The sequence below is a fragment of the Arachis ipaensis genome, chromosome B10 (assembly GCF_059453495.1).
Source record: "Arachis ipaensis isolate K30076 ecotype BB chromosome B10, ASM5945349v1, whole genome shotgun sequence".
Classification (NCBI taxonomy): domain Eukaryota; kingdom Viridiplantae; phylum Streptophyta; class Magnoliopsida; order Fabales; family Fabaceae; genus Arachis; species Arachis ipaensis.
The window spans coordinates 128,870,044-128,942,132 of NC_142435.1; the positions used below are offsets into that span (position 1 = coordinate 128,870,044).

At 33.9% G+C, this 72,089-nt stretch overlaps 1 protein-coding gene and 2 pseudogenes across 1 annotated transcript; all 3 read left to right on the plus strand.

Moving 5' to 3' along the window:
• The first annotated feature begins 17,097 nt into the window (after nt 1-17,097).
• LOC107624315 (carotenoid 9,10(9',10')-cleavage dioxygenase 1-like) lies at nt 17,098-36,881 on the plus strand. The gene is made up of 13 exons (XM_016326812.3): nt 17,098-17,217; nt 17,375-17,512; nt 19,468-19,570; nt 28,646-28,914; nt 30,240-30,419; nt 31,157-31,235; nt 31,522-31,603; nt 31,921-31,983; nt 32,065-32,203; nt 36,021-36,276; nt 36,358-36,416; nt 36,501-36,665; nt 36,750-36,881. The coding sequence occupies exons 1-13, from the start codon at nt 17,098-17,100 to the stop codon at nt 36,879-36,881; spliced, it is 1,785 nt and encodes a 594-aa protein (XP_016182298.1).
• Nucleotides 36,882-63,463: 26,582 nt separating this feature from the next.
• LOC148581678 (uncharacterized) lies at nt 63,464-64,787 on the plus strand (annotated as a pseudogene).
• A 76-nt stretch (nt 64,788-64,863) lies between these two features.
• The window catches only part of LOC148581679 (uncharacterized), a 7,412-nt pseudogene continuing 186 nt past the window's right edge, over nt 64,864-72,089 (plus strand).

A 72,089-nucleotide genomic window follows, 5' to 3' on the forward strand; every position in this document is an offset into this window, starting at 1 on the left:
CAATTATTGTCATCTATCTTGATCATGCAAAGATATAATTCATGGCAAACCCTAAATAATTGAATTTCAATTCCTTGGCAATTCAATCTCTTCTAATCTAATCAACTGTCAATTCCTTAATCAATTAATTATGTTAAAAGGTTAAGTTCAAACTCTGGTTTACAGACCACACAATTCTTAAGAACCCAAAAGAAATATGATTATATGTCACGTATCACATTAAAACCAGATAGTTGAAGAATTATGAGAAAAGGGTTTCAAGCTTTAATCCCAATTATTCAAAGGGATTCAATTTAGATTAAGGTTATTTTCCAATATACTCTAATCCTTAGGATGAAGAACGAAACCAATTCTTGAATAGAAATAAGTGCATTACTCAAAAGTAGAAGAACAATAGTATTAATCCATCAAAATAAATAGAGCTCCTAACCTTAACAATGGAGGGTTTAGTTGCTCATGGTGCAGAGAAAATCCTATAAGCGTAAAGGTGAAAAACTGAAAAGTGCCGAAGAGAAGAAGAGAGCACGCAGGGCAAATCTCTTCCCTTTTTATAGTTCTAATCCTAATTGATTCCAAACTTAAAATAAAAACCTAATAATATCTTTTCTATTTGTTTTGTTTTAGATTAAATCAAAGGAATCTTCATTGTTGATTGCATGCAGGGATGTGGTCCCTATTCCTTGCAGCGTACTCGGTGCTATACGTCGATGATATGGCGTTTAGTGCCACCCATCTAGTGAGTTATGTGCACGTCCCAAGGCCCTGGTGATGTGGCGTTTAGCACCACCTTGGTAGAGATGAATGAGAGCTTTCCCTAGTCTGGCGCTAAACGCCAATGATGTGGCGTTTAGCGCCAAGGTGGTAAAGAAGAATTTGAGGCTTTTCTTGCTTCCCTTCTTCATGAATTTTGTCAATTCTTCATTCAATGCTACCTAAAATCATCAAATCACCACAACAACTCAAAGTAGCATCGACTAGGGTATAATTCACTAAAATCCTCAAGCAAATCAACAAGACACCATACCAATCAACAAGAAAAGATACTAATGATGCTCATGCATCACAGTTGAGGCACATGCTATGAGGGAGGCACTAATGCTAGCAAACAAATTTCAATTAGAAAGATGTTTAATTAAATCGGATAATCTTGTTCTTGTACATGTGAAATCAGGAGCTAAAATTAAAAAAAATCAATGCAATTCTTAGTGATATTTTCAAGCTTCTTAAGAAAGTACAAAACGTAGGACTAACCTAGATTCCTAAGGAAGAAAACTGTTTAGCTCACAAGATGGCTAGACTAGAAATGACGACGAGATTGGACAGACACATGGATCTTGTGTCCATCGGAGGAATTATTGTGCATTATTAAAAAGAAGATGCAACCCTGTTGAATGGAAAGATTTAATCTCTAGATTTAATCTTAGCTACCTAGTTGATGGATTGGGTTGCAGATGAAACCAAGAGAAACTACAGGGAAAAATAAATCTAGGGAGGAATTAGGAAACACAAAGGGCATAGTATGAGATCAATAAAGTAGAGTCATCAAGAGGAATTATCAAACAAAACCAAGAGAAATGACCTCGAACAGCACCGTAAGAGATAAGCATATGAACATGAAAGGCGAGTTGTGAAAAAACACTGGCGTGGGTAGCAGTTGTCCTCATCGGCAGCATCATCATCGAGGGATATCACAGCAAGCACCACCATCACCAGCAGCAGTGTGACAATGGAACCGGGGATAACCATTTAAACAAATAACTATTGAATCATATTATCAACAACTTATTTCAATTGGTACAGAGGATAACCATTTGAGGCCGAAGGGGGCAAGCAGTCATAGAGGAGCTGCAACAGAACCAGAGAAGACCTAAGCGCACAACAAGGAATGAACAACAATTTCGAAATTAGCGATGACTGCGGTGGTGATGAATCCATATTTGACGATAAATTTTGGTTTCATTTAACTAGATTTCATCATATAAACCCACATTTATTCACCTAAATAGCATGCTTTTGTGTTTTCTCTCTAAATTGTGCCTAATTGTGAAAACATGCTATTTTGTGCTTAATTTGATCAATTTTATTTCACTTTCATTATATTCGATGCCTTGATAGTTTTTATGAGTGATTTCAGGTGTAATAGGTTAGAATTGCTTGATAAGAGTGGAAGAAAAGCATGGACTTGAGAGAAAACATGAAGAAATCAAAGCAGAGAAGCATTTCAGAGTGTACCCACGCATACTTTCTGTACCTATGCACAAGGGTCAAAATCAGCACCTATGCCCACGCTCAGCTCTGTGCGTACGCATAGAGTGAAAATCAGCACGTGTACCCGTGCACAACTTCTGTGCATACGCACAGGAGAAAAACCAGCAAGTGTGCGTACGCACACATTTGTTCGTACGCACAAGTTCCTGCGCGTGACTTCATTAAAAAGTCACGTGGCTCGCGATTTGAGGGGCTTTTTGGCCCATTTCTGATGGCTTTGGAGCTTATAAGGAGGGACAAGCAACTGTACATTGATAACATACACTAGAATACAATATACAACATACTTAGGAGTAGTTTTAGGTAGTTTAATTTAGGTTTTTCTCTCAATTTTCTTAGGATTTTTATTTAGGACTTTGTAGAATTTTATAGTTCAAGTTTTGATCTTTGATTCTAGCCATTTCCATTGTAAGTATTCTTTAATTTTCTCTTTTATTGCACTACTTGTTCTTCACTTTCTTACATTTTAAGTCATTTTGTTAATACATATATACTTTTACAATTTTGAATTCTAGTTGATGAATTTGATGATTTTTGGCCATTATATGTTTGTTTGAGTTATTAGTGTTGATTTTGATTATTTGTGGTTCATAGTTTTTATCAATTTTCTAATTTTGCCATGTTTTATATGATTATGTCCCTATGTGTTTGATGAAATACAAATTTTGATTATGGGGTAGATTTTCACCCCTTGGCTTGGGGAAATGAGTATATGGATTACTAGAGTCATAATGTCCGACATTTAGTGATAATTCTTGGGTTGTTAGTTGTTATTATTTTCACTAATGCTAGCTTCTTACTAAGGTAATTAGTAAGTTAGCTAGGATTTGTGGATTAATAACAATTATGCTCACTTGACTTACTCTTCGATGTTAAGGGTAGACTAAGTGAGATTAATTCATCGTAATTATCATAGTTGTGGTTATGGCAAGGAAGGAATTCCATAACTCATCCCAAGTCAAGGTTCCATTTATGTTTTGAACCACATTTCCATCTTTCTAAGCTTTACTTGTCCATATTAGATACATAGTTCTTTAGTCCTTTTATTAGTTTATTAATTACAATTTTGATCGTTCTTTTATTTTTTTAATTGCTTGCTTCCTAATTATTGAAAGCCCTCTTGCTTTTCACAACCAAAATTGTGTAGTCTTAGGCATTAGTTTCTAGGGAAGACGACCCGAGGTTTGATTACTCTCGGTAAATTTGAATTAGAAATTTTAAACTTTGATTGGGAGGTTTATTTGTCGGTTTGGACTCTGTTACCGACGAAGAAATTGTTTTGCTAAATTTCCAAACCGTCGTAATCCTCTTCATCAAGTTTTTTGCGTCGTTCTCGGGGAACTAGCGCTGTGAATGCTATAATTTTGGTTGTTGTGAATAGTGTGAATAGATACTTTTTGGGTTGTTTGATTGTTTTTGCTATTAATTAGAATTTTGTTTCTTTTGTTAACTGATGTCTTTTGTTTTTGTTTTCTATTTTCTCTATGAGTTATCACCCTCTTGGTTTGGAGTATGGTTGTGATCATTTTACAGGGCTTGATAAATTTAATTTTGGATTGCATCATGGGATTGGAGCATCAATTTTGGAAGGAGCAAACTTCTCTATACTATTTTGGTAGATTTCACTTTGATTATGCACTTCCACCACCATACACCTATGACCCATACCCCCAACATAATCCTCAATCACCATATTTTTAAATACCACACTAATACCATCATCCACCTTCTTATATGCCACCTCAAAAGACTCATCAATATGAGTCACCTCCCACATATACAACCTTTCTCCTAAACTATGAGCCTAATTTTTCACTCTAATGTGAAGCTTTCCCACCCTTGGCCCAAGGCCATCAAGACCTTCAAGTTTTTCTCCAAGAGCAAGAAGGATTCTGAAGAACACAAGGGCAATTCATGGCTACCATAGCCAAAGCGATGAACCACTTGGTCCTACTATGCTCATCCGATCAAGGAATTCCTCTTGAGGAATGTGGAAGGTCAACTCAAGTTTGTAGTGAAGAGGAGAGCATGGAGCCACAAGAGAAAGAAGAAGAGTTAGAGCATGGATTGAAACAAGAGGAAGAAAGTGGAGTATTTGAACCGGATGAGAGAAGGGGAGCATTAAGGGAGATTGATCAAGATGTGGATTCTATCATTGATGATTTCTTGTCCACCATGGTCAATCCCCTTAATGATCCTAATGAACCTCTTCCCATTGAGTTTGAGAGAGACACGGTGGTAGACTTCTCACAACCCCCTTATTATGACTTGAGTTATGGGGAAGAGGAAGTTGGTGAGGAAGCAATTCCGGTCCAAGAGTACATTGAGTGGGTGGTAATTTCATCTATGAGCTTCATTGGCCCCCATCAATATACTATCTTGGAGACGGATTACCAACTCAAGGTCCTTCTTGGGTTGGTACATGGTGGAGAAAGGGGTATTGGTTGCCAAGAGAATCCAAGGCTCTTCAAGAAAATCAATTCAAGAGTTGGAGCTCAAGTGGGATGCAAGGTACAGTTGAGTGATTTTCGGAGAATGTTGGGTTGTTTTAAGGGTACTTTAGGAGTTTGTCCATCCAGCTTGAAGCATAGAGACCAACAAGAAGGAAAATGGGAAATTAGAATATGGGATCCCGGAGGAGCTTTAAAATGCAAGCTTGGATGGAGATTCAAGGAAGAGTGGAAACACAAGCCACTCTAACAAGAGTCTTCTCAACAAGTCCAATTTAAGGACTATAAACCAAAGTGTTAGGTGGGAGACACCCCACCATGGTAACATCTTTCTTATCCTTTCTCTTTGTTTATAGTCTTGGTTTATTGAATTTTTGTTTATCTTGATTAGCTTAGGATTAGTTTAATTTTGAGTATAGATAGATTAATTTTCATATGGATCATGAGTTTATGAATTTCTGGATGTTTTGGGTTGAAATTTTGTTGAGCTAAGGTAGAGTGCTCTAGAATTTGAAGAAATTTTTTTTGGAAAAATAGGACACTGTGCGCGCACACACCCTTGTGTGTACGCACACCATGCCTATATTTCGCGACCTGTGCGTGCGCACCCCACTGTGCGCGCGCACACTAGCCTGCACGTCCTCTGTTTAGAGTGCTCGCACGCCTTGTGTGTGGGCGCTCCCCTGTTTTCTTGTGCTTTGTGCGTGCGCACCCACTTATGCGTACATACACAAAGCCCTTTTCGCACACTCTGTGCGAGCGCACAACCTTGTGCGTCCGCACACCAGCTTGCACCCCTTCTGCTGGGAGTGCTGGCATGCCCTGTGCGTATGAACCCCTATCCATTTTTGTTCCTGTGCATGTGTACGGACCTGTGTGCGACCGCACACATGATCCTTTCCTAAGTTATTAAAAAAAAAAGTCTTATGTGCGTACGCACACTTCTTAATCCCCTCTCTGCTCAGAGCGTTTGCACACTCTTGTGCGTCCGCTCGCTTTCCCTATTTCACCTAGTGTGCGTACGCACACAGCGCACAAGTGCTGTTTTGGACAAAAAATTTGATTGCTCTTTGAATTAAGCCCTAATGCACTTCCGCCCCCTCCATCCCTCTCTTCTCTTGCTTTTTCCAAATTTTTCTACTGGTCTTACTTAGTGCTTATTGCATCTCATTTTTATTTTAGTAATTATATTCGTTTTGCTTTAGTTGTTTATTAATTGAATAAGTTGCAAGTGTTTGTTTGATGTTGATTAGGTTGCTTCTTGATTGAATTTCATCAATGCACTTATACTTTGCCTTAAATTACTAGCACCTAATTGGATTTGCACATTTTCATTTTGTTGCATATTAGGTGAATTTTTTTAAGTGCACATTGAATTAAGTGAATTGAGTTGAAATTACTTGTTCATCATGATTTTTCATATCAAATTCATCACATGACCGGTACTTGTTTCTTGTTAATGCCTTGCATTTGTTTGAGTGACTTAACTTGATTCTTATCAAGCTTATCACTTTTTGCAACAAGTACCTTTACCATGTGACTATTCCATTATGTTTCACGATGAACAAGTAATTTTCTTTTCATCATTGGATTGGTTATTGTTTATTGTGCTTTTATATCAATTTTGCGCTTTCACTTGCACAATTTCAATATCCAATATCTCAAAATTCAATTCCCTTTAGTTATGGTTACCTAGGTTACTTAATTGAGGAACACATGCTATTTCTTTTTGATTGTGTGGTTGCCGTTTTATCCGACCAATGTGTATTTTCTAAACCGTGCACATTTGTAATGCACGCATTGTCTTTTATCATACCACACTCACATGAACTCTTCCTCAATTCCTGTTTATTTGTTTTATTCAGCAATCTGAGCCCCAGTGCCCACCAGTTGAAGGTAGAGCCTCATAGTTCTTCACTCTCGGATTGAGTGCATGCACGGAGGACCGTGCAACGTTTATGTGTGGGGGAAGGATCATCAATTTTTAGGGCGTAAATTTCTCTTTCTCAACACTTTGCACTATTTTCTAGTTTTTAGTAGTTATATTTTTGTGAATATTTGTTTATTATTTCATTGCATTGCACTTTACTTAGTTTGCCTATATATATATATATATATATATATATATATATATATATATATATATATACACACCTTAGTTTGCTTATAATTTTATTGTAGTAAATATTTGCATTTTCATGTTGACTAGTATAGGAAATAAGTGGTAAAAACAACAAGAAATTTTTAAGAAATCTCTTTTAGGGCGTTCCATTGATTAGATTTGAAAATTTATTTTTTAACTTGCTTGAAGTATTCTTCTTATGGAACATAGAAAAGAGCTTGAACAAAACACCTAGTGAGATTTGAGCTTTAATTGGATGGTTACGCATTTTTTAACCATAAATTTTGTTCTTGCATTGTGTGATATACTCCTTTATGATTGTAATCTTAGATTTGCTTGAATCTTTATGTCCTATATTTGATGTTTTGAATGTATTTAGTATGATTGAGGCCATTTTTGAAATTGAACTCACTAAACCATATGGCCAACCCTTACATCTACCTTTGTAAACTACTTTTGAGCTTTTAATTTCCCTTTATTCTAATTTTAAGCACATCATTTGTCCTAAGCGAAAAACTAGTAATGTCCATGAATTGTATCTTTGATTAGCTTGGGTTGAGTGTGTGTGTTAATCAAGTGTGGGGGAAAATTTGTGGGAAACATTGGTAGAAAGTTACTTTGGGTGTTCATTGAGAATATTTGGAAAAATGGGTAAACACTCATGTATTTATACTTAAAACATATGCATCTCTTTTTTATGATAAAAGAAAAGAGAAATTTTGGTATATATACCTTTTGAAAAAAAAAAGAAGAGAAAAAGAAAAAAAAAGAAATGACAATAATAATGAAAATAAAGAATGCATATGTGTGAATTAGAAAGAAGATGCATGAGTGAATGTGAAAAAAAAAAATAAATGGGAAGTTAGGTTGTTTTCTTTTGTGTACATAGGTTAATATAGGATTAAGTGGGATACTTGAGCTAATCAAAGATCCAATTTACTAAGTCCACTTAACCATATTAATCCTACCCTTATCCTAGCCCCATTACAACCCTCCAAAGACCTCATGATATTTACATTCATTCATCAAGTATTTGTCGATTGTTAGATGACTAGCAAATCCTAGAAAACATGATTAAAGGAGAATTGAGTGATTAAGCCCTACACACTGAGCGATTAGAGTGTAAACACATCTGATGAGGGGTTCAATTGCTCAATTTTATGTTTCTATCTCGTATCCTATATCCTCTTGCAAGTTGCTTGTTAGTTTTTGAAAATTTCAAATCAAATCTTTGGACATTGATCATATTGCTATACTTTCTTTGCCTTGGCACTAAGGCTTGTTTTGGATTGATTGTAACTCTCTTGTTATTTTTGCCGAACTCAATAGGAAACCATAGTATAGATATAGATAGATAGCATTTAGTATAGTTACATGCATATAAGTATTTGCATTGAATAAGTTGCTTGTCCTTTTACCCTTCTCCTTTGATTGTGATTAGCATGAGGATATGCTATTATTTAAGTGTGAGAGAATTGATTAATCCATATTTGACGATAAATTTTGGTTTGATTTAAGTGGATTTCATCATATAAACCCACATTTATTCACCTAAATAGCATGCTTTTTGTGTTTTCTCTCTAAATTTTGCCTAATTATGAAAACATGCTATTTTGTGCTTAATTTGATCAATTTTATTTCACTTTTGTTCCATTCGATGCCTTGATGGTTTTGATAAGTGATTTTAGGTGTAATAGGTTAGAATGGCTTCATAAGAATGGAAGAAAAGCATGGAATTGGGAGAAAACATGAAGAAATCAAAGGAGAGAAGCATTTCAGAGTATGCCCACGCACACTTTCTGTGCCTACGTACAAGGGCCAAAATCAGCACCTGTGCCCACGCATAGCTCTGTGTGTACGCACAGAGTGAAAATCAGCACGTGTGCCCATGCACAACTTCTGTGCATACGCACAGGAGAAAAACCAGCAAGTGTGTGTACGCATACACCTGTGCGTATGCACAAGTCCCTATGCGTGAGTTCATTAAAAAGTCACGTGGCTTGCAATTTGAGGGGCTTTTTGGCCCATTCTGATGGCTTTGGAGCTGATAAGGAGGGGCAAGCAACCATATATTGATAACATACACTAGAATACAATATACAACATACTTAGGAGTAGTTTTAGGTAGTTTAGTTTAGGTTTTTCTCTGAAGTTTCTTAGGATTTTTAATTAGGATTTTGTAGAATTTTATAGTTCAAGTTTTGAAATTTGATTCTAGCCATTTCCATTGTAAGTATTTCTTAATTTTCTCTTTTATTGCACTACTTGTTCTTCACTTTCTTACATTTTAAGTCATTTTGTTAATACATATATACTTTTGCAATTTTGAATTCTAGTTGATGAATTTGATGATTTTTTGTCATTATATGTTTGTTTGACTTATTAATGTTGATTTTGATCATTTGTGGTTCATAGTTTTTATCAATTTCTCAATTTTGACATGTTTTATGATTATGTCCCCTATGTGTTTGATGAAATACCAATTTTGATTATGGGGTAGATTTTCACTCTTTGGCTTGGAGAAATGAGTATATGGATTACTAGAGTCATAATGTCTGACATTTAGTGATAATTCTTGGGTTATTAGTTGTTATTGTTTCCACTAACGCTAGCTTCTTACTAAGGTAATTAGTAAGTTAGCTAGGATTTGTAGATTAATAACAATTGTGCTCACTTGACATACTCTTCGATGTTAAGGGTAGACTAAGTGAGATTAATCCATCGTAATTATCATAGTTGTGGTTATAGCAAGGAAGGAATTCCATAACTCATCCCAAGTCAAGGTTCCATTTATGTTTTGAACCACATTTCCATCTTTCTAGGCTTTACTTGTCCATATTACATACATAGTTCTTTAGTTCTTTTATTAGTTTATTAATTACAATTTTGATCGTTCTTTTATTTTTTTAATTGCTTGCTTCCTAATTATTGAAAGTCCTCTTGCTTTTCACAACCAAAATTGTGCACTCTTAGGCATTAGTTCCTAGGAAAGACGACCCGATATTTGATTACTCTCGGTAAATTTAAATTAGAAATTTTAAACTTTGATTGGGAGATTTATTTGTCGGTTTGGACTATGCTACCGACGAAGAAATTGTTTTGCTAAATTTTTGAACCGTCGTAGTCCTCTTCATCAGGTGGTCAGGTGAGTAGCAGTAGAAATCGGTGGAGAGATCTGTGAACAAGGAGCTAATTTCTGGCTAGGAGGAGACTTGGATTCAGTCTTACTGTCTCAAGCAAATTAACTTGCCGATGAAGGAAGGAAGAAGGGAGAGGTAGACATCCATGGCAGTTGTGAGTTTTTTGGGTGGTCATGGAGATCCATTTTTTCAGAACTATAGCAGCAAGGGAGAAGATGTAGGTTTGACTCAAATGGGTTGTAGGTTGAGTCTCGGGAGGGTAGGGCTAGAAGGGTCCGATTTTCTGGGAAGGTCAGGTCTTTGTAGGGCTTTAGCCCATACTAAAAAAAACTATTACTAGAGGGACCTATGTGTCTCTTATTTACAAAGATCAGAGACTTGTATTTTAATTTAGTGAGGGATTTATTGTTTTTCATGATAAAAGATCAGGAATTTATTTATCCTTTTCTCTAAAAGAAATAAATCAAGGATACTTGTCAGTTTGGGCTTTAATGAGAATAAAATTAATACTATTCTATTTTGCTTGGGCTTTCAGGATTTAATGGAAATTAATAGCTAAGTATAAATAGAGCTCCAGGATTTTGGTCCTTTATATACCAAAATTACTTTGCAATTTTTCTCTATCAGAATGTTATTATTCAGCCTTAATAAGAATTACTTAGATTTTGGTTGAGAAAAATTAAAGAACCACATATTAGAATTAGAAATGAGAAATCAAGATGGTGATCAATAATTGAGTCCAGATCAAGAACTAAATTCTTTTAATTATATGCATGAATTTAAGTACACTTCTACACTTAGGTATCTTTTTTAATGATTTGATATAGATGGTCTTGAAGTCAAGGAATTCAAGAATTCCAACACTTGTATGATAGGAGAACCAATAATTGATAAAAAGAGGGTTATGTTCATTTATTAGCTCAAAACAAACTTTAATTATTGTTCGCTCCAAAGCTCAAAACTTTACCCATCACGAAACACCCAGCTCAGCCAACTCAAGCACTGCTAGGGTTTGAATTCGCAAAATCCAGAGACCAGAGTTAGAATTTATAGCCTCAATTGGTGCAACAATGGTAGAGATATCCAATTTTTCATTAAACCCAGAGCTCACAGAAGAAGAAACTCCATGGTCTCAGATGAAGGAATCTACTCCCGACTGTAAAATCATATTAACAACCAAACCCGACATCAAGCGCCTCATCCTCAGCCTCACAGTGCTCTTCTCATTCATTCTAGGTTTCCTGTTCATATAAAAATCCATCGAAATCTACTGCGCTCCACTCCCCTTTGATCGAATCGAGTCCTTCTCCTTACAACTAGAGTCCGATCCCTTACACTTTTCTTACTGATTCTGAGTCATATTCGTCGGCATCGAGACTTTGTCGGATCCTGACGGTGAACATGAGAGTAAACGGCGAAGCGGTGAAAAGAACTCTAGCATAGCAGAGAAGACAGTTTGCGTGGGAACGAAGCCAAGCATCGATGCAATCAATATGGAAGGTGTGTGAGCAAAGAGGTAAGGTTTGAACGTAATCATGGTCTTCGAATTCGAAGAGGCAAAGGGCGCAGTCGTGACATGAAGATGAATGGCGAGTGGAGGTGTTATTGAGACCACCGGCATATAGGGTGGCATAAAAGAGAAATGGATAATTTTGGTGACGGAGTCATCGAGACCATAAGGGGTTTCGTGATGGGGGTAAAATTTTGATAGCAGTGGTGGTAATGGTGATGGCGACAGTGATGGTAGTAGTGGGGGATAAGAGTGGTGGTAGGGTTTGGGATTGAAGGAGTGGTGGTGTGGAATAAAATTAGAAATTGGAGTTAGGTTATATTAGGGGCTAGTTTGATAATTTTATTTAATTTTTCAGGATTTAGATAATTTTGTCTACAAAAGCTCATCTTTAATAGGTATAACTTTAATTTCCATCTTACATAAATGAAAATGTCAACATCTAAATCTTTTATAGTTAAAAATGACTATTTATTCTATTTAAATAATTATTTAAATAATTAGGTGCAGATTATACAAGCTTTAAATGAATCGGGTCATTTGGCCCAAATTCCAGGCAATATACCTACAGATAAAAAAAAAAAAAAAGAGATTTAGATAAATAAATTTTTTTTCTTTTCTTTCAAGAAATAAAGAATTTTTTTAAAGATTTAACTTGTGTTCTAATAGTACATTTTAAAAGTATAATAATAAAAACTTTAAAATGTTTTTGATGTATTTAATACATTAAAAACGTAAAATAAAAAATTAATTTTTACAATAATTTTTATAAAATATTTTTTTATGTTATGTATAATTTATCGGCACAAGTTAACAAAAAAATTTTTTTAATTCTTTTTAGAAAAAAATCCTTATGTAAATTAAAGCCTAATTTTAAAAGAAATTAAAGAAAACTAAAACTATTGTTATATTGCCTAATAATTTTTTCCTTTGTTGTACTTACATCATACCCCCAAAATGTGCATATAATATTATACAAAGACTCTAAATTCTTATAAAATTATTATAAATTTACACCTCATATTTATTATAGAGGAATGTTAGGGGCCAGCAACTTTTGTAATTTGTAACCATCAAATAGCCATCAAGATGGTTTTAATGGTGTGAGATTAGTGTGAGATTTTATCTAATGACTCACTTTTCTTTGCTGGTTACATGCTGGCCAGAATTCAACAAAGTTGCTGGCCCCTAGACTTTTCTTTTATTATATTCTACAATACGCTTATTATTTACTTATATTCACAACAAACGGCTACAAATTTATATTGTTAACCTTAGGTTAATTTTTTTTATTGCTATGTTGCGTGTGCATTAAAATAATTTTCTTCCACATCTTAACTCACTCCAAGACCAAAACCGTTCCAAATAATAAACACACATGCACAACAATCAAAATAGTGTGACCATGGTTTCGTCCATTTAATTTACAGAGAACTATATATCACCCATATGTTTCTTCAATCACTTCTACTCAAACGATAATTTAATTCAACTCAATTTTGCTGAGCATGCTCATATAAAATCGCGTACATATGCACACGGATCGGATCGGATATAGTCTATAATTCTATTCGATTTGTATTTATTAGATTGGATATTGGGTATATTCGCATAATTAAAAAAAAAAATTATTTTAAGACTCTATTTAGTTATTTTTACAAAAAAATGTCTAGAAAATCCACTTTTTATTTATTTAAGTTTATTTACTCTTAAAATATTATCAATAAAAATTTTTTTGAATAACAAAAAAAATAATAACACAAAATCTAAGTTTAATTATTCTAAGTTGAAGTACAGCATAAAAAATTAAAAACAAGATATCATAAAACTAATAAAACAATACACTAAAATTCATATCACATTAGAGTTTACTTTCTTAAATTATGCTATTTATAAGAAACATGCGGATCTGCGGATCGAATCTGTGGATTGAATAACTGCCAAATCCGCAATCCAATCTTACCATAGTGCAGATCCGATCCGATATATAGCTCTGCGGATTGGATAATATCCGCAAAACTCGAATCGGATGCGGATAATTACCGCGAATATGCGGATATTATCCGATCTATGTATAGCCCTAAAATCGCGAGTAGAAAACTGAATTTTCATATTTGGATCTATGACTTGGGAATTGATAATACAAAAGGGTAAAGTATATTTTTTGTCTTTAAAGTTTTAAAAATAAAAAATGTTATTCGTATATTAAAATTAATTACTAATGTATTTATGTATAAATACATGTGTAGTTCAATTTATTTTCAATGTGTATTTATATTCCTCTATAATTATGGCTGATTTTAGTATACGCTTAACATAGTCGTCGTTTAAAAATATTTTTAAGTTTTATTTTATTTTAATTTTTGTTCCAAAAATTTTTGAATTGCATCAAATATATCCCTAACTGCTAATTTTTTAAAAAAAAAAGGACCAATACAACAACAATTTCATAAAAATAATTTTTAACATTAGTAAACCACACATAATTGTCATAGTTTATTACTGAATTGGCCCTAAATTTTTTAAAAATTTAACTGTCAAAAGTATATTCAATGTAAATTAAAATCTTTAAGGACAAAATTAAAACAAAATAAAATATATACTTTACCTTGATACAAATTATGAAATTAATAATTTCTGTAAAAATATATTATTTTATGTTAAAGTTTCTGATCGATAACTTTAATATAAATAATTTTTTACTACCATTTTTTTTTGTCTTGTTTAATAGTATACAAATAAGTATAAAATAAGATTATGTGAAATTTGAATACAAAAAATTTGTTTCCTGCTTTAATTTGGATTGCACCAAAGTTAATACCGTGGCATTTAGACTTAATGGTAAGTTGGTAACTGTTTTAAAATTAATTATTTTAATGTCATTTTTCGGAAGTATAATACTATTATGCTATTTTTTGTACAAAAATAAAAAAAAAATGTTACTTTGCAAGATCTTTTTATGTTTTGTACGGATATCTGAATTGGGTTGGATATTTTTTAAAGGTCTTAAACTTCTCACAAAATATACATGAACACTTGAATTAGTATAAAAATGTAGTATATATAAGTTTTTTTTTTTTTTTAAATTAATGCCAATTGATGAGTATAAATTTTCAGAGAACAGTGTTTTAATTTAATTTGTTTAACATTTATCTTCCCCGTAATGGGTACGATTTTTTTTTTTTTTCGGTTGCAACCAATGAATCATAAGAGAACAAATTAGGGACAGATCAGAAGTGTTCTTTTCATCTTTTGTCATATTGAATATTGCTAGAAGGGAATCAGTGAGAAAGAATCTTAGTATAATTATTAGCAAATAACTTGAACTCCTTTTTTTTTTTTTATCTCGTTGCCTTTGGTAACCAGAAAATGATAATATAATAAAAAATATAATGATAAAAATTTAATAATGATAATAATAAAATACAAAAATAAATTATATTTTTGTGTTTTTTTATCAAAAAAAATATAAAATAAGTTTAATTATTTTGTTAATTCTTATAATTATATCAAATTTATAATTATGTCTTTATATATACTTTTTTCTTTTCAATTAAATTCTTATACTGTCTTTAATTTTATAATTAGATCCTTTTTAGTATAAAAAGAAATTAGAATTAACAGGAAATTTTTTTTGTAAGCCGAATGAATTTATAATTAAAAATTTAATTAGATTTTTTACCGCTAGTATTTTCGGAAAAATATTCTATTATTTTTAACGTTTTTTATATGAAAATGACATAATTACAAAATTAAAAATAATATAAAAATCTAAATAAAAAAAGTATAAAGACCTAATTAAAAATTTGATAAAATTATAAAAAACAAATTAATTAAACTTATAAAATACACTAATTTAATATTTCATAACACAATATTACTAAACATAATTTTATATATATATATATATATATATTTAATATCGTATTTTTAAAATCAAACACAATCTAAAATATTATATTTTCCAAGGAATCAATTCCCTCGGGCTTTATTCTACAGGTTTGCCAATATGGCAATTTTTTATTGATGTTCTTTTTTATTTATTTTAATGAATAAAATAATATAACATATATATCTAATATCTTGATTAATTTAATTTTCAAGTCAATTAAAATTGTATTATGTGTACATTATCATAAAGTGACATTATTAATTTTTGGAACCAACATATCCACTCTTGGTAAATTTAGTTCACGATGTTATATTGAGATTTGAATCTTTGAAACTGATAAGCTTATTATATCATCAAATTTTCTTTATTATATTTTTTGAGTGCTGACTTATATTTTTCTTTTGATAGCCAGTGATGACTTATATAAAACAACTTGCAGTAGTCAATTGACATGTGACACCGAATAAGTGTTTAATTTAATGAAACAAACCTTATTAACTTACTTCTCAATTATTCTTAATATATAGTTTTTTACTTTAGGTTAAATTATTATGTTAATTCTTATAGTTTTTTAATTTATAATTAGATTTTTATATTTTAAAAATTTTTAGTTAGATGGCTATATCATTTTTAAGTTTGTAATTAGATTTTTTTTAACAGTAAATGTTACACAAATATTTTCATCCATCGCACGTTATTAATGAATATGTCTAAGCATAGTCCATTAAGTTAAAGAATTTTGTAACGGCAAAAATTTGATTATAAATTTAAAATTGGTGTACGAACTCAACTAAAAATTTTTAAAATATAAAAACTTAAATATAAATTTGATAAAATTATAGAAACTAATAAAATAATTTAATTTTTATTTTATAATATTATATGGTCTTGTGCTTCTGTAATATTATATATAATTATTTACGGATCTTCTCTTATTAATTAACTTAAATTTAAAAGAAAAATTAATGACATAATATCAAAAATTTTATAATCAAAAGGTTTAGTTAATTTATTGATTTTGTACTCTAATAAATTAAAATTTCTCCATCAATAATTCATGAGTTCAAAGTATATATATTAAAAAAGATAAAGTTTAAAAAAAACCCTCATTTTTCTCACATAAATTAGCCATACCTATATAAATATGGTCAAAAATAGTTTTTTTGAACCATTAGCATTCTTTATATTTTTATATAATTTTATTAAACTTTATCTTTGTTTTGATATATACTTGTGATTCCTTTCCCTTCTCTAACCTTTTAGATCTATCTCTTCATTTATATATTTTTACCTAATAATTTAACATTTAAAAAAATATAATATAATATCAAAATTTTTAACTAATAACAAAAAAAAATTTAAATTTTAATTCTTACTATACTTCATTGTTCTTCTTAATAAGAATATTCCCATACCTTGATTGTTGGTATTTTTGTTATTCAAAATCATATAATGATTTTATTGTTTAATTTTGATAATTAATATAATATAAGATCTAATAGCTCAGCTTTATTTATTATATTGGTAATGTTAAAAAAATAATAAAAATTTAATTTAAAATGATCTTATTTAATATTTATTAATTCTAATAATAAAAATAAATTTAAATTATTTTTTATTAATTTTTTTGGTTATCAAACATTTTGATTACCATAAATAGGGTTGGGTGGTATAGGAGGAAAATTGCATCTAGTAGACAAAGTAGAAACACAAAAATGAGAACTTGTTCACACATGGTTCTTGCACCAAAGTGTTCCATTCATCCCAAACGACCTTTCATCTTCTCACATGGCTTTGATCACTCCACTGCTGCTGGATTCTCCACCATATTCAACGTAAACTCTCTCTCTCTCTCTCTCTCTCTCTCTCTCTCTCTCTCTAATTTTCTGCCAGTCCTGAGTAAATTAGTATTTTCCACACATATTATTTTTATTTGAACGAGTAACATCTTCTCACATGACTTCTTCTCCTTGTTCATTACTTCACACTCAGCCAATGTTAAGATCTTTGCAACAAATTACATTGCAAATCGATGCTTCCAAAGCCATGAAAAGCATCACAACAAAATTCCTTGATGCTGTTGTGGATTCAGTTTTCCAGTTTGTTGATTTGCCACGCCTTCCATCTCAGGTTCCTAATATATACACTCATACAGTGGTTTTTGATGTACCACCCACTGTATTGACCTGGTTTGGTAAAATTTTACTTTTAAATCTTGTTACAGAGCTAATGGAGTATTTGTATAATGTGTATAATTAGCTGTTTATTTGGCTTAATATAAATTAAAAAATGAACATTCAAGATAAAATACTACTCATTTCTCAAATACAATACATCCATACTATTCAGAATAACCATGTGGGTACCAAAGATAATAAACATATGATATTCTACTGAATTGAACATTTCTAAACCCCATTATACACATTGTACATATACTCTATTGGCTAGCTATACTTTCTCTTTACTTTTTTATCATCAATAGTTAGGTTATCAAAATTGGTTTTTGAATGAGTGAGTTTTATGATGCCTTTGTTATTATGTTTAAATTGTCTAACTTACCTTTTAAAGTAAAAAATAAAATATTTAAAATAAAAAAATAAATCATATAAAATTTATTAAATATTATTTGTTTACTCTTTTTAATAACTTAGGTACAATGTGATAGGCACCATAGCATTCACATTTTGAATGATAATTTTTTAAAAATTGTCCAGTCAAGTAAGTTCTGATTTTAAGCTATAGTTCAAACTCTACTTGTTAACCCATCAATAAATTGATTTTATAGATTTATTATGAGATGAATTTGAGTCTAAATTTAACTCATATATTAAATGAGTAAAGTTTGATTTATTAATTTGTAAGCTAACTCAATTATATACAATTATAACATTTATATTTGTGGAATATATGAGAGTGTATTTTTATTTTTGTCATATCTAAATGGTAACATCTTTATTTATTATATTATTAGTTGAATGAATAATAACTTTAATTAAATTATTTATGATAGAAAAAATAATATATCTATATATTAATATTTTGATATAAAATTTTATAATAATTTTTTATATATGATTTTGATAAAAGACATAAACTATATAATTACTAGATAGACAATATATAATTGATAAGATATTTTTTGTAGTAAGTTATAATTTATTTATATTAAATTATAGATTATATCATGTTATTTTAGTTAATTGGTAAATTTTTGGTGGGTCGAGTTTAAAATCCATAAATATGTTTATTGTTAAGAGCAATGTTAGGGGCAGCAATTTTAGTAATTGGTAGCCATTAAATAGTCATCAATGATGATTTAATGGTGTAAGGTTGGTGTGAGATTTCATCCAATGACTCACCTTCCTCTGTTGGTTACATGCTGGCCAAAATTTAACAAAACTGCTGGCCCCTAGACTTTTTTTATTGTTAATGAGTCAATTACGAATTGAGCTCAATATTCGTGACTAAAACTTGAACTTGGTATGACTATACGTTTAGCTCACTTTAATTTAACTTTAATTGTAACCTCTATATTCAGTAAATTATCTTTTAATAAATACAAAAAAAATATATGATTATATTTAAAAAATAGCTTTTAAAATTTTAAATAACCACAATAAACATAAGTAGAGAGATTTTTTTTTATCTTGAATGGAATTTGGCAGCAATAATTAAGTAAGTAACCATAAATTTAAATATTTGTTAATATATGATGTCATATTATACTTTTTAATATTAATAAATATAAATTAACTTTAAAGAAATTTTTTTTTAAATTTATATGTTTTCAAAAATATTTCTAAAATTTTCAAAACTACAAATATATGCAAATAATTTTTTTATTTACAAAATACAAAATAAAGTACTTGTGGTTATGTTTTTTAAAAAATACAAACATCTATTAAAATACTTTTCTAAAAGCCTAATGCATATACAATCTACTTATTTCCATTCGATGACTAAGTAATGGTTTCATAAGATACTTTGGAGAGGGACAAAATATAAAATGAATAGAACACATTTCTATATATGTATGTTATAAGAATATAGTAAATTAATAATTAATAGTAATTTACTTGCAGAGTAACTTTGCTCCGGTAGAGGAGATAGGAGAGCCCATACTTATCACTGATATTGAAGGTGAAATACCAAAGGGATTTCCAGAAGGTGTCTACATTAGAAATGGTATATATAATAGTATAATACCCTGTGTCTTTAATAATTTAAGCTTTTTATGATATAATTTTCTTATTATATATTAAATATAAATCCGAAGAGAAATTGAAATGGAAAATAAATGTTAGTGCGAAAAAAATGAAAATAATTGTTCATACTTTGAGTATTTATCCATTCTGTTAGGTACCAGACAAATAACACAGCAAAATATAAAGATAAAAGAATTAAAAATTTGTATAAAATATGAAAATAATTGAATAACTTTCTTTGAGAATTATAATTTTTCTCTATCACAAGGAGATTACAATAACACTTTTTCTTGACAAAAGAACACACTTCTCTCTACATATATAGGAGAAAATTACTCAAAGAAATATTATGTTATTCTATCTGGATGACTTGATTGAAATGAATTAAAGAAAAACTCAATTTATAGGTGAGTCTCTTCAATATGAACAATTCGTCAATTAGAGAGGTATATAATTATTCTCTTTTTCAACCGTTAAAACTCTAAGGTTATAAACTAGGATTGTTTATTATCTTTCATTTTATTTAATTATTATTTATTTATTTATTTTCTAAAATTAGCTTTACTAATTTTCACAATCTCACTCTTAAAGCTAATTTTGATAAATTTTCAAAATTCATATTGCTCATGTATTCGATAGGCCATATAAGGATCTACACCATTCAAATTTTTCAGTGTTGATTGGTTTTATCATGGCATCTGCTAGGTTATCTTTAGCGTGAATTTTCTGCATATCAACACTTCCTTTCTCTACTACTTTCCGAACAAAGTAATATTGTACTCCAATGTGTTTTGTTCTTGAATGAAAGGCATGATTCCTTGCAATGTGCAAGGCACCCTGACTGTCACAATACACAAGAATCTTCTATTGTTTGTGCCCGAGTTCCTCCATCAACCTTTAGATCCAAATAGCTTCCTTACATGCTTGTGTAGTTATCATATATTTAGCTTCTATAGTAGATAAAGCTGCAACAGTTTGTAATTTAGATGGCCAGCTCACAGCTCCTCCTGCAAGCGTAAACACATAGTCTGTAGTAGATTTTCGTTTATCAAGATCACCTGGAAAGTCTAAATCGACATATCCATTGACAATGAATTCCGATCCTCCAAAACATAATGCAACATCCGAGGTCCCTTTGATGTATCTTAGGATCCTCTTAACAACATTCCAATGCTCTTTACCCGGATCTGCCATAAATCGACTTACCACCACAACTGCTTGAGAAATATCTAGCCTTGTACAAATCATGGCATACATAAGGCTTCCCACCGCTGATGCATACGGTACTCGAAATATTTTCATCCTCTCTACTTCACTACTAGGGCACATACTTGAGGATAATTTGAAATTCATAGGAAGTAGGGTTGAAATTGGTTTACATTCTTGCATATTGAAGCGTTGCAGATCTTCTTCAAATAATTCTTTTGTGATAGCCAAATATTCCTATCCCTTTTGTCTCGGTAGATTTGCATCCCTAAAATCATGTTTGCTGGTCCCAAGTCTTTCATATCAAACTCCCTAACTGACTGTGCCTTCAATTCTTGGATTTGATCTTTGTTGGGACCTACTACCAACATGTCATCCACATACAACAGCAGAATGATGAAATCATTATCACCAGACCTCTTGTAATAGGTACAATGATCTAAACTAAGTCTGTTGTATCCAAGGCTAATAATGAAAGAATCAAATCTCTTGTACCAACACCTTAGCGCCTACTTTAGACCGTACAGAGATTTAGTTAACCTGCAAACCAAGTTTTATTTTCCTTGTTCTTCAAAATCTTCTAGTTGGAGCATATATATCTCTTCTTCAAGTTCTCCATGAAGAAAAGCAGTCTTTACATCTAATTGCTCTAAATGCAAATCAAATACAGTACACATATCCAAAACTATTCTAATAGTAGTTAGTTTCACCACTAGAGAAAATATTTCATTGAAGTCAACACCTTCTTACTGAGCATATCCCTTGACAACCAATCTTGCATGATATCGTTCCACCTGATCACACTATCTCGTTTGATCTTGTAAACCCATTTGTTACTAATAGCTTTTCGACCTGCTGGAAGTTCAACAAGTTTCCAGGTATGGTTCCTATGTAATGCCTCAATTTCTTCTTGCATTGCTGTCATCCACATAGAAGCGTATGGATTGCGCATAGCTTCCATAAAAGTTGTTGGCTCTCCATCTTCTGTCAAAAGACAATATGTATCATGGTTTGTCAAAACATAATTTGAGTGCCATGATGGTGTTCTTCTTTGTCGAGTGGATTGATGAACTTCTATGTCATTGGCCTTTGCTTCTTGTTTTTCGTGCTGTAGATCTGCTTCAGAAAAATCACCTTCTCTGTATTTTTCATCTATTTGAATAGTAGTTATTTCTTCAATAGTGATGTCATTTTCTTGTTCTCTTTGCAATTCATCTTTTGCAAATACCACATCTCTACTGACAACTATCTTGTGAGCAGTGAGATCCCACAGGCAATACCCCTTAACTCCGTCAGCATAACCCAAGAATATATATTTTCTAGGCTTTGGGTCCAGCTTTATTCTTTCTTGGAAATTGTACATCACGTACACAGGACAACCAAATATATGTAAAGAAGAATAATTAGGTGGCTTAACTTGCCATATCTCCATTGGTGTCTTCAACCCAATTGCAGTTGATGGTGACCAATTTATCACATAACAGGCAGTTTTAACAGCTTCTGTCCAAAAAGACTTGGCTAAACCTGCAGTTTACTACATAGCTCGTGCTCTTTCTAGGAGAGTCCTATTCATTTGCTCTACTACACCATTTTGTTGAGGCGTATATGCAACTGTGAATTGTCGTTGAATACCTACTTGCTTGCAAAATGTTAGAAAATCACCATTGACATATTCTCCTCCATTATCTGTCCTTAAACACTTGATCTTCTTTTTGAATTCAAGTTCTAACTTTGCTTTGAACTCTTTAAATATCGCAAATACGTCTGACTTCTTCTTGATCGGGTATACCCATAGCCTCCTAGAGTAATTATCAATAAATGATACAAAATATTTTGCTCTTCCTAGGGACATCTCCGGTAATTCCCACACATCAGAATGAATTAAATCCAATATGCGTTTACTCCGAGTAGTTGATCTACCAAACTTCAATCTATGTTGCTTGCTTGTAACGCAGTACTTACAAAATGGTAAGTTTATCGATTTGAGTCTGGGAATGAGATTACGTTCTACAAGAATCTTCAAGCCTCGTTTTGACATGTGGCCCAGTTTGCAATGCCATATCATCGACGTTTCTTCTTGGCTTACTGAAGCAACTGATGCCTCTGCCTCTTGCAAAGTATCTCTCACAAGCATGTATAGATTTGCTGCAATCTTTTCTGCTTTTATTACTACAAGAGCTCCTTTAACAACTTTCAAGATCCCACCTTCAGTATGGGTCTTGCAACCAAGTTCATCCAATTGTCCAATCGACAAAAAATTATTCTTCAAGCCTTTCACGTGTCTTACCCCTTGAAATGAACGAATAGAACCATCAACATTTTTATTTTGACAGTACCCATCCCAATAATTTCTAAGGCATGATCGTTTCCCATAAACACCGATCCTTCCAAGACAGGTTCATATGTACAAAACCAATCACGATGAGGAGTCATGTGCTAGGTTGCTCCTGAATCAACAATCTAAACATCAGTGAGTTGTTTGCTACCTTTAGAACCAATTGTTACTTCGCCATACAGGATTTCTCCATCATCAGATATGCTCGTAACATATCCTTGAGAACTTGATCCTTCTGGAACCTTCTCTATGCTCTTCTTATTCCAACAATCTTTCTTGAAGTGCCATCTCTTACAACAATTGTAGCATTTGACCTGCTTCTTACTTTATGAGTTTGGTCTACTTTAACTCCCACTGGAACCATGCTCCATTGATCTCCCTCTTATCATCAACAAAGCCTCTGCTTATTTTGAGTTCTCTAATCTATCTTCCTTATTCTTGTGCCTAGATTCTTCTTCTAGAACCGGCAACCATGTCATCAAAAGAAAGATAATTAGTCAAAACATTATTAGTTAAGTTAATGATAAGTTGATCATATGAATCTGGTAGACTTTAAAGTAAGAGCTCTGCACGTTCATTTTCTACTATGGTATATTCCAACGATGAGAGTTGGAAAAATAGCGTATTTAGATTGTTGATGTGATCTGTTGTCGATGTGGACTCACTCATTCAAAGAGAATAAAGTCTTCTCTTCAAGAATATATTGTTGTGAAGTGACTTGACTTCATATAATTTGGTGAGAGCATCCCAAATTTCCTTTGCTGTCTTTTTTTCTGCTACACTTGATAAAACTGAGTCAGCTAGTGCCAAGTGTAAGTTTGTAACAACATTGTTATCCATCTCCTTCCATTTTTCATCTGTAATTCCAATGGGTCTACTTTCAATTGCTGCCACGCAATTGTCTTTTCTCATAATGGCTTTTATCTTCAATTTTCATACGGAAAAATTACTCCCACTAAATTTTGGAATTTCATACTTTGCTGCCATTTTTTTAGACGGTAACTCGCAGCAAAAAAATAGATATATTAATCAACAACCTTTGGCTCTGATACCACTGTTAGGTACCAGACAAATGACACAGCAAAATATAGAGATAAAAAATTAGAAATTTGTATAAAATATAGAAATAATTGAATAACTTTCTTTGAGAATTACAACTTGTCTCTATCACAAAGAGACTACAATAACACTCTCATTTGACAAAAGGAGAACACACTTCTCTCTACATATATAGGAGAAAACTATTTAGAAATATTATGTTATTCTATCTAGATGACTTGATTGAAAAGAATTAAAGAAAAACTCAATTTATTTGTGAGTCTCTTCAATATGAACTATCCGTCAATTAAAGGTATATAATTCTTTTCTTTTTCAACCATTAAAATTCTAAGATTATAAACTAGGATTGTTTATTACCTTTCATTTTATTTAATTATTGTTTATTTATTTATTTTCTAAAATTGGCTTTACTAATTTTCACACATTTTAGTCTTAAAAAAATTTTGGATCAAACACTTTAGTCTCCAACTAAAATTAATTATTCGATTGGTCCCTAACAATTAACTCCGTCATTCAATTAGGTCCTTTACTCTGTCAACTCTAACGGAGGACAAAATAGTCCCTGACAACTCTAACAGGGGGCAAAATGGTCCATGACTCCTTCAGTTCGGAAACGACACTATTCTCTCCTAATTTCCATCATATATCGCATAACCCTAACAACCTAACACTACAACTTTAAGCTATACAATGCACATTCTGCAACTTCAATGTTCACAAAAAGAAAAATTATCAACTTGTTTTCAACCAATTCATACTCAGAAAACTAATGACTATGTCTTTTAAGTACTTGTCGTCTTCGATGGATCCTATGAATTTAGATAGCAAGTCCGATTTGTTTAAACCCGTCATCGTCGCTGCCATCTCCCTCCTCTTCTACCCTATCATCTCCATGGCCACATTGTCCACTACTCTGATTGCTTCCTTCAGCTTCTTCTCCGAACCAATATTCAGTAATCACTTCAGTTTTCATATGAATGGTGACGGTGGCATTGCTCACTGTATTGATAGCTTGGATGCGAGATCGAAACTGTCTGTCAATTTGGACTTCAGGAGAGAAAGAATGAAGCACTCGAGGTCCAATCCAAATGATAATTTGTATATGGTGTCGAAGGAGAATCTTCTGATGATGTCCTAATGTCCAACAATCTATATTACTTGTCAAAGAGTGGAGAAAAGCGTGTCATTGGGGTAGTTGTGGAACTTGATCTTGAGGATATGGTGGATGTTGTCGAGGTTGGAGGTGATGCTGTTATCAAAGACGTGGAGGTAGATGCTTCTGGCGAGTGAAGTGCGGAAAAGGTGGGTGTACTAGTCACAGAGATTTGGGAAGTGTGTGGTCCATAACATATTGAGGTGGGTACAACACGCGTGGCAGTTATACCATGGCTTGATCTTGGAGTTGAAGAGGAGGAAGGAGAAGAAGACTGTGAAGGTGAAAAATGAGAGTATAAATGTTAGGGTTAAGCAAGATATGATGAAAATTAGAGGAGAACGGTGTCGTTTCCGAATAGAGGGGTTAGGGACCATTTTGTCCCCTGTTAAAGTTGTCAGGGACCATTTTGTTCTCTGTTAAAATTGACGGAGCAAAGGACTTAAATGACTGACGGATCGAAGTTAATTGTTAAGGACCAATCGAATAATTAATTTTAATTAGAGACTAAAATGTCAGTTCCAAAATTTTTTAGGGACCAAAATAGATAAATACTCATACTTTTTATTGATTACCAGCAACTTGCATTGTTTTTCTTTTAAATTGTTAATTTAGCGGCAGAATGATATATGTAGATTCCTGTGTAAGAATTAAACCAACTTCAATTATGAAATAATTTAGAGCTTAACTGAAAAAAGGATAAATCTAAAAACAATGAAAAATAATTAGTAAAATTAGCCAGATTTAATTAATTTTAATTTGGATGTGCAATTTTTATATTTTATTTGACTTTGCAAGTTTACTTTATTTATATGTATGAAAAATGTCAAGTGACTAACACTTTTTTTTATTTTTGTCTTGAATATAAATTAAATTAATTAATTTTTTTATTAAAAAGAATAATTTATCTAAATAAATTAAGATTTATATTTACACAAATATAACAATTTGTAACTCATTACATGCCTGTCCTATTTCATTTTTATATAAATCGTGGCTGTTAACTACGATTTATCATTTGGCCATAAACTGCGGGACTCCTACTGCAGTTTATGAAAAGAAGCATTTGTACATAAACTGCGGGACCCTTATTGCGGTTTATGAAGGTTATAAGCTCTCTATATATGAATTGAGAGTAATTGTCAAGGAGAAAGTCATTTTCACAATGCCTAGTGAGGAGGATAGTTTCTTAGCACTAGTGTATTGCTATGAAAACATTCACAAAAGCAAAAGAGAGGGTGTGAAGTTTACTGACAAAGAATTTTTCAGTGTATTTATTCGTTCATCGAAAACCTTGTCAGATCTAAAAACTACTATATTGCAAAAGCTTGGGGTATTTGGGACCAAATGGGTAAAGAAGTTATTTTATAAGATACCTATTGTAGTTGTGTCAGCCAGTGTGAAGTATGATATTTTATGATAAGGTTTGATGAAGATCTACAGGTTCTGTTTCATTGCCGAAGAAGTTTTTCGAAAGTCAGAATACATGAGTTGTATAAGAAGTCAGAGGATGGTGTCGACAGTTTTGGGACATCAGCTCCAAATCCTCAGTCAACTGGCTTGGGAGTGCCTCTAGTTCGATGCCGTGGTTGCAGAAGCTTGTCCGATCATTGCATCTCTATCCGTTGCAGTTGATTTGAACCGTACAAATGAAGATGGTTATGTAACATTGGAGAACCGTTCGTTCCATCAACTGGCAGTTGAGATGGCTAGTTCTCCTATCATGATTCCTAATTGTGTAGGTGATGGTGAACATGATCTGGTTGAAAATACAATGAGAGATGATGATTTAGACAAAGAGCCTGTCGATATAGTTGGGGACAGTGATGAGGATACAAGGAGAAATCCACGTACATAGCAGGGCCCATCAAGTTCCAGAACACAACATTAAAATAAGCATATATAGCACAAAGCATTAAAATGATACCTGGATGCCAGCAAAAATACAAATGTGTCAAAATCACTCGGTTTTACGTCAGAAACCGTGAGAAAATTCAAGACTGTAGTAGCTAAAGTGGTCTGGCCAAGTTAACCACATTTCTGTTTGTAACTCGACACATGTATTTATACAACAAGGCCAGTGCAGCTGAGGCCCAGCTATACTTTTCCAACTCATCAAGCAGTTTTGCCACAAACGGCAGCCATCGAAGGTGAACCCAGCTCTCATTCTTGTCACTGATGAATAGCTGAGTCAATAGTAACATCATGACATAAGTACGAGCATACCTACACACTGTCTCCTCACTTGCATCGGCAAGGAGCACCCAAAACCTCCCGTGAAACTATGTGAAGTGGATCGTCATTTACTTGACCCTAATCAAATTAAAAAAAAATTAAAAAATTAAACTGGTACTAATCAAATTTTAACAGGTAAATCACTAACATCTTTAAATTCTTTATAAAAATACCAAAATCACAGTTCAAAGTGACATAACATATGAACGGAACAGCAAACAACTAACATATAAAGAAAAAAAAATCTATAAACAACTAACCTCTTCGTTGATATTTCCAGTCACATGAACAACACCGTTCAATCGGTACAAACGATTTTGTTCTTTTATGACCCCAACCCGCCAAAGTATCGATGCCAAGTGATTCTCTCCCAAATCCTCTTAAATCCAAAAACTCAAATCTTAGAGAATGCAATCCGTCACTGCTTTATCGCATTTTATGTACAAATGCTGATCTTCAAAAATTGCGGTAGGAGTCACGCAATTTATATCTAAATGCTGCTCCTCATAAACTACAGTAAAGGTCTCGTGATTTATGACCAAATGATAAATCGTAATTAGTAGATTTACATAAAATTAAAACAGGGCACGCATGCATGTAATGAGATTGAGATTGTTGTATTTGCATAAATATGCATTCCAATTGTGTTATTTAGATAAATTGTCCTATTAAAAACATTGGTTCTTAATATTTTGTTCTGGCAAACTATAATAAAAAATAAATCATAAAAAAATATTTTAATAAGTTGTAATAATTTTATACTTAGAGAGCTAAATTATTCTTAGTTTTTTTTTTTGGTAAAAATCATTTTAAACCGGAACCACTAATGTTTGTATAAAAATTTAAAATCATCTCTAACTTTTCTTTTTTAAATTTAGTTTTCTCCTTAACATTTTAAAAGCTACATACAGCGTCCTTCCATCTAAATAATAATAAACAGAAAATGTAAAAATTCCATTGTTTTATATTACAAAGTGCCCCTCGTAATATATCTATGTTTATGATATATATGCCAAAAATTTTCTTTATTTCTCTAGTGTTCATGCATGTATATGTATGTAATTTAGGATCAAACCCACTGTTTGGAGGGTTGAAATCAACAAAGTCAATTTTGGGGAGTTCAGATAGTGCTTGGGTGGAAGGAGAAGGAATGCTTCATGCTTTGTATTTCAAAAAGCAAATTGATGAAAATGATGGGAATTACACTCTTGTGTACAACAACAAACATGTTGAAACTTCATCATATAGGCTTGAGAAACAAAGTACTAAGCCTTTGTTTCTTCCTGCTGTCAAAGGAGATTCACTTGCTGTTCTATCTTCTCTCATGCTAAACAAGGTCAACATTTTATTCATTTATACATTTTAGTTTTGAGGAGTACTAGGGGGACAGCAATTTTTGTGATTTGTAGCCATCAAATAGTCATCAATGATGATTTCAATGGTGTGAGATTGGTGTGAGATTTCATCCAATGACTCACTTTTCTTTGCTAGTTACATGCTGGCCAGAATTTAATAAAGTTGCTGGCCTCCTAGACTTTTCTTATAGTTTTATTAGAAAATTAAAGGTTTCTTTTTAATTGACAATCAATCAACAAAATAACAAAACTTTAAAAAAAATAAATAAATAAACACCCAAATTTGTCTCCAAAAAATTTTAATTCAAACATTTTGATTCTCAGCAAATTTTTAATACTTTAGAGATTCTCAAGACAAATTAATCTCTTTGTAAGAAAGATTAATTTATCTTATAAAAATTTAAAAATTTAATTACCTATAATAAAATTTGTTAAGACTTATTTATTTAATAAGTATACTAAAAATTTTATTAAAAATAATAGAAACCAATTTGTCAAATAGGTATAATTTCAGGAATTTTCATAATAAAAAAATTATTAATGACCAAAATATCTTAGTTGAAATTAGTTATGAATTGAACTAATTTAAGTATATACTTTGAAGAAAATATTTTTTTGGGTAAAGTATTATTTTAGTTTTTAATGTTTGGGTTAAATTATTCTAATTTGATCTCTAATGTTTTAAACGTCTTATTTTTGTTCGAAAAAGTTTTAAACAGGTTTAATGTAGTACTACCATTAAATTTAACACTAATAGTTAATGGAATAAATGACATGGACGTTAATAACGTTATTAATTAAGTCATATCTTCTTTTATATGGTAAAAAATATAACCAAACATTCTTATAACACTTCTTCTCCTCAATTTTTTTTGGTACAAAATTTTGAATCCTAACAATCAATTATCAACGCGCTTCAAAATTAAAGGAAAAACTTTTATATTAGTGATCGTTGGTGGATTAATTTTATTTACATACTGAAATCGAATGCTATTGGCTCTTTAATATGTGAATTATTTGTGTTAAATTTAATTGTGAGAAAACATTAAACATATTTAAAACTTTTTTAAAATTAAAATAAGATGTTTGAAAATTTTTAGAATTGAACTAAGACATTTAAAATATTAGAGACCAAATTAAAATTCGATCCAAATAGTTAAGATAAAAATAATACTTTATCCTATTTTCTTTTGTGACTATAAGAACTAGGTGTGACAAATCTATTTTAAGCCAAATAACATCTGAAGTCCCATCCGACATGAGTCATCAACATTTTGGTGTGTTGTGTGTATTAATTCACATGCAGTTGAGATTTGGAGAAAACTATAAATATTATAGCAACACCAATGTGATTGAGCATTCAGGAAAGTTCTATTCAGTTACTGAAAGTCACCTTCCTTTTGAGATTGATATTTTCACATTAAATACTTTGAATCAATGGGATTTCAATGGAGTATGGAATCGTCCTTTTGGCAGCCACCCTAAGGTATATATTATATATTATGTACATTATTCAATAGTTAATAATTAAAAAGAAATATGATATAAATTATTGAAATTTACACGAATAAAAAAATTAAAATATAACCTTACTTGATTTTTGAATGATTATATATTCTGTTAATTATTTTTAGAGAAAAAGACAAATAAATTCTTAACTTTTTAATTTGAAGACAAATTTATTCCTTAAAATTAAAAATAAAATTATCCCTCACCTTACAAAATGCGCGACATTAAGATCATTCTGTGCATAGTAATTGCCTAATCAAAACGTCACGGAGTGAGCTGATGTGTCGTCCATATATCCGTTACAGTGCTTACGTAGTCCGTTGTAAAAAAATTTGAGGACAGATAAGCAGATTTCAAAATGACACCGTAACGGATATATGGACGACACATCAGCTCACTTCGTTACGTTTTGATTAGGCAATTGTATGAAAGGATCTAAATGTCACGCATTTTATAAGGTGAAAGATGATTTTATATTTTTCAATTTCAAGAGACAAATTTATCTTCGAATTAAAACGTTAAAAACTTATTTATCCTTTTCTCTTATTTTTAATATTAAATACTAATTTGCATATTTTTCTTTCATTAGTTATAAATGTTTATTACTCTAACTTGATACACTATATGTATATAGACACATATATTGTACTTAATTTTTCTTTTACCTGTTCTTTTCCTGTTGTTGGTTTTTGCAAAATGCATGTTAATATACAGAAAGTTCTAGATACCGGAGAGCTGGTTATCTTTGGAGTAGAGGCAACCAAACCTTTTCTTGAAATTGGAATAGTTTCTGGTATGCTTTATTTTACATGCATTATTTACACTCACATTTTCATAGAGATGAGTTTTCCTTTTCTTTAATTTTATTTATTCTGTTATTATTGTCTTCTATGGGTTCTCTCTTACTGTAACATAGATGATGTACTTAACAGAATTCTCAATTAGAAAAAAACCACTAAATTATTTAATCATGACACAAATAATGATACTATTATTGTATCATTTATCCATCATTTTTTTCAAATTATTTATCAATTAGTTGATTGAAGGGGTTTCTGCTGTTTGTTCATTATTTTCAGCTGATGGAAAAGAATTGGTTCATAAAGTGGATATAAAACTAGACAGATGCTGTCTTTGCCATGAGATAGGTATCACACAAAGGTAATAATATTATTCGTTATAAATGTTATCCGCCGCCGCCGCCGCCGACGACGATGACAATAATAATAATTGAAACTGCTACCAGTGAATTCAGAGTTCAGAGAGTGTTGATCTGATTGTATTACCTAGCATTGTGTTGAATGGTGATGTACGTCAATGTATGTATACAAGTTGTTGTGACTTGTTCTCTAAGCTAGACTTCACTAACTGTTTCTAACCACTCTAGTTAACAACTTCTAACTGCCTTATCATATGTACATGCACTTATCACTTATCCTCTTATCATAATCTATCTTTTTTTGTGTATATATATGCAGATACATTGTGATATTGGATTATCCACTCATAATTGACCCAAACAGACTTCTTAGAAGAGGCCAGTGAGTATATTACACATGCACCTCTTTCTAATAAATAATTTTGCGCTTTAAATTTTTGAATTCTTCATATATATGTTGTAGATTGATAGAATATGAGAAGGAGAAATACGCGAGGATTGGGATTATGCCCATATATGGTGATGCAGATTCAATCAAATGGTTTGAGGTCACACCTCATAGTACATTTCATTTTATTAACTCTTTTGAGGAAGGTCACGAGGTAACTTTAATTATATATTTGCATAGCAGTCATATTTGAAAGAAAATTATTTTATATAATTATTTATGAGTAATTATTTAAATTAATCCTGAAATTTTTAAAATTGAATACTTTAGTCTTTCATATTTTAAAATATATAAAACAGTTCTTAACATTTAGTTTTATTAGACAATATCGATTCCCTCCTAAGTCACTAATAATGATGACTGATGTGAAACATTAATTGACACAAGTGACTGCTAAGTAGGGGTGGCAAAGCGGGCTGGCCCGCCCAAATCCGCCCCGCCCCGCCTAGGCTCGTCTCATAAACGGGACGGGCCGGCCCGCCCCGCCAACTAAAATGGGTTCAAAATACTAGTCCGTCCCGCTTTACGGCGGATTGGCGGGTCGATGGGCTAGCCTGTTTGACTTTTTTTTTATGAAAAATAAAATTCATTAAAATTAACTAAAAAATAATAATTAAAAATCAAATACAAATAAAAAATAGTCAAATTTTATAATTATTAATTTTATAATAGTAATCATTCTTTTATTTAATAAAAAAATAAAAAATAAAAATCTTCGGCTCGGCGGACCGGTCCACCTCGCCCCGCCAAAACCCGCCAATTTGGCGGTGCGGGTTTGACGGATTTTTTTAATTGAGCGGGCTCCAAATCCTAACTCGATCCATCTTTTTTAGCGGGTTTAGCAGGTCGGCCCGACGGGTTCAACCTGTTTTGCCACCCCTACTGCTAAGTGTCCACGTGTGCAAGCTGGACAAATTAATCTATAGGATAAAGTACAAAACAATCTTTGAAATTTTTGAAAAATCTTAAAATAGTTCATGAAAAATTTTAAAAATTTTAAAGTGGACCCTTCAAATATTTTTAATCTTTTCAAAAGTCAATATTTTATAATATTTTTATTAATCAAAATAATAAAATATTATTCAAAGTATATATAATAAATAAAGAATAAAAAAATAATAAAATATAAACTAAAAAATAATTTTATTCATTAATACTTAAATGTTATAAATATAATATTATTTAATTATTAACCTATCATTAGTACTTACATTGAAGTGATGTAAAAATTATAATAATAACAGCTAAATCTAAGAGGTCATTGCATTATAAAGATTACGTTTTATATACCTAAATTTCTAAGATATTGAAACTAAATAAATTTAAAAAAATATTTATAAGTGAAAAAACTATTTTTTCTTGATATAATTATTAATTGTAGTAGCACAAAAATAACTTTAACTGCAAATTTATTTTATACAGCATTATAATAATTGAATTCCAAAACTTTCAAAAAATATATAAACAAAATATTTGAATTTGTCAAGACATTTTTTTTTTCAAATATGCAAAGTATTAGGAGTTTCAAATAGCATTGAAATTTTATAAATCATCCACATTGATCCTATAATTGACCAAAATTTACAAATTTGACTTCATAAATGACTTGCATGCATGTTTCAAAGTGTTACTTTTATAAGCATTTGCACAAAATATTTCCAATTATTTATGTGAAAAATTTTATAAATAGAAAATATTCACTAGTTTATTCTCTTTTTCATCATTAAAGAATGATCATAAAATATGGTACTTACAAATTAAATTAATATTTTATATGATAAAAAATAATATGAGTTCATTTAATTATTTATTTTTTTTGAAAAACTTTAAAATTAGTTTATAATTTAAGATTTGAAAATGTAAAGTTTTTTTATATATGACTAATCAAATTTGAGATAAATAAATAAAAAATTTTAGAAATTAAAATTTTTCAATTTAGAAATAATTTTATATAAATAATTCAACTATTTTGAATTTTTTAAAATTTTTTAGGGATTCTTTTGAGATTTTTTATTTTTCGAGAACTGTTTTTTACTTTATTTTTTGGACTGATTTGTTCAGATTAGATCATACTCGCGGACACTTAATGGCCACACATGCGAATCAAAATTTCACGTCAACAATTGCCATTAGTAACTAACAGAAAGAGACTGTATTATCTAATAAAAATAAATATTGGAGATTATTTTATGTATGTTAAAACCCAAAATTAAAGACTAGAATATCCAATTTTAAAAACTTCACGAAATAGTTTAAGTAATTACTCGTTATTTTATTTTGTATCTGGAATGGATACATAATTTTAATTTTGTTAAATAAAGTTTAGCATTTTAATTTTAATTTTTTAATTGAGATAAATTTTGCTTTTATCTAATAACAGAAAAATATGATTTTTTATTTAAATTAAATAATTATATAATTTAGCAATATACATAAAATGGAGAATAATTACTTAAATAAATAACATACTACATCTTGGATATTGTGAGCCCAACGCGAGTATAGGCGTATCTCTTAAGACCTCGGACTATGACGACGCATGGAGAATTTGATATTCAGGATACGTTGTAGGTCGAAAAACGCGTACTAAGCATCCGAAATGCGTTCAAAAACTGATTTTGGTCACAACACTTGAAATCCAGTCAAAACAGGAATTAGAAATTAGGATTACAGTACTCAAGATACGTGCGGATACAATTTCAGATAAATTTTAAAATAGACAAAATTCAAAAATAATTTTAAATTGATATTTTTGAATGAAAATTAATTAAATTGATAAATAAAAATTAAATAAATACTATTTAAATCGTAACAAATTATACTAATTTTAAAAATATTAAAATTAGTAGACAATTAAAATTTGAATCAGTTTTGTGTTAATCCAATTCAACTCCAAATCGATGGCACCTAAAATTAAAATAAAATTAATAACCATTTTTAATAACCACTTCTAATTTCAATCATCTACTATTTTCAATGTGTACACTTCTAATTTACGTTGGAAATGTCAGTCAGATCAAATAAAGGATTTGGAATCTCTAAAGTTTGAATTTCACTTTAGAGAGTAAAGTGTGATCTCTCATCCTTGAATGATTTCTCTCTAATATCTTCTCTTGGTCCCACCTATGAAATAAATGGTGAGAGATCACACTTTTCCTTCTAAAGTAAAATTCAAAATTTAGGGAATCCAAATCCAACAGTTTAGAGTAGAATTGGATTAATACTGAACCGATTCAAATTTTAATTGTCTACTAATTTTAATATTTTTAAAATTAGTATAATTTATTACTATTTAAATAGTATTTATTTTATTTTTATTTATGAATTTAATTAATTTATATTTAAAAATATCAATTTAAAATTATTTATGAACTTGGTCTAATTTAAAATTTACCTAAAATTGTATCTCTACGTATCTCGGGTACTCTGACACTAATTTCTATTTTGACGGTATCTCGGGTGCTTGTGATCCAAATAAGTTTTTGAACACATCTCGGATGCTCAATATCGGTTTCTCGACCTACAATATATTTAGGGTGCACTCTGGATATGTCAGATTCTCCGGACGTTATAGTTCAGGATCTCAGTACCCGGGATACGCCCATATTCGTGTTGGCGTTATTTATTTAAGTAATTATTCTGTAGTTTATATATATCAGTAAATTATATAATTATTTAATTTAAATAAAAAATTTCAAAAAAATATGTATCAATTTTAATATATAAAATAAAAATACATATAAATACTAAAATATTTTATCAATATTTAAAATTAGTCATTACATCTATTATTACCTATTTTTTTATATTTATGTGAGTTATTTTAGACAATTTTTTAATAAAATAATTTACTATCAAAATAATAAAGCTATTTTTTACTTAAAAATAATCAAATTTTTCCTAATACAAGAATCAAACTTTTTATAAATGTCAAAATAAGTAAAATTTTAGATACTAATTTTGTACTATAGGTGGTGGTGTGGGGTTGCAGAGCATTAGATTCAATAATTCCAGGGCCAGATGCAGGACTGAATAATGATTCTAAGTTTTTCTCTCGTTGTTATGAATGGCGATTAAACATGAAAACTGGGGAGGTTAATGAGAAATATCTCACTAATGGACCAAATCAGTTCATGGATTTTCCTGTGCTCCATGAAAGTTTTATTGGAGTTAAGAATAAATACGCATACACCCAAGTGGTGGATCCTAATGCAAGCTTTGCTGCAGGTATCTATTTATTTATTTATAAATTACTAAAGTTTAGATTTTGTGTTTAATAATGCTGAGTTTGTGTGTTTGAGTTGTTAGATATGCCAAAATATGGAGGTCTAGCTAAGTTATACTTTGAAGAACAACTATCATCTGAGGTACAATTAATAATTATATATGCATTGAGTATTGTTTAATTTTATAAATTATTACAAAATTGAATAATGTGTAAATAAAATTAGGAAAATGTTATAAGAACGGAATATCATGCATTTGAAAGCAGCAATATGTTCTGCACTGGACTCGCCTTTGTCCCTAAAGAAAAAGGGGGCATCAAAATGGAAAAAGAAGAAGATGATGGTTGGATCATTGCTTTTGTTCACAATGAAGACACTAACTTATCACAAGTAGGAATTACTTCTTCTTAACTATGTTCCATGCCATGTATATATGTAGATTATTAATAATAATAATTGCATGCATGAATGCAGGTTCATATAATTGATGGAAAGAAGTTAAGTGGTGAGGCAGTTGCCAAGATTACATTGCCATGCAGAGTTCCTTACGGCTTTCATGGAGCTTTCATGCCAATCTCTTTTCAACCTTCAACTCCCTCATCATAGCTCTATTTATGTTATGTATATATGTCATTGCTATTTAGCCATCATATTATACATTTAATATAATAAGGCCAACACAATGCAATGCTTGAATATCGTTATATTTCAATCATTATAATATCAATATCAGAATAGTTGAGGTTCCATCCCAAGCTGTTAAAGAAAGATCAAAGAGTCAAAGTTAGTTAGAGTAATAGCTAGTTAGTTAAGAATTCTGTTTTCAGTTAGCATATATACTACTTTGAGTATATATACTCCAATAGAATTCTCTAGTGTAAATAGTATTGGAAAAAGCTGAGGTTAAAACAAGAATCTGTCTTACAATAAAAGAATCAAAATAATTTTTTTATAACCTTTGCAATTAAATAGGTAGTTCTAGAGATATTCTAAGTAGTAAATATAATGACAGAAATTAAATAATTAAACATTAAAATTTTTATCATGGAAAAACTTTAAAAAAAGAATAAAAAACTCATAGGATCTATTCTAGTAAAATCTTTCACTATTAAAATAATGAGTACATAATCAGTTTTTCTAGTAGCACTAGGATATCTCAACAATCAACAAATACATTATCAAAATTGATAGAATCAATATAAATCCTCCACAAAATAGGTATCTCAAATCAGACAAAAGAAAAAATCATACAACTAATAAGTTATATCTTAATGTTTATTTCTACACCATGAACAACATACTAAAAATTTCATAAGAAATAGAGCAAGTTTACTAATTTGGTACTGCCATTTTTTCCTTTTTCTTCTTCTCTTGGTCGATCTCTTCTCCTCTCCTACTCTTTATATTGCTTTTCTTTTCTTTTGTTGAAGGAAGACACATTCTCTCTCTTCTTTTTCTTTTTGCTTTACAGTGGCTTTTAGCCACTTTTCTCTTTCTTTTTTTTTTTGAGAATTGTGGGTCCATTTGAGTTTGGGGACCTACCAACACAAATCTCTTTTTCATTGCCTCAAATGAAGATGGGTTGCTCTACCAAATCCACTCTTCGCAAGAATCAAATTTCATTGCAAGTAAACTCTTAGTCATCATATATTATAAATCATTTATGGTTTTGAAAATTGGATTAGACCGGCTGATTGAATCGGCCTGACCGGAAATCACCAACAATTCTGATTCTGTTTGATAAATAAAACTGCCGATCTGAAAATCGTTTCAAAACTATTGAACTGACCGGTCAGACCAAATCAGAACCTGGTCAATTTTTGCTTTTCATCCTTAAACGTCACCGTTTTCGGCTTCAAATTAGAAATAAAAAAGAACTAGTCACACCCTCTCTGTCTCTCACGCATTTGCTTCCCTTTCTCAAAGAAAACCCTAGCCTCCATCACTGATCTCTTCTTCAAGCTGTGTCACTCCCTCCGTCCTACCGCTGTCGTCGAATCTGGTCCAACCGTCATCCCGACTACTTTATCGTTGTCGCAGCACATCTCTACCATCGCTCGTGTCTTATATGCTCAAGGCGGTCGTTCCCACTGCAACTCATCTTGCGTTGTTCTTCCGTCACGCAGCCACTATTGTACTGCGTCGGCTCTGTTCCACCGTGCTCCATCTCTCTTTTACTCTAGTTCTGCCATGCTCCACCCTCCTTTGCTCAAACAATCACAGCTTATTCCTCGAGCTCGGTCTCAGTCCTGGTCTTGTCTACTTCGTTGCGCTCATGCCGCCTTTCGTCGTCATCGTTAAGCGGCGAGATAGATGGAGAGAGAACACGCTGCAAAGGGGAAAGAAGGGGTGGAGGTCGCGGGAGGAGGCGACGTGAAGGGTGAAGCCATTGCTGCTTCTGCTGTGTTTGAGCTCGAAGAGGGCCACCAGAGCTACTACCTCTATCTTGCCTTGCCATCATGATGCCACTGATTTTATCTACTCTCACTCTTGTTCTACTTCAAAATTATATTAAATTTGTGAGCGTCCATTCTTTTTTAACGTGGTTATAAATAATAAGATTAGACATTATTTTTCTGATTGTGGTTTTGGTATGAATATTTAGTAATATTAAGTAGCATTGATTTTGCTTATTATAGTTTTGGTCTGAATATGTGTCTTGTTCAAATTTCATGATTTTATTACTGGCTCCTGAATGTTGGGTTTCTTTTTCTAATATGCTTAACATCATAACGATTTGGACTTTTTAATAAAATAGAAGGCAGAATGCTTGGTAAATGCTGCAACTAGCACCGTGCGTAACAGATTGGCATCATTCATGTTAGTGCTACTCAGATTAAATTGTTATTTTGTTCAGTGCTGTGCTAAAAAATATTATGCTGAAGTCTTGATAATCCTTGTTAATATCTGAAAAATTTTGTTATTTTTTGTTAAAAATGTGCTGAAACTTTGTTAAATTTTTGCTGAAAATTTTGTTATAAGTTAGAATTTAAGTTTGTTAAGTTACTTGTGTCTTTAACTTTTATTTGTTCATTTTCATGATCGGTCTTTTGTTAAGAAAGGAATAAATTGGTCAACTTTATTTTTAATTCAATGAAAAAAAATGAATTGAATTAAGTCAATTGATGAGATCAAAGGTTATTAGTATATTTTATGTCAATTTTTTTTCGTTATTTATCTTTTGAGTTTGTACTTTGATAAGATTATAAGACTTTGGTTTATGTAGTATTTTAAATTTAGATGACATTTTAAGGTTGATATTAGACTATAATTATATTTAGTGTATTTATTTATATTTTATTTATTATTTTATTATAAAATAGTTATTCCGGTATGATTAAACCACGGTTGAACCGGTTGGACCAATGAACTAGTGAACCAGTAACTAAAACGATTCGATAACTGGTCCGATTTTTAGAACCTTGGAACCATTATCATCAGTATGGATCTTCTCAAGTGCATATGACTTCACTTCAAGAGCTTAATGTATCCAATGATACCTCACCTCTATCTGCTTCGATCCAGAATGAAACATCAGATCCTTGTTGAGATGGATAGCACTTTGGTTGTCACAAAATAACACAAACTTCTCTTGATCAGCCTAACTCTTGTAGAAATTTTTTCACCCAGAAGAGTTCCTTAGAAGATTTAACAATATCAATGTATTCTGCCTCTATAATAGATAAAGCAACACATTTCTGAAGTTAGGATTGCCACGACATAGCTCTCCCTGCAAAATTCATCATGTAACTAGAAGCAGACTTTCTTGAATCAAGATCTCCATCCATATCTGTATCTGTGTAACCATCCAACACAGATTGGTCATTCCTAAAGCATAAACAAACTCTGAAAGTACCATTAAGGTATCTGAGAACCCACTTCATTGCTTATCAGTGTTCTTTACCAAGATTAGAGAGAACCAACTAACAACTCCAATAATATGAGTAATATCCAGCCTGGTGCAAATCATAGTATACATCAAACTGCCAATCGTGGATGTATATGGAATCTTCTTCATTTCTTCTTTTTCTTGTTCACTTGTAGAACATTGCTGCGAACTCAACTTGAAATGATTGGCAAGTGAAGTACTAACAGGTTTGAAATTATTTATCCTAAACCTCTCTAAAACCTTCTCAATATACTTTTGTTGCGATAACCACAGTTTTCCATTCTTCCTATCACGAGTGATACTCAGCCAAGGATTTTCTTGGCAGGATCCAAATTCTTCATAGCAAAGAATTTATTCAAATATTTCTTAAAACTTTCAATCTTCTTAGTGTCATGACCAACAATCAACATGTCATCAACATAAAGCAAGAGAATTATAAAGTAACCATCAGAGAATTTCTTGACATACACGCAATGATCAAATAAGTCCTACTATACATATGAACTTCCATGAATGAATCAAATTTCGTGTACCTTTGCTTGGTGCTATCTTCAACCCATATAAGTTCTTCTTCAACTTCCATATAAGATTCTCCTTTTCTTTAATCTCAAAACCCTCTGATTGCTCCATGTAAATTTCTGTATCTATGTCACCATAAAAAATACAGTCTTTACATTAATTTTCTCAACCTATAAATTCAAGTTAGCTACTAATCGAAGCATAACTTGAATAGAGGACATCTTCACAACTGGAGAGAAAATTTCTTCAAAATAAATACATTTCTTCTACTCAAAGCCTTTCACAACTAACCGAAATTTGTACCTTGGCCGTGAGATATTTTCATCCACTTTCAATTTGAATACCCATTTATTCTTGAATACTCTCTTACCCTTTGGAAGCATCATCAATTCAAATGTATGATTCTCATGCAAGAATTTTATTTCTTCTTGCATGACCTTTAACCAATATTCTTTATGCTCATCAGACATAGCTTCCTAGTAGCTCTCTGGCTCTTTAGTTTCAGTGTTCATCACATACTCATGAGGATAGTATCATTCAAAAGGATGATACTCTCTAATAGATATTCTCAATTCATGCTCAACTGGTGGTTCAACTGACACTTCAACATCTGGTGGAATTTCTGCATCTGGTGTAAAACCCGCGAAATTAATAAATAATTAACCAATAAAATAATTATTAATAAAAAAATTAGAAATATGAGTTTTATAGTTTAATGAGATAGAGCTAATTAAAATAAGAATTTTGACACTAACTTTAAAGAATTTGGCCTAAGATTGGACCGAACGGGCCGAATCACCAAACCGGGCCTGTATTGGGCCCAAGGCCCAACCCACTCCACCCACACTTAATGATTCAGCACACTCTCTCTCCCTCCATTAGCATTTCACACTGGAAATGAGAAGAGAGGAAGGGAGGCACAAAACACTATGCACTCCTCTCTTTCGGTGACCATAACTCGAGCTACAAAACTCCGATTGTCACACCGTTTGCAGCCACGCGATCACTACGAAGAGCTCTACAAAACTCACCCAATAAACTGGTGAGAAAACCTCGATTTCCCTCCCAGACCTTCCTTCCATAAATTCAAAAATTTAGTATTTGGGGTTTTGAGATTTTGATATTTTGATGTGTTTAGGATCAATCTAACTTGAGGAGATTATTGGATTGTAATCCTATGATATTTGGAGAATGTAAAAACCCTAACCCTCTTGTGTATTTTTGAGATTTTGAGTTTAGAGATTAATTATAGTGATATATGTGGATTAGATTGAATATTGTTAGTGTAAAATCAAATTAGAGGTCAAACTTGTGAAATTGGAAGCTTGTTTGAGCCTTGGGTGCTGAGGTTTTGGTGTTGGAGGCTTGTGACCTTATCAATTTGGATGTTTTTGGATTAGGAGAGAAATCAGTTAAGATATTGTTTTAGTTTCTTGTATGTAATATATAGTGTCTTGTGAAAACTTAGGCTAGACGACATAGGATAAGTTGAACTATATGTTTGATGCATGTTTAGTGATTTTGGTTAATACAATGTATGTTGGGTTTGGTTGTGAATAATTGGGTATTGGATAATGATGTGAATGTGGTGGATAGTTGACGAGATGATGAATTGAATGAATGATGGTAATATATTAATGTTTGAATATAAGGTGGTGTTAATTATGAAATCCTTGAATATGAGGTTTTGTTGATGATTAAAGTTGAGCTTGACGAATTTGTATATAAGGGTGTCATATTATGAATGTGGAGTGATGAAGTATGGTTTGGTGGGTTTTGATGTTGTGTGGTAAGTTTGGAAAAAGTTATGATTTTGGTAAAATAGAGGTTTGAGGATCTTTTCTGAAAAATTAATTTTTGGCCGAACTTCAGTGAGCCATAACACGGCTTTCGGACTCTCAATATTTTACAAACTTATTTCATATCAAAATTGGGTCCGTGAAGTTTACGCCGTTCAAATAATGGAGGAAAAATAATTTAAAACGAAAAAGTTATGCGCGTCGAAAGTTTGGTGTGTAAAAGTAAAATTCTGCAGCACTTAGACCTTTTGCTATACTGCAGGACTCGCGTACGCGAGTGTACCTGTGACGCGGCCGTTTGGTTTGGCCAGACATGGTCGCGTACGTAGGAGGTATGACACGTACGCGAGATGGCAAAAATTCATATGCCGCGTACACGAGCACATGCACGCAACACGAGTAAACCTTTCAGGCCAAGGGGCTTCACGTACACGAGTTAGGAAGGGCACACTTCTGTATACACATGACATGGTTTGTGTACGCAGGGCCCTAATTTTTAGCAACTGGATTTTTGAGTTTTTAAACATGTTTTGAGCCTGTAAACCTCTATTTCTACTCTCTAAGACCCTAAACCTTAGTTGTAATGATAGTAAAGGGGGTTGAACCATGAAGGGATATTAACTTGGAAATAAAAAAATATTTGAAATAATAAATTGTGGTTGAGAAAGTGCAGGATTGATGATGAAGTATGGTTGATGACAGGATTGAGAATAATAAGATTTGAAATTGTAATGTGATTAAATTGAGATGTGAATGTTAGATTGGCACTGAGTGAGTATGGCTGGAATGGTCGAGATGGCAAGGTCTGGGTGTGATCCCGCTTGCTAGTTAACTGAAAACTTCATAGGGTGGCAAGTTGAGGATGGAGGATTCCCTCTCTTGTCATGATGTAAATGTGGGAAAGGTGGAAAGGCACTCTCCTTGGTATTGTTTCCCCCACATTCTTCTTTGGTTGCAAGGAGGAAAGACACACTCCTTCAATATGGAAAGGCACTCTCCTTCGTGATACCTCCAGGAGAATGTGGAAAGGCACTCTCCTTCGTTAAAGTTTCTCCTGGGGATGCGCAACCTAGAGACCATGTCCGGGTTAGCTACTGGATGTGTCAGGTTCTGGCGATTTAACCGACACGTGAGCTCACAGCCAGTAGGATAGACATACATCATATGCATATGTTTGAATTGCTTGCTTGTGCTTTAATTGGGTTTGTCTATGTGATTATTATGCTTAATTGTTATACTTGCTATCTGCATTACTTGTATTCTACCTATGTTTGTCTTTGTCTGCTTGTTTGTCTGTGTAGTTTTACTAGAGTGGGAAGATTGGAGGAAAGGTGGAGGATTTGAGGGTTTTAGTATGGATTTTGGTTAAGTTTAGGAAATCCTTAGAGGACCACCCTGTTTATGGCTTTCGTCTTTAAACCTTTAAGTTTTATAATTAAGAGCGTCGGAGTTCTAGGATTGCCTCTGGCTTTTCTAGGACCTTATATATTATATATGTGGGCACCTTAACCATACTGAGAACCCCCGGTTCTCATCCCATACGATATTGTTGTTTTTCAGATGCTGGTTGAGATGCTCCTCACTAGGCGTCCGGAGTTCAATTGTAGCGAAGATGGGAGTTTGGGCTTTTATGTTTTGTTATATATATATATATATATGCTTAGACTTCTCCTTTTATGTATTTTTCTTTTGTACCTCATAGAGGTTTATGGAGAACTAAGATTTTTGTTATGTATTTAGGCTATGGATCTTTATATGCGTGCATGTAAATATTCTTTGGCCAGCCTTAGTTTCATAGGCTGAGTTAAGAGCTTGTTTATTTTGTACCTTGACCCTCTACTCTCCTTATATATATATATATATATATATATATATATATATGTTTGTGTACCAAAACTTTCTTCGTACGCAAGTAAACGTTTATGTGAGTGTTGCTTTTTTTTGGTTTAATGCTTTTGTTTTAACTTCTTCAAAGGCTCCTAGATAAAACTTCCTTTCAACTATATTATATATATAATTTTATTTTTTAGAGGTTGTAATACCCCACCACCTCTGTTTTGTGACTTAAGCATAAGACTCTGATATGGTAGGGTATTATATCTGGCACCTTAGGTTGAGGTGTAGGTTCATCATGTAAATCATCACCATCATTATCAACTTGTACATCTCCTCTATGCATCAAAAGGAGGTCTAATAAAAGGACTAGGTTCATTATCAGTAGAATATATAATAGTTGTTGGCTTATCTGTCTTCTCAAGGTCTTCAATAGTTTGGTCTTCAAGAGAAATCACATCTCGGCTTCTAATTATTTTCTTACTCATCGGATCACATAATCTGTAACTAAAGTCTTCGTGACCATAACCCATGAAGATACACTACTTTGACTTCCCATCAAGTTTGGACCTCTCATCTCTTGAAATGTGAACAAAAGCCTTACAGTCGAACACTCGCAAGTGACTATAGGAGATATCTTTTTCTCTCTAAACTTTCTTTGGAACATCACTATTTAGTGAAACTAAAGGAGAAAGGTTGATAAGATCTACTGCAATCCTTATTACTTCACTCCAAAAGGATTTAGACAATTTTGCATGAGAGAGCATACACCTGACTCTATTATTGATAGTGCGACTCATATTCTCTTCAATTTTATTATGTCGATTAGTCTTAGGAATTGTCTTCTCAAGCTTGATCTCATTTCCTTCGTAATACTCTTCAAACAGACCCCTATATTCATCACCATTATCTGCTCGAACACATTTTATTCATTTTTCTCTTTCAACACTTGCATGAAAGTGCTTGAAGACACCGAACACCTGGTCTTTAGATTTCAAAATAAAAGTCCACATTTTTTGAGAATAATCAAAAGTAGAAATAACAAAATATGATGCACCTCCTAGTGTTTTTGCATCCACAATGCATACATCAGTATGAACTAAATCTAAAAGATGTGATCTCCTATGAGGTTCAGAACTATGAAGTGATACTCTAGAATGCTTTTCAACAAAAATAATGAGTACAAGTATTTAAAGTTGTACTTTTCACTAGAAGTGAGTGCTTTTAGCTAAGACATTAAGTCCTTTCTCACTCAAGTGACCAAGACGCGTATGTTGTAAAACTCGATCAAACTGTAATTAATTAAATAATAAATTAAATAGGAGCAAATATGGTTAGAAAATTTAGCAATCAAAATTTGATAATTTAAATATGATATTTGGACTTAGTAGATTTTTCTGAGTCGGAAAACATAGTTTTCTGTGTAAAAACGCGCACTGAAATTTTGATCGGCAGTGCCGGCTAAGATCTGTCTGGTACTGTAGTTGAGAAAATTGACTATAAGTAAATAAGGTTAAGAAATTAGGATTTATAATTAGGAAAGCTAGAAATATTTAAAATGCGATTTGAAACTCTAATCTTAAAGGTTTTGGCCCAAAATTGGGCCAACAGACTAAACCAAGTGAACCGAGCCCAAGTGGACCCAAGACCCAACATATATAAACATAAGTTATGAGTATTTCAGCTCATTTACCCTAAAAGAAGAGTGTAGGGGCGCAGCTTTAGAGAAGAGAGAAGAGAGAAGAGAGGAGAAAACCTAATCCTATCTCCACCTTCAAATGTCCATAACTTTTGCTACGGAACTCCGATTGACAAGCCGTTTGTGGTCACGTGTCGCTCTTCTCATCCTTTACAATTCTATCTAAGTTTTGGGGTGAGTATATCATTCATCTCTGTCCAGTTTTCGAGATTCTTAACTGTTATGCATTTTTAGGGTAGTTAGTGTTAAAATCTTGTGATTTTGGTTGTTTAGGGATACTCTAACATAGATTCTAAGTGGGCTCTATCTCTATTTCATATGGAATGAGGTAAGAAGTACTCAAACCCTTGTGATATATCAATTTTATGAACCCTAGGTTAATGTATATATGTGAAATTGGTTATGTTAGAGTATTGGGTGATTTTGGTACACAATTGGGAGGTTGGTGTTGCTTGAGGAGCTTTAGTGAAGCTTGGAGCTAAGGTTGGTGGAGACTTCCAAAGAATAGGCTCAATTAGTTTGGCTACAAGAGGTACGATTTAAGTTTCATTTAAGTACCGTATGGTGTGATGAGAATTCCTTGGCTAGATGCCCCTAGGATTAAGTTTGGATTGTGTGAATGGTTGCTACTAATATGCATAGTTGATATGTAATGCAAAATTGATGATTGGGTTGAGAATTGTGTGATTTTGTATGTTTGGTGTGTTAAGAATTTGATGAATTAGATAATGAGTATTAGTTTGTGGAATATGCATTTAAATTGTGAATTTGGGCCGGAGTCCGTGAATTTTGGGCCGGAGGCCGTGAATTTTGGGCCGGAGGCCGGAAAGAGGTAAGGAAGGTAAGTTGATATGTGTAATGTGTGATGATATAAGAGATTGGATGGATTTTAGATATCGAATGTGTGAATAATTGGTTTAGTTATTGAATAATTGGGTGAAATTGTGTAGATGAGGTAGGTTTAGTTTGGTTGAGTGTAATTATGTAAATGTGGTTGGGATGTGGTTATTTGGATGAGTGGAAATGAACTTGGCTTGTGAATATTGAAAAAATTGGTGATTTCTATTTTTGGGTAAAAACTGATTTTTAACCAACTTCGGTGGTCCGTAACTCGGCCTTTGGAGTTTGGAATTCTTCAAAAGTGGATTTTTATGAAAGTTTATTCAACGATCTTTTCAACGGTTCAGAAATAGTTGAAAAAAAGAATTTTGTAGAAGAGGTTATGTGGGTTGGAAGTTTGGAGTTCAAAAATGTAATTCTGCAGCTTTTCAACTTAGTAACATTTTTGGCAGATCGTACTCCCACGCGTACGCGTGGCCAACGCGCACGCGTCACTTTCAAATTTTCACTCCCCCACGCATGCGCCTGGCCGACGCATACGCATCGATGTACTGATTCAAGTGCCCAGCCAAAGTTTCCGAGAGTTGTGCAGGTGTTGTGCTGGTTTAGTGCGAGGAGCACAAAACGCACCCACGCGTACGCGTGGCTGACGCGCAGGCGTCACTTTACTTTTCTCCCATCCACGTGTGCGCTTGGATGACTCGCACGCGTCACTATAACTTTCCTGCTTTCCACGCGTGCGCATGGGTGACGCAAGCGTGACCCCGTTTTCACCTCAAAACTGATTTTGAGTTTTCAAAGCCGAATTTCAGACTTCTAAATCTCCATTCTCACCCTTTATGTCCTAAATACTTATAGTATGCCTAGCGATGGAAAGAGGCTAGGAAATGTGGTAACTTGTGGACGAAGTAAGGGGAAAATTAATGATGAGTTATGATTAATGATAACTGTATGAGTTGCTGAGGGAGATGATGGGAGTGCGGCGTATGCCGTGAGCCAAATGGCTGTATTTGATAATGATTATTGGCTAGTTATGGGTTATGTCATGAGCCGGATGGCTATGTTAAATATTGATTTATGGCTGGAAATAAAAATATGGCTTTGAATGATTGCTTTATCTTGAGCTCTCTTTCTCGAAAGTGCGACACCAGAGAGATGAAGGAAGGTGAGGATCCCCTTCCTTGTTCCTCTTGGTTTTGTAAAATCACCCCCAGCGAGATGGTGGGAGGTTAGGATCCCCTCCTTGGTTCCTCCTGGGTATATGAGAATGTACCTCCTGGGTAGATGCAAGGGTTGTGGTTGCGCCCCACTTGCTCCAGGTTGGTTGGTATAGAGGCTCCCCGGGTGGATGCAAGGGTTGTGGTTTCACCCCACTTGTCCCGGGTTATGCTGAGTGATGTATAAAATGTGCAATCATGTGATGTATAAATGACGATATGGTCATGATGAATGATTATGGAATGTTATGAATAAATGTGAAATGATTATCTGAGATACGAGTTTTCCTGGATGAAAGTAGTGACTAGCCACCACGTGCTCCAGGTTGAGACTCGATACTCTGCTGACCTTGTGTCGTAAGTGTGGCCGGACACTGTGAAAGTTCCGGAAGAGCTCACCTCCGTGTATAAACACCAGTGTAGGTGTTGTGTGGATAAACACCAGTGTGGGTGTTGTATGATTATGATTATGATTATGATCATTTTTATGATTGAGAATTACTCAAGTTGGGGATGCACGACAGAGGGACAGTCCAATGGTTAGCTACTAGGACTTGTCGGGTTGGCTTTATAACCGATAGATGAGACTCATCAGCCATATGACAGGCATACATCATTTGTATATGTTTGAATTTTTTGGGTTTGCCTACTTATTTTGGATTGTTATATCATATATGCTATCTTACCTGATTATGTGCTACTTGTTTTACTTGTACTTTAATTGTGTTTTACTTGTCTATATTGCTTGTGTTTGTACAACTGAGAGCTCCCTCATGCTGGTGTCAGTGGACGCTGAGGGCTGCTCTTGATGAGATGAATTTGTGATGTGATTGAATAGTGATGATGATTATTGAATGAGATAATTTGAGCTCCCTGGATAGACGCAGTGAAGTGATTTCACTTGCTCCAGGTGAGGGTATGAAGTAATGATATGATATTGCTAAGACAGAATAGCTGTGAATGGTTTTGTTTATAATTCTGATCCTGGTTTGTTGGAGAGTTAGAAAGTCGGGAAGCATGAGAAATATGAATTAGATTTAGCATTCCCTTATGACAGTTGCCTATTCATGGATTAGCGAGAACCTAGGATGGATATTTGGTGAAAATAAGTTTAGGATGCTTAGTGAATTTTTATTGCAGTACTTGTATTTATTTGGCACTTTTACCGTACTGGGAACCCATGGGTCGGGGGTTCTCATTCCGTATATATCTCTTATTTTTAAGATACAGGTCCAGGTGCTCAGAAGTGAGTTGTAGTTCATCTGAGAGATGGCGAAGATCTTTATATTATCCACTTTATATTTTGATTAGAATCTCTCCACCTTTATTTTTAAAAGCTTATATTATGTACTGAACTCTTTCGAACTTGCCTATAGAGGCTCTTATGTTTCTTTGGGAGAGATTAGGAGATACTATTGTGAACTACTGTTATACTGTACCCTAGCCGACCTAAACTTCGCGGGTCGCGACTAGTAGCTATCTACTCATGTTATATATATCTATATGCTATCTTTCTCTTATTCTCCTTTATGCCTTTATCTGTATATCGCTTTTGACATCACGCCTTATCTTTTAGTTGTCGATGCATGAGCGATATGACTTCGCGATTTTATTTTTACTCTTTCCAGGCTTCTCGATTAATACTCCTTTCAATTATACTTATAAATTATGTATTAAAAATCCACATGAGAGTCATACCACCGTAATATCATTTACTTATGACTCGAGCATAAGAATTTGAATATTAGGATGTTACATTATGGTATCAGAGCAGTTCGTCCTTGTGAGCCTGAGGGATGGAACTGCTTATGCTTAATTACATACTCTGGGTCTGTGCCTGTGCTAGTTAGGGTATCTAACCGATACGTCTAGCATGAAGTCCATGAATGTACCTTTGGTAATTTGAAGCACTTGACTTGAGATATTGAGTCTGATCACCTTGATATCACTTATTTAGTGTGAACAGGAACTAAATGGCGCCTCGTGGACGCGGTCGTAGGAGTAATCAGGGTCGAAGACAGAGAGTTAACAATGTAACCATACCGGTAGATACCTTGGCCGATTTCGTGACCGCAATGGCGAGTGCTGTTGCTGCCATTGGCACTGTGCCTACTGTGACTAGCCAAGCGAGGGGTATGATGGAACAACAAGTTAGAGTGGGCAACGACAGTGGTGATGGAAATAAATACGGAAATAATGTCCCGAGTGCAGAGGTACCCGTGGGAATAGTGAGTTATCCGGAGATATTTAGCACGGGTCAAGCAACGGGAGAAAGCTCGAGAAGAACTATGGTGGCAAGGAGTGACCGACGGGAATCTTGCACGAGGAAAGAGGGAAAGAATACGAAGATTGCACCTAGGAGCCAAAGTTTCAAGGTCATTTTGCTATTCCACGTTCTCAATGCCGGAACAACGACTGAAGAAATGACAACCGTTAGGGGCCAAATTCAGAAGGGCAGACTAGTACTCAACCAGAAGATTTGAGGTGCCCAAGATGCAAGAAGTATCATCCAAACAGACCGTGCAGGGCCGGACTAAGCGTATGCTACAAGTGTGGGAGATCAGGGCATATGTCTTGGAATTGTCCCTACAGAGGAGGCCGGGATGCAACCGAATTCGATTCTCATACCCGAGGTAATTGTAAACTAGTAGTGGAATTTCTAACTTCCCTGCATATCATTAATATGTAATATTCGCTCGTAATGCATGACAAGTGTTGATAATCGTAAAGTCCAAGTCGACGATTAGTCGAGAACCATTAGTTGCTGAGACAGAGTGATATTTAGTTAACTTAGAGGAGTAGCTAGGCTCTTGAAGGTTAAGAATAAGAGTGACACAGCAGAAGCGAGTTGGATTATATTTAAGGGATCGGAAGTGTTGAAAACTGTACGGAGTTATTGTTCGAAACCCAGTGGCAGAGAACTGCGAGAGAAGAGAATAGAGCAGATTCAACCTTTAGTTGCTCATCGTTTGAGGGGCGAGTGAAGATGAGACCAAATCCCTATACGAGAGATTTTTTCGAGACAATCCCCGAAGGAACAACAACAACAATTACCAAGGGAGGAGGTATGGAAAGCAACCTCAAAATGAAATGACTTGTTGGCGATGTGGAAGCTACCGTCCGGGAACTCTGTGTTGAGCTGGATTGGGACTTTGTTATAGTTGTGGATGAGCTGGACACATGTCCTGGAACTGTCCTGAGAAGGCCAACCAGAATACTGCCAAGAGCAACAACAAGGTCGTGTGTTCACTACGACGACAAGGGATACCATTAGATTTGACGGTTTAAAAAGGGGTAAGTGAAAGATCGGTAACAACGTGTTAAAAGTATGATTAAATTGGTATTTGGTTTTGGCTATCATAGATAGAAATCTAGTGAATGTCAGTCATGCTAAGTTGTGGTTTAGTACTTGAAGAAATAAGTGATAGGACTAGTACTAGACGAGAAATCAGAGTGGCACAGCGGAAGCTTGCTGAAGCATTAGCATAGTATGGTAATAATAAGGAAAAGTAGGGTATGATTAGAAATGCTTTATGCTTTGAGTAATTAAAAGGTTAGTGAACTTATGCAGATAATGATTCTAGATAATTGGGATAAATTGTGGCTATGAACTTTGGTGGTTCTGAAATGGATGAGGAAATTATCGTTGATGCGTAATTGGATTTAGATGATGAGTGAGTGCAAGTCGTCGTGTTTGAGAGACGAGTACTATGATATTTGGTCATGGTGACCTTGGATTTAGATTGAGATTTATAAATATTGGTTTTGAAAGACGAATTTGAAAACCATTAAATTGAAATGCTGATGTTGTATTGAGATTGGTTTGAGGGAACCCGTGACGGGTGGTAAACTCCAATTTTTAGGGGAGGTGCTATCGAAATTTTTCAAAGAATTTGAAAGAGTGTTAGTTATGGTTTTGAAGATGATTTTTGAGTCGAGCAACTTTAACAAAAGAGACGTGTTTCGAATGCTTTTATAGATTATTAGAAAAAATCGGATTCTTATGATTTTGTTAACTTGTCATTTCAAACTCATTTGATTTCTAAAAACAAAGAGAGTTTTGATTAGTTAGTCAAAGACTTTAAAACAGCAAATTATATAGAAATTCGAGGGTTTGGGAATAAGAAAGTAAGTCTGGAGGTTATGCTTGGAGTTGAGCTGTGACTAGTGGTAATTGACTTGACAGCGAGAGCGGATAGTGACAGAGTATGATTAAGGTATACTGATGATTTTTGGTTTATTGTAGTGATGTGGGATGATGACTATGCTTAATGATGATGGTGATATTATTGATGACATGATTTGAGGTTTAATAAGATGTGAGTTGATGAGATGATGAGAGTAATGAACGAGGATAATTAGAAATACTTTAGGTTTAAATACCTAAAAGGTTTAGTAAGTTAATGCCAATAATGATTCACAAGTAGATAAGTTTAATTGTAGCTATATGGTTAGATTGATTCTAAGATAGCTGTATAAATGACTAGAGGTGTAATTGAATTCGTACTTAAATTTTGATGGATAAATCATTAGACTTTGGATGACGGAGTTGGAGGACAGTGAATTGAAATATTGAGGTTGTATCGAGGTTAATTGAGGAAAACGATGAAGCGTGGTGAGTTTCAATTTTAGGAAACGTATTATGAAGAGTGAGACGAACATAACATCTGATTAGTTATTGAGAGAGCTTATGTGAAGATTTGATATGTAATTTTCGATGGCGAAAATTTCTGTTAGGGGGGTAGAATATAAAACTCGGTCAAATCGTAATTAATTAAATAATAAATTAAATATGAGCGAATATGGTTAGAAAATTTAGCAATCAGAATTTGATAATTTAAATATGATATTTGGACTCAGTGGATTTTTCTGAGTCGGAAAACATAATTTTCTACGTAAAAACGCACACTGGAATTTTGACCGGAAGTACCGGCTGAGATCTATCTGGTACTGCAGCTGAGAAAATTGGCTATAAGTAAATAAATTTAAGAAATTAGGATTTATAATTAGGAAAGCTAGAAATATTTAAAATGCGATTTGAAACTCTAATCTTAAAGGTCTTGGCCCAAAATGGGGCCAACGGACTAAACCAAGTCAACTGGGCCCAAGTGAACCCAAGACCCAACATATATAAACATTAGTTATGACTTATGAACATTTCAGCTCATTTACCCTAAAGGAAGAGGGTAGGGGCGCAGCTTTGGAGAAGAGAGAAGAGAGGAGAAAACCTAATCCTAACTCCACCTTCAAATGTCCATAACTTTTGCTACGGAACTCCGATTGATGAGCCGTTTATGGCCATGCATCGCTCTTCTCATCCTCTACAACTCTATTTAATTTTTATGGTGAGTATTTCATTCATCTCTGTCCAGTTTTCGAGATTCCCAACTGTTATGCATTTTTAGGGTAGTTAGTGTTAAAATCTTGTGATTTTGGTTGTTTAGGGATACTCTAACATAGATTCTAAGTGGGCTCTATCTCTATTTCATATGGGATGAGGTAAGAAGTACTCAAACCCTTGTGATATATCAATTTTATGAATCCTAGGTTAATGTATATATGTGAAACTGGTTATGTTAGAGTATTGGGTGATTTTGGTGCACAATTGGGAGGTTGGTGTTACTTGTGGAGCTTTAGTGAGGCTTGGAGCTAAGGTTGGTGGAGACTTCCAAAGAAGAGGCTCAATTGGTTTGGCTACAAGAGGTACGGTTTAAGTTTCATTTAAGTACCGTATGGTGTAATGAGAATTCCTAGGCTAGATGCCCCTAGGATTAAGTTTGGATTTTGTGAATAGTTGGTACTAATATGCATAGTTGATATGTAATGTAAAATTGATGATTGGGTTGAGAATTGTATGATTTTGTATGTTTGGTTGTTGAGAATTTGATGAATTAGATAATGAGTATTAGTTTGTGGAATATACATTTAAATTGTGAATTTGGGCCAGACGCCGTGAATTTTGGGCCGGAGGCTGGAAAGAGGTAAGGAAGGTAAGTTGATATGTGTATTGTGTGATGATGTAAGAGATTGGATGGATTTTAAATATCAAATGTGTGAATAATTGGTTTGGTTATTGAATAATAAGGTTTGAGAAATTGAAGTGTGGAATTTGATAGTTTTGGGTGAAATTGTGTAGATGAGGTAGGTTTGGTTTGGTTGAGTGTAATTATGTGAATGTGGTTGGGTTGTGGTTATTTGGATGAATGAAAATGAACTTGGCTTGTGAACATTGGAAAAATTGGTGATTTCTATTTTTGGGTAAAAACTGATTTTTAACCAACTTCGGCGGTCCGTAACTCGGCCCTCGAAGTTTGGAATTCTTCAAAAGTGGATTTTTATGAAACTTTATTCAACCATCTTTCCAATGGTTCAGAAATGGTTGAAAAAAAGAATTTTTTTTAGAAGAGGTTATGTGGGTTGGAAGTTTGGAGTTTGAAAATGTAATTCTGCAGCTTTTTAACTTAGTAAAATTTTTGGCAGATCGTACTCCCACGCGTACGCGTGGCTGACGCACACGCGTCACTTTCAAATTTTCACTCTCCCACGCGTGCGCCTGGCCGACACGTACGCGTCGATGTACTGATTCAAGTGCCCAGCCAAAGTTCCTGAGAGTTGTGCGGGTGTTGTGCCGGTTTTGTGCGAGGAGCACAAAACGCACCCACGCGTACGCGTGGCTGACGCGCATGCGTCACTTTACTTTTCTCCCATCCACGCGTACGCTTGGATGATGCGCACGCATCACTATAACTTTCTTGCTTTCCACGCGTGCGCATGGGCGACGCGCACGCGTGACCCCGTTTTCACCCCAAAGCTAATTTTAAGTTTTCAAAGCCGAAATCTCCATTCTCACCCTTTATATCCTAAATACTTATAGTATGCCTAGCAATGGGAAGAGGCTAGGAGATGTGGTAACTTGTGGACGAAGTAAGGGGAGAATTAATGATGAGTTATGATTAATGATGACTGTATGAATTGCTGAGGGTGATGATGGGAGTGCGGCGTATGCCGTGAGCCAAATGGCTGTATTTGATAATGATTATTGGTTGGTTATGGGTTATGTATGAGCCGAATGGCTATGTTAAATATTGATTTATGGCTGGAAATAAAAATATGGCTTTGAATGATTGCTCTATCTTGAGCTCTCTTTCTCGTAAGTGCGACACCAGAGAGATGAAGGAAGGTGAAGATCCCCTTCCTTGTTCCTCCTAGTATTGTAAAATTACCCCCAGCGAGATGGTGGGAGGTTAGGATCCCCTCCTTGGTTCTTCCTGGACATATGAGAACGTACCTCCTGGATAAATGCAAGGGTTGTGATTGCGCACCACTTGCTCCAGGTTGGTTAGTATAGAGGCTCCCCGGGTGGACACAAGAGTTGTGGTTTCACTCCACTTGCCTCGGGTTATGCTGAGTGATGTATAAAATGTGAAATCATGTGATGTATAAATGACGATATGGTCATGATGAATGATTATGGAATGTTATGAATGAATGTGAAATGATTATCTGAGATACGAGTTTTCCTGGATGAAAGCAGTGACTAGCCACCACGTGCTCCAGGTTGAGACTCGATACTCTGATGACCCTATGTCGTAAGTGCGGCCGGACACTGTGAAAGTTCTGGATGAGCTCGTCCCCGTGGATAAACACCAGTGTGGGTGTTGTATGATTATGATTATGATCATGTTTATGATTGAGAATTACTCGAGTTGGGGATGCACGATAAAGGGGCAGTCCAATAGTTAGCTACCAGGACTTGTCGGGTTGGCTTTATAACCGACAGATGAGACTCAACAGCCATAGGGCAGGCATACATCATTTGCATATGTTTGAATTGTTTGGGTTTGCCTACTTGTTTTGGATTGCTATATCATATATGCTATGTTACCTGATTATGTGCTACTTGTTCTACTTGTACTTTAATTGTGTATTACTTGCCTGTATTGCGTGTGTTTGTACAACTGAGAGGTCCCTCATGCTGGTGTCGGTAGACGCTAAGGGCTATTCTTGATGAGATGAATTGGTGATGTGATTGAATAATGATGATGATTATTGAATGAGATAATTTGAGCTCCCTGGGTAGATGCAGTGCAGTGATTTCACTTACTCCAGGTGAGGGTATGAAGTAATCATATGATATTACTGAGACAGAATAACTGGGGATGGTTTTGTTTATAATTCTGGTCCTGGTTTGTTGGAGATTTAGAAAGTCGGGAAGCATGAGAAATATGAATTAGATTTAGCATTCTCTTATGACAGTTGCCTATTCATGGATTAGCGAGAACCTAGGATGGATATTTGGTGAAAAGAAGTTTAGGATTCTTAGTGAGTTTTTATTCCAGTGCATTGTATTTATTTGGCACTTTTATCGTACTGGAAACCCATGGGTTGGGGGTTCTCATTCTGTATATATCTCTTGTTTTTCTGATACAGGTCCAGGTGCTCAGAAGTAAGCTGTGGTTCATCTGAGACATGGCGAAGATCTTTATATTCTCCACTTTATATTTTGATTAGAATCTCTCCATCTTTATTTTGAAAAGCTTATATTATGTATTGAACTCTTTCGACCTTGCCTATAGAGGCTCTTATGTTTCTTTGGGAGAGATTATGAGATACTGTTGTCAACTACTGTTATACTGTACCCTAGCCGACCTAAACTTTGCGGGTCGCGACTAGTGGCTATCTACTCATGTTATGTATATATATATGTTATCCTTCTCTTATTCTCCTTTATGCATTTATCTGTATATCGCTTTTGACGTCACGCCTTATCTTTTAGTTGTCGATGCATGAGTGATACGACTTCGCGATTTTATTTTTACTCTTTTCAGGCTTCTCGATTAATACTCCTTTCAATTATACTTATAAATTATGTATTAAAAATCCACCTGAGAGTCGTACCACCGTAATATCATTTACTTATGACTCGAGCATAAGGATTTGAATATTAGGGTGTTACATATGTCACAAATCAGAGGAGGAATCATCATCTATATTCATCTCTTTTTTGCACAACTTTGCTTGCAACCGGTAGAGAGTAATGAGACTATTGTCTTCTTTAGCAACAATGAGAGCTCCTTTGATAATCTTGCATTTTTCACTACTAAAAGAAGTGCAATAACCCTCTTGATCTAATGCCTTCAATAAAATCAAACTGAACCATATATCTAGTGCATGCCTAACATTTTTTAACTAAAATTTGCATCCCATGTTGGTTTTAAGCCACACATCACCCCATGCCAATGATGTCTCATACTCTTTTATCTTTCAATTTGATCTTGCCAAAATTTTCAATAATATAAGAAGCGAAAAATTCACGCCTCAGAATGACGTGACATGAAGCACCAGAATTCATAATCCAAGTGGAATCATCATAAACAAAATTAACGTAATTTTCATATGTGATAAGAACATCTTCATAAATAATAGCAGCAGCTTTTTTTTATCACTATCTTTACCATTGTCTTCGTTTCTTTTTTTTATTATTATTCTTTTTTCAAAAACCTACAATACCTCTTGATATGCCCTGACTTGCCACAATGATGACAAACAAACTCATTTTTAGCTTGTACTTTTCTCTTGATTTGCTTCAACTCTCTGACCTGTCAGAACTGTGAAGTTTTCTACTTTGACATCTTCCCCGTGACTCTAAAACAAGTGCTTCTAATTGGGAGGAGGTATTGATCAAACCTCGCTCCTTTCTTCTGTCTTCTTCATTCAACATGCTCTCTTTAACAATTGTTAACATCAACTTCCTTTTTGGAGTTGAATTAGTCAATGTCACAACCAGAACTTCCAACTTTCAAGCAAAGAACTTAACAACAAAGCTTGCAACTCATCATTTAAAGTGATGTCGCTATTTGTCAGTTGGTTCATAGTCTCCTGAAATATACTCAAGTGCTCAACATTGATTTACCTTCAATATATTTCATATTTACTAGCTTCGGAATCAAAAATGCTTTGTTTTGCACATTCTTCCTCTCATACAACTCCTTTAATTTCTTCTACCTCTTCTTGGCATTAGTTTCGGTATCAACATGTGAATACACAATAAGATCAAGCTATTGTCTAATGAAAGCAACTGCCTTCCGATTCAAGTTCTTCCATTCAACATCGAATTTGGTACCTTTGGATTTATCCCCCTCCATAGGATCATACAAGTCCTTGGTATACAACATATCTTCCATGAGAGTATTTCAAATCGAGTAATTTTTAGAATTCAATTTGACCATATTTAGCCCCTAAATATATTCTTCCATTTAATCAGCACAAAAATAAACAACCAAAGTTTTGGATACCAATTTGTTGGAAAAAGCTGAGATTCAGATAAGAACCTGTCTTATAGTGGAAGCACCAAAATATTTTTTTCACACCCTATGCAATTAAATAGGCAACTCCAAAGATACTCCAAGCAGTAAATATAATAGTAGATATTAAATAATAAAACACCAGAATTGTTATCGTGGGATAACACCCAAAAGAGGGACAAAAAACTCATGGGATCTAGTCCAATAAATCTTCCACTATTAAAATAATGGTACACAATCAGTCTTCATAGTAGCACTAAAGCATCTCAACAATCAACAAAATACCTTATCAAAATTGATAGAATCAACATAAACCTTTTACAAAGTGGGTATCTCAAATTAAAGAAAGAAAAAGACAATACAACTAGTAAATTATATCCTAATGTTCATTTTTACACTATAAATGACATAATAAAAATTTTATAAAAAATAGAGCTCATTTATCAATTCAACAGGAGCACATTAGAACTGCCTTTTTTTTTTCTTTTTCTTCTTCTCTTCGTCGATCTCTTCTCCTCTCCTCGCTCTCTGTATTTCTTTTCTTTCCCTTTGTTGAAGGGAAGACACACTCTCTCTCTCTCTTTTTTTTTTTTCCTTTACCGTGGCTTTTAGTCACTTTTCTCTTTCTTTTTGTTTTTGGAATTGTGAGCCCACTTAAGTTTGGAAACCACCAACAAATAGCAATAAATATTCAGTTAATTAGTTAATGCAAAGAACTTCAAGAACCATGTGTCTTAAAAAACAATTGTAAAGTAGTTAAAGTCAGATAATTAGTTAAACTGGAAGTAGTTATAAATAGGCATTTTGTAATAGTAAGATATGTAAATTTTCCAATTCTATTCAATGTATATTCAACAAATCAGTTTAACTTTAGCTTACATCAATTCTTCTCTCATCCCTGTTCTTGCATGAACTTCAACTATCCAAGATTTTGTTCACATCAGATTCATCACAAGCCTCGTATCATTATTTTGATTTAACTATTCATGAAGCTAGAATCTTTACAGAGGCCATGTTCAGTTGTTCACCAAAATTCACATATTGATTGATGTTACTCATTACATATTTTTTTATGACCTAAACCCATTTACTTCCAATAATTGTTGCATTCTGTGGTGGTTTAACTACTGTCCATGTATTGCACTTCATTAGAGCCTTGTATTCATTGTCGATGGCCTCTTTCTAGTGAGAACATGTAAATGCTTGTGTTAGTAACACTTAAAAAAGCGTTTTTCCAGAGTATCATGGGCAACAAAGTTGTTGCTAAAAGAGAGTGTTAATGCTTTCTCTCAACACTTTTTTGTTGGTGATGAGTATATGGATATGATTTTCTATGAAAGATGCCTTCAGCTACAAGGAATGAAGTGAAAGTTTTGGATAAAAACTCAAATCCCTTGTCAGTTTAAATGGACTATAATTTAAAATCTGTTTGCTTTCCATGAACAATTTGTAATTCTAAAATGCATGAAGAACTTGATGTTGGTGAAAACTGACTGGGAAAGTATAAATATATATTTTAGGTTGGTGAAAATTTGCTGGGGAAGGAGGAGCCCAAAAGGTATATGAAAGTGTAGTATTGTGTTCATTGAATTACTAGGTTAAAAAGAATGATCAAAACCACAAAGTTGACATATGGTTTTATTATTTTTATAACCAAAATAGCCACCACCTCTTGTGTTTCTATCACCACCTCCACATTCAAGATTTTTAGTAAGATTAAGCAAGATGAGCAACTGGCATGCCTGTATCAAGTTTTTAAATCTACTCAACATATGATTAGGGGCAATAAAAAATTTTCAGCCTCAATGACCTTAATAGAACCCATCTTAGATATTACAAGAAAGCATTGTGGTTAATTTTTTTTCTTTTTTTTTGAGTTAATTTTGTTGTCATAATTTTTTATTATTTATTATATTTTTTTTGAATTAATTTGCTTGAAACTATTTCTAATTATTATGTTGAGAATGGAATAATCATAAAGTGATCAATTATATATTAAATATTTTGATAATTTGTTTTATATTTAATTAAACATGTTAAATCTCGATTAAATTTTGGTTAGATCATTAAATTATTGAATTAATTACTTTATCGGTTTTTTTGACGGGTTTGGTTCTCGCAAAGAAAAGTATAATTTAAAAAAATATATAATTAAAAAGGATATCTAATTGAAAGTCTTAATCTAATATAATCATATATGGATTCAGTTACAAATGTTTAGGTTATAAGAATCTAATTGAAAATTTAATAAAATTATAAGAACTAATAGAGTAATTAATGATAAACTATATAATTGGGATATGAAGGGTTGAGAATATAATTTTTTTTCCTTCTAAAATATTCTTTTTCATATATAATTCATAAAAAGCATGTTTTTTTCTCTTTCGAAACTCGAATAAAAAACCTCTTAATTAGAAAATAATCTCTTTACCATCTTGATTAATTTCTCATTTACTATTATTATATGTATTTAAGTAATGAAAAAATGAATTAATAGTCACATTAATACCTATTAATTCTTGTTTAAGTGCCATTAAATTAACAAAAATATCTTTTTTATTTTTCAATGTGTTTAACAAATTTTTAGTAGTAAAAGTAAAAGTATTAAAAAAATAATTTTTGAAAAGCTACAAATTACATCCTTTTTAAAAATATATTTTTTTCTTAAAAAATATGTTTTTCACATAATAAATAAAAAAAGTACTTTTATATTTTTGTACTTAAACATAATTAATAGATAAAAAGATCTTTTTGCATGAGATATCTAAATATAAAATTATTTTTACTTTTTTAAAAAATTTTTTAAAAAAATAACAAAAAAAAAATCTTCTATTAAAAGCTCATCCAAACAAATCTTTAATATATCAATATTAACAATAAATAAATAAAAATTTATTTAATATTTAATATTTTCATGTTATTTAATATTTTCACGTTTTTTTTTCCGACACATTTTGATACGTTTATAAAAAAATTTATTGTTCTCATGTGTTATATATTTGCCTCCACGACCTAATATTTTTGAATCCGTGACTAATTAACATGTGTTTTATATGTTAAGTTACTCTTTATTTTATGTAATTATTTCTCTTGATTTTTTATTTGTTTTTTTTTCTTCTGTTTATCAATTTGTAAAATTTTAATCTAGAAAATCCTAAAATTTCAACCACTCAACTTATAAAAAGTCCAAAATATTTATCATCAAACACAATTCTACTCCCCAAAATTAACATCAATAATCCAACCCAATATGGTCAACAGCCCAGAGAGGAAGGCCAACTCAATTTATATTATTATCAAGGGTGTTCATCCTTAGCTAGCATTCTTAGGTTTATCAATTCTTTAATTGTGACACTTTAATTTGTTCTATCTCTTCTGTTTGTACTAGAATCATGATTAATCACTTTGGATACCAGTCTTTGGCCCTCGTCTATATCTCCAAGTATACAAATTGGATTTCAGTGATTCTTGACTGTAACTCTTTTATTTATTTATTTATTTATTATTTTGTTCAAGGATTGTAACTTGTGTTTTAGAACGTGAGCTTTTTTTTTTTTTTTTTTGAAACAAAGAAAGCTCAACACATAGAAGTGGAGCAGAATCGTACAACTAAATACAAACACAGCAGAACATAAAAACCAAAACACAACAGAAGATAAAAAGACTCAAATTCGGTCATCTCCGGCAAAGCCATCAACAACCAAGAGGAACAGTACCCGACCACTCCTTGTAGCTCAAAAACGTCTTTCGTTGCACGTCCTCAGCCCCTGCTTCCCTGTTATTGAAAGTTCTATCATTCCGTTCCCTCCAGATATTCCAAATCACTGTAAAAAATGCAATCAACAACATCCGCTGCTCCACCTTCCTGTTAAACATACCAATCCAACTCTCAAACAGTTCTTTCATGGTTCCTGGGACCGCCCACTGCCTATCAAAATGTCTTAACCAAGCGCACCACACCTTCCACGTAAACTCACATACAAGAAATAAATGATGAACAATTTCCATCTCCTTTTTACACAGGGCGCAAATATTATCATTTGGAGGAATCACGCCTAATCTGCTCAATCTTTCTTTGGTATTCACCCTACCAACCAGAACAAACCAGCCAAAAAGCTCAATTCTCGGTGGTACAAGTCCTCCCCAAATTGATTGAGTGAAACTGTAGCTCGTAAACTCCGCCGATAGAGTCTCCGATTGCAACACCTGCATGAAAGAGTTAGTAGAAAAAATTCCTTTATTATCAAACTTCCACACAATATTATCCTCTCTACCAACTGATAGCTTCACTGGTCTTAACCTCTCATGAAGTTGATGAGCCAATTCCAACTCCCATTGGAACAACTCCCTCCTCCACTGAAGATTCCAAACCCACTCTAACCCATCTCAGAACCCACAGTCCCCGATCACAGATCCTTGTTGGTTTGAAATAGAGAAGAGTCTTGGAAAACTTCCTTTCAGAGGACCACCTTGCACCCAATTATCTTCCCAAAACCGAGTCCGTCTTCCATCCCCTACTTCCATCGCTAGGCCACTAATAAGCTTTTCTTTCACCTGTTGTTCTGCTATATTCAACTGACAGATATCTTTCCATGGGCCCCCTTCACCGGTAGAATCTGACTAGATAGCAACGCACTAGGGTCCAGATTATTACACGAACAAACAACCTTCTTCCACAAAGGGCATTCCTCCTTTGAGAACCGCCACCACCATTTGAACAAAAGCGCTGCGTTCCTGACCACTGCATCACCAACTCCCAAGCCTCCAGCCTTTTTTGGAGCCTGAACCACTTCCCACTTCACCAGCGGCATACCATAAGCACCATCCTCCGTACACCACATAAAACTTCTCTGGAGTGCAATCAACTTGTTAGCTACCGCCTTCGGCATCTTGTAAAGGCTAAGGTAATAAATCGGTAAGCTATTCAAAACCGATTTGATGAGAATTAGCTTTCCTGCTTTGTTTAAGACCTTTGCTTTCCACAAGCTGAGCTTCGAATGAGCTTTTTTTCGTTGTAAAATCGTCGAATTCGCTTGTAACTTGATACTGGGTACCTCGTGTGAATTCTACTTTCTTTTTTTCCGGTGAATGGATTATGGAGTTTGGGTCATTTTTCAGTTTGCAAACGTGAATTTGCATAAAATTGATTTTGATGAAAAGTAAGTTTGGGTTAATGTAAGACCCAGAATCTTTGAAAAGTCTTATTATGATCAAGTCTCAAATCATATAGTTATTTATAGCCTTAATTTCGGAAATCATTTTATTAAAGATAATTAAGGCAAGTTGTGATTTATTGAATTTGAGACAAGTTATGATTTATTATCCAATTTTACAACTATTGGATTATTTTCTATATTCAAATTATAAAGTTGGTAGTTGCGAAATAATAAGGATTTCTATATGATTTGGATTAAATAAGTAATATTTTAAATATTAATACTGCTATTTTGGAAAATGAAGAAATTGAGTATATTATTTCTAATTATTTGGTTGGGACATTTTATTGAAAATAATTTATGAAATTGATGAGCAAATAGTATTTTTATACATTATTATTAATGGATTAGAATTTATTTCTAATTACTATAATATCCCTATTTTTATTTGAAATTACCAAAATGCCCCTAACCCTAATTTTGAAAGAGAAACCCTAACCCTAAAAACCCTACCCGGTTCCCCTGACCCGGTACACCTAGAGTACCTAATGCAGCAGCAGCAGCTGCAAGCTGCTTGAAAGAAAGAAAGAAACAGGAGTAGGGAACGAATTGAGAGGGAAGGAAGAAGGAAGGTTCGCCGGCGTGGAGAGGGAAGGGAGCTCACAGTGCCGCCGTCGCCCTCACCGCGTCGCGCCGCCGCGGCAGTCCACGCGTCCTTGTCACCGTCGCGAGCCTCCTTGCCGTCGCCACCATGAAGCCGCCGATCTAGTCCAAGTAAGAGAGGATCCGAGAGGGGAGGAGGCCAACGCAGCCGCCGAGCCCGTCACTGTGCCGATTCGTCGCGCGAGGAGCTCGTGCCGTCGCCGATCATCCTTGCGCAGCATCAGAGGCAGAACCGCGACCTGAAGAGAGCGCGAGCCATAACAACCGATGGAGAAGGAGGAGCGAGCGCGGAGAAGGTGAAGTCGCCGCTGTCGCCGGCACCTCCATCCCGCGTCACCGCCGAACGCGCCGTGACCTCTGCCGTCGCCAGTCTGGTTTGCTCTGCCGTCGTGCCGTTGAGGAGAAGGCCGTCCAGTCACACCGAACAGGAGAGACAGAGAGATCTGAGGCTGAGCTGGGGGTTCAACCACCATGCCCAGCCGTGCTTGCGTCGCCGGCACCGCCTCGGTTGGAATTGTCGCCGTCAGAAAAGGGTCCAGGCCGCCGCTAATGGAGCTAGCCGGAACTGTTCCAAGGTTTTGCCGCTTATTTAGATCCTGCTCTGTTTTGGTTAGTGGCGTTATCATTGTTCTGGCCGCCGGAAAACCTTGCTGCCGTCGCCGGAAAAGTATGCCGGTAAGGGTTTCAAACTTGGTTTTCATTTCTTGTGAGATTATGGGAGTCTTATTGTCGCGGCATGTTGGTTTCAGTCACCGTCGCCGGAGTTGGGTCGCCGCAGCCGCTGAAGGCGGCTACCGGGGCTACCGCCCAACCGGTTCAGAGTCCGTTGCTGTTCGGTTCAGCCGTTCTTTCTTAGTTTCAGTAAGTATTCCGGTTTCGAGAGCTCTGCGTTAGTGTTCTGTTCTGTGTAATAAAGTAATCGTAATGTTAATGGTTTTAGGAGCTAGAATCCGGTTTGCTTGTGCCGTTTGGGGCTGTTTCTGCTTTTGAGAGAGCGGGCAGAGCCGAGATTTTGATTTGCCGGTGATTTCGGGTCGAGATAAAAGGAGTTGGTTAACGAGTTGGGTTGTGGTTCCAATGTTGTGAGGTAGGGGCGCTTTCCGAAAACTATAGTTTATTATTGGAATTATTACATATGGGTACTGATGTGAGATATTGTGTATTTGGTGATTGTATCTGCCTTATGTATTATTTGATTGACTCGAATGACTATGGATGTTGGTTTGGCTGAATTGTTATGTGGCTTGTGAAATGTAATGTTTGAAGTTAATTCTTTAAAGATTTGAAATGAGTTTAATCCGTTGAAGATTGGTTTGAATCGAGTCAATTATTTTGATGATGTGAAAGATAGAATACTCTTGAAATTCAGCCTGGGTTGCTTTAATTGATTTGGTTTTGATAAATGATTTGTTACTGAACCGATTCTTTAAAGATTTGGAAATGAGTTAAATCGGTTGATATTGAGTTGATTTTTAAATGGTTTTCTTGAGATATGCCACTGAGGCAACTGTTGGATTTAGCTTGCTGTTGAATTGATTTCTGGTTTGAGCTGTTGAAAAGGAATGAGAAAACGGTTTAGTTGGGACCCGAACCGGGTGGCAAAAGTCCAAGTTTTAGGGGAGGTGCTGCCGAAATTTCTATAAAATCTAAATCTTGTTTGAAAGGTTATTTAAAAGATTTGGATTTGAGAAATTGTATTATTTGATTTATTAAGAGGATAATTATGCTTTCCAGCTTAATTTATTTGATGAACTTTATACGTTGAGTTCGGTTTATTTAGAACTGAACTATGTTTGCCGTTTGAATCACTGAAGGAAAGAATGATGCTATAATATTGATTTCAATATAAAAAGGAGTTTTTAGTGATTTTAAAGGAACCTAGATTTTTGATTGAGTAATCAAGTTTGAGGCATTTTAGAAGAGTTGGAAAAATGGGTTCCAAAAAGAAATCTGAAAGCGGTTTGATTCAATTGAACTGGTCCCGTTTCAAATGAGTTGATTTTTGGACCGGGTTGGAACTTGTGATTTTGTATGGTTCAGTTTCATAATAAATTCAGTTTTATTTACTTGAACCGAGAATCTATGATTTTAAGAGTTTTAATGACTTTTAAAGAATTGATGTAAGATGACCTTCCCTAAAGACTTGGGACTCTGGCAAGAAACTTTTGTTATAAAATCCCATTATTGGATGGGTGATTTTGAATGTTCCCAAAAAGAATCTTTAACTTTCCATGGTTTTGGAAGTTTTGGAAAGAGAATGCCGAGAGTGGCTTTATTTTAAAAAGGGAACTCACTTTGAGTAAATTTGGCTTATGAGCCTGAGATGATTTGAGAAATGAGATCTTTAAAGCCAAGGCTGAAAAGAGTTGAAACTCGATTTCAAAGTGAAATGAATTGAGGAAATGATTTATGGCTTAAATGCCGACTTTATGAATTTAATGATGTTGAATGGTGGAAGTGCTGTTTTGTTGTGAGCCGGAATGGCTGTGTATGTTTATACATATTGATTGGTTCTGGATTGAACCGTGAGCCGGAATGGCTGTGTATGATATGAATATTGGCTGGTTCTAGAATGAACCGTGAGCCGGATGGCTGAGATGGATGTTGATCCATGGATGAGATTGATTGCATGTTTATGCTGAATCATTGATAAATGTGAATGTTGCACTTCCACTATCTGAGATACGAGTTTCCCTGGGTAGTAGCAGTGGCTAGCCACCACGTGCTCCAGGTTGAGACTTGATACTCTGTTGACCCTATGTCGTAAGTGTGGCCGGGCACTGTGAAAGCCCCGGAGGAGCTCGCCCCCATAAATATTCACCAGTGATGGTGATGGATAAATATTCACCAGTGAGGGTGATGGATATGGATCATGATTATGATCAAGTTTATGATGAGTATAACTCGAGTTGGGGATGCACGACAGAGGGACAGTCCAATGGTTAGCTACCAGGACTTGTCGGGTTGGCTCTATAACCGACAGATGATATCATCAGCCACTAGGGACAGGCATGCATCATATGCATTTGTGTGACATTGGTTGGGTGTGCATATTATACTTGGTTTGCCTATGTGATTAATTGCTAACTGTTCTACTTGTAATAACTGTTTGTTTGTGCTTGAACTTCCTATCTGTGTTTGCATCTGGGACTCTGTTGGATTGTGGTGATTGGTTGTTGGTTGGATTGTTTGGGCCTAGGGCCGCGGTTGGAATGAAATGAACTGATGGTTGATTTCAGTTTTGTGTTTCTGGTTTGGAATGAAATATGAAAGGCTATTTTGTTTCAGCATAGATAAACCGTTTTGAAAGACTTTTGAGTTTTTGAGAATTGAACGGTTCCTCTTTTAGAAAGGATTCCCGACTTTACTTTTATTGGAAACTGTTGTTTTTGAAAAGAGGCAAAAGACGGTTATTAATCACTGATGCGGTTATCTTCAAGTATCCTATTACAGTAATTCCTAAAAACCCTCTACTGAGAACCCTTTCGAGGATGATGTTCTCACCCCCCTACATTTTTCCCCTTTCAGGATATGGCGCAGAAGTTACGAAGAGCTTATTTAATTGTTGCTGTGATGCTCTGTATTGTTTTAGTTATGGTTTATTGTACCCTCGCCTTTATCTTGATATAATCTGTAAGAGGGATAGGAATTGTATTGATTATTACTTGTAATATTATTTATATATATAATTATGTATATATATATATGGATGTACTCTTTATGAGTTTTGTAAGTTGTATGGTATTTATGGATGTATGTCATCGGATGAAAGTATTTTTGGGAGCAGTATTGCGGTTTAAAGTTTCAAACAGGCTCATATTTTAGTATTAAATAATATAAAAGTCGTCGTAATGTCCGAACTATCAGAGTCGCGCAGCCGGAAGTGTGAGCTTTGGTAGTTAGGGTGTTACATTATGGTATCAGAGCAGTTCTTCCTGTAGAGCCTGAGGAATGGACTGACTATGCTTCAGTTGCATACTCTGAGCGTTTGTCATGTATTAGGTCTTGTCGAATGACGAGAATTAGAGCTTTATGCACATGACGATCTATTGATTAATGCTGTTAGTCTTGCATTGCATAATTCCTGATATTAAGTTTGGCCGGCTTAATACTAGTGAATTATGTATATAAAAGCACTGATGGGTTATCATAGATGATATACAAGTTTCGAGTAAAGCGAATCGCGGGCTTTGGGGGAACGTTAGAAACTTTTTCTCGAGGCTATTCAGTTGTGTGTCTTGAATTCTGTTCGAGTCGACCTGTTCTTTTATATCCTAACTTGAAGTTCTTGTTTGGTACTCCTCTTGAAAAGTAATTTGATGTTTCCACTCTATTCCTCTATTCATATGCATTCTTGAATGATCTTAAGTGCATATGCTTGTTTAGAATCCTTGATGCATCTGTCTTCCTCTGTTTGAGTTCTTCTTGATTCAAGTATTCTTTGATATAGTCTTGAACTTGTCTTAATGTGCTGTGACTTTTAACTCCGGGTTCTGAGTCCATTCTTTGAGAAATTGTTGATTCAGTTTTTCTCTTACTTGACAGTGATCACAGCCAATTTTGAGATTTTATAAATTGCTGTTGATTAGATATATACTTTTCTATATATGAAACTTTGAGATTACTTATACAGTTTGACAACTATTTATTTCCAATACCCCGCCTGTACTTTTACTGGTTTATGGAACTGCATTTACCTTAAATTACAATTTGACCTTCTAGTAATTTTACTATAGTTCTACTGCACAACTTCATTTGATTATGTATTTGGGTATTTTTCAAAATTTTGGAAAGAAAGAATTTTTCACTTTTATCCCGGTTGAGTTTCGTTTGATAAACTTACTTAATTCATTTTGATTTGAGTTTGATTTAGCATACTACATAGTTTATGCCATTGTTGTTCTTTTGAAAATATTGGATTCATAGCTTTCTTCTTATGAACGGACTGGTTCCTTCTTAAGCTTTTCACCTCTATGAATGTCATACGTGATTCTGTTTTTAACTAATCTTTTACATCTTGTGAACATTACCATTGATCTTGGTTTGTCCCCTCTTGTGAATCTCATCCTTATGTGGGTCAGTTTGATTCGTTTCAAGATAGTGCATTGTTTATTCTCCTATTATCTCTACAAGAGTTTTTAGTTAAAGATTTATCATTGAAAAATTACAAATGATTGAGTTGTCTTTTCTATGACTTTTGTATTCTTTCGGATTAATTTAAAACTTGTTTGATATTTCATGTTTAGTGGATCTTGTTTGAACTACTCTAATTTAAGATCCTTTCTTGCAAGGCTTGACTCCTTTTTAGTACATCTTAGACTTCTTGAATGTTATTCCGAGATGGTGATTTCAAGAACGCTTTTGGAGTCTTGTTTTGAACCTTTTAAAGAAGTCTCGAATTCTCTTTGACGAAATATTAAATGGGATTTATTTTCTGTTGTTTGATTGAGATTAAAACCATTGTCCAATTTTGACGAAATTAATTTAAAGTTGCCATGCACCATTTTAAATGAAGTTTTGGAAAGCTTCCTTGTTTAGTGGAAACCGGTTTGTTTGTAACACACCACTTATTTCCTTACCAGATTGTGTGCAAATTTTTGCCTTGGAGTTTCTTTTCTAAAAGGAGTTTAATTTTCTCTTTCATCCTTGCTACGAATGTTATACACGCTTGTTTGAATATGAACTTTGAGAATTTTTGAACAAGCCTTTGATTCCTCTCCCGAGTTTTATGAACTGCTTCTGGTTAAGTTGTGCATCTAATTATCTTTCTAAAATATTTGAAGAAATATTTTAGCCTTTAGCCAAACCCGTGTGCACCTTGTTTTTAGAACTCGACAAAATCTATTTCAATATGAACTTGCATTAAAGCAAAGCCACGATTATACTTTTGTTACTCTCTTGAAGGATGTTGTTAATTAACCTTTCTTTTAGATTGCGAAGTGGTTTTTCTGCAAGTTTCTGTTCCTTTATGAACAATGTATTTGGAAGTACTTTTAATCTTGCTCTTGAGTTTTGTTAGCTTTGTCTTGGGTTTGATATTCCTTTTTGTAAATCTCCTACTTCTTCGACTCAACTTGAATTTGTTTCGAACTAAGGCGCTGGTTCTCTTCTTATTGATCCTATTGAATTTCCTTGATCCAAGGGTTATCTTTGAAGTTGTCAATTGAATTGTGTCTATCAGACTTCATTGCTTGAGCATCCTTGTTTATCTGGAATTGGATACTCTGTCTCGAATCTATGAGTATTGTCCTTGACATTTGCCTCTCCTTTCTAAAGTTTTGTATCCTTCTGAGTAGACTCGAGAATTATTTTGATATCACGTGCGACTTGTAGACGTAGTAACGCGATACGTTAGTTCTTTAAGACGTGATGTGTATACGAAAGTTGAAGCGGTAGGTGTGCAACGTATGAGTTGTGGGTGTTTTGTTCCTTGCGAACGGGTTTGCGGTTGTTAGGCTTATGATTGGCTATGAGGTTGTAAAGTGCTTGATGGAGTTGGAAAGTTGAAGCTTGGAGGTTGAGATGAGATTGATGTACGGATGTTAAGCACGTCATTTTAACCCCATCCTGTTTTATAGCCTTTGATGCTTTGCCCTACTATCACATGATTGACCCATGTTATCTTTTGCATTGAGCCTACCTTGTAACGTTTGCTTTGCAATCACACCCCTGCCTTTGTACCCTTATGCATATGACAATCAAAGCATTTGAAAATCGTATATATGTTTATATGATGAGATATTTTTGCTTCTTCCTTAAATGTGTTCAAGGGTGAACTGTTATGGAATTTCTTTCATTTTGTATCAATTTTCGAGGGCGAAAATTTTTATAAGGTGGGTAGAATGTAAGACCCAGAATCTTTGAAAAGTCTTATTATGATCAAGTCTCAAATCATATAGTTATTTATAGCCTTAATTTCGGAAATCATTTTATTAAAGATAATTAAGGCAAGTTGTGATTTATTGAATTTGAGACAAGTTATGATTTATTATCCAATTTTACAACTATTGGATTATTTTCTATATTCAAATTATAAAGTTGGTAGTTGCGAAATAATAAGGATTTCTATATGATTTGGATTAAATAAGTAATATTTTAAATATTAATACTGCTATTTTGGAAAATGAAGAAATTGAGTATATTATTTCTAATTATTTGGTTGGGACATTTTATTGAAAATAATTTATGAAATTGATGAGCAAATAGTATTTTTATACATTATTATTAATGGATTAGAATTTATTTCTAATTACTATAATATCCCTATTTTTATTTGAAATTACCAAAATGCCCCTAACCCTAATTTTGAAAGAGAAACCCTAACCCTAAAAACCCTACCCGGTTCCCCTGACCCGGTACACCTAGAGTACCTAATGCAGCAGTAGCAGCTGCAAGCTGCTTGAAAGAAAGAAAGAAACAGGAGTAGGGAACGAATTGAGAGGGAAGGAAGAAGGAAGGTTCGCCGGCGTGGAGAGGGAAGGGAGCTCACAGTGCCGCCGTCGCCCTCACCGCGTCGCGCCGCCGCGGCAGTCCACGCGTCCTTGTCACCGTCGCGAGCCTCCTTGCCGTCGCCACCATGAAGCCGCCGATCTAGTCCGAGTAAGAGAGGATCCGAGAGGGGAGGAGGCCAACGCAGCCGCCGAGCCCGTCACTGTGCCGATTCGTCGCGCGAGGAGCTCGTGCCGTCGCCGATCATCCTTGCGCAGCATCAGAGGCAGAACCGCGACCTGAAGAGAGCGCGAGCCATAACCACCGATGGAGAAGGAGGAGCGAGCGCGGAGAAGGTGAAGTCGCCGCTGTCGCCGGCACCTCCATCCCGCGTCACCGCCGAACGCACCGTGACCTCTGCCATCGCCAGTCTGGTTTGCTCTGCCGTCGTGCCGTTGAGGAGAAGG

Coding starts and splice junctions, on each gene's coding strand:
- LOC107624315 (XM_016326812.3), top strand. CDS start 17,098: ATGAGAACTTGTTCACACATGGTTCTTGCACCAAAGTGTTCCATTCAT. Junction 30,420..31,156: donor CTTTTGGCAGCCACCCTAAG/GTATATATTATA, acceptor GTTAATATACAG/AAAGTTCTAGATACCGGAGA. Junction 31,236..31,521: donor TGAAATTGGAATAGTTTCTG/GTATGCTTTATT, acceptor CATTATTTTCAG/CTGATGGAAAAGAATTGGTT.